This window comes from Saccostrea cucullata, unplaced genomic scaffold (genome assembly GCF_032062105.1).
Source record: "Saccostrea cucullata isolate Sc308-1 unplaced genomic scaffold, CSIRO_AGI_Scuc_v1 ctg3459, whole genome shotgun sequence".
NCBI lineage: Eukaryota > Metazoa > Mollusca > Bivalvia > Ostreida > Ostreidae > Saccostrea > Saccostrea cuccullata.
In genome coordinates this window covers 33,031-105,119 of record NW_026919152.1, presented here as the reverse complement: position 1 = coordinate 105,119, position 72,089 = coordinate 33,031, and the positions used below count along the sequence as shown (strand labels likewise).

General features: G+C 30.9%; 1 protein-coding gene and 2 long non-coding RNA genes across 4 annotated transcripts; all 3 read left to right on the top strand.

Moving 5' to 3' along the window:
- The first annotated feature begins 56,983 nt into the window (after window positions 1-56,983).
- LOC134280040 (uncharacterized) lies at window positions 56,984-58,789 on the top strand. 2 transcript variants are annotated; one of them, XM_062762486.1, is made up of 3 exons: window positions 56,984-57,208; window positions 57,704-57,787; window positions 58,157-58,789. In XM_062762486.1, exons 2-3 carry the CDS (start codon window positions 57,713-57,715, stop codon window positions 58,352-58,354), a joined length of 273 nt encoding a protein of 90 aa, XP_062618470.1. In that variant the 5' UTR covers window positions 56,984-57,208; window positions 57,704-57,712; the 3' UTR covers window positions 58,355-58,789. The 2 variants fall into 2 exon arrangements, with proteins under 2 accessions (XP_062618470.1, XP_062618462.1); XM_062762478.1 differs by lacking the exon at window positions 56,984-57,208 and having other exon boundaries at window positions 57,618-57,787; window positions 58,157-58,788.
- A 2,064-nt stretch (window positions 58,790-60,853) lies between these two features.
- LOC134280080 (uncharacterized) lies at window positions 60,854-63,632 on the top strand. The gene is made up of 3 exons (XR_009994836.1): window positions 60,854-61,419; window positions 61,961-62,062; window positions 63,253-63,632. It is a non-coding gene; the product is annotated as an uncharacterized LOC134280080 (long non-coding RNA).
- Window positions 63,633-65,868: 2,236 nt separating this feature from the next.
- LOC134280035 (uncharacterized) lies at window positions 65,869-68,122 on the top strand. The gene is made up of 3 exons (XR_009994825.1): window positions 65,869-66,054; window positions 66,194-66,368; window positions 68,023-68,122. It is a non-coding gene; the product is annotated as an uncharacterized LOC134280035 (long non-coding RNA).
- Window positions 68,123-72,089: the final 3,967 nt, after the last annotated feature.

Here is a 72,089-nt window from a genome sequence, read left to right as displayed (position 1 = left end):
AATGGGTGTATTTTAAGATTAGCATAAACTGTACATGTTACATCTTTCACGCAATTTTTATATTGCTGTTAATTACTACCGGTATCTACAAAACATAGCAATGTGTAAAGTAGAAATCCCAAGCGACAACTTCATTCTGTACCTGAAATTCCGAACTCTACAAAATTAAAGTTACAAGCTTGAAATAAATCAACGAATTTGTTTTATATAAATCTTAAATAAGTTACTAATCTCTTGAGGTGGAACGCTTTAATTAAAATACATGCGAATACAACGTATTACATGTACACTAATTAAGTGATCGTATTATGTGTATAGGCGTCAGAACCTGGAGGGAGTAGCCCCCCTCCTCCATTTTTTTTTTAGAAAGATAGACATAATATTGGCATTAAATATTAATACATTGGGATATATGTTTAGCCCCCCCCCCCTCTTTCAAGACGCAAGTTGCATTTTAGGCAAAAGGTAGGCCTAGTGTTTGTAAAATAAAATGGCACTGAAAGAAGTACGACCCCCCCCCCCCCCTTCCCTAACGAAACATGGTTTTCGTAATTGACCAATGGACACATTTTCTTGCTTGTTGACCACGTTTTGCTTGTATGTTTGATTTTTTTCTCTTTCACTTAGCCCGCCCCCTTTTACTAAGTAATTTGCTTCCGATGTCAATGATTTAGGAGGGGAAGGGGAACTCCTATTTCTCTTACACAGTTTTTTTTCTACAATAATCGGCAGTAATTTTCTTAAAACATTTCAATAATAAGTTCATTTACATACTCTCGGTTGAATTTATACTTTTAAAAAAAATTATCATTTTTAATTATATAATAAAGAAAACAGTCCATCCTTTAAGTAACTGCAAAATATTAATTTTGTTCCGCTTTTATCAACTCTTGAAGAGCGTCTTATAAACTGTTTCTTGCCTATTCATTTATTATTTTTTCATGACGGGTAGTATCATACAAAGTTAACTTTTGTGATGTATATTATTTCACCTTTGTTGGTAGACCAAAATATACTGCATTTTTTTTTTTGCCGAAGTAGAAAGTAATAAACTTCGATTGATCATCTACTTTTGAGTGGTCATTGACATGTGTACCGTGTGCACTACGTCAACATCAACGTCATAATGAGGTAAAATGACATAATAATAAATTCAGGGATTTTTTATCTAAACAGAACAGAGACATGTCTCTGAACATAAATATATACATGTACTTCTTCCAAAAAAGTAATAACAAGTACCTGTTCAGTTCTTGCTAAAATCGGATGGAAAATCGAATGTAAAATCGGATCGTGTGACCACCCGACCAATCGACTCCATTCGACTTACCTGAGCAAGTCGAATGAAAATCGGATGAAAAATCGTATCGTGTGACCGCACCTTTAAAGACAACCATTAAACCAACATTAAGGACCTATAAGCCACCATTAAACCAGGCTTAAAGACTGTGTTTCATCTTGTGAACATTATGCTATTTACAGTGTTTATACTGCAAAAGACGACACATCGATGTGGTTTAAACAAGTATTTCATCTACAGCCTAAACATGCAATTGAACTGTTCAAGTTTGATATGTCTTTCTGATCTGATATGTTTTTGATGACGTTCGTGATTTATTGGAGAATAATATCCGCGGCAGTAATCGTGGTAGAATAGGTATCAAACTTCTGCAGAACTCTTTATTGTGGTTGAAAATACTATGTACGTTTTTATAAACTCAAAAGTCTTTCGTTATTCAAAAAAATAACAAACATGATAAAAATTGTAGTGCATGGTGGTTGGTCAGAATACGGTCCTTATAAGGATTGGAGTGATTGTTCTGTGACTTGTGGAGGAGGGATTCAACAAGGGGTTAGGACAAGAATGTGTAACAATCCTGCACCTAAAAATGGGGGAAAGAATTGTGAGGGATCTAAAGAGGATAAAAAGCAGAGAATATGCAACTCTCAGTCATGCCCCGGTAAGATTTTCTTGTGGAAATGTCGATATTTTTTCCTGGAGTGGGCATGAAACTTATGCCATCATGAATTTATCTTTATTGATTTAGACTTAGGGATTTGAAGTATGCCATTTACTATACCGACTGTAAATGCATGCATAACCAGTGATAATTTAGTAATAATTCATAAATGTAATTCCATGACAATATGTAACTCTGTTCTTTAGTCTTAACGGGGGGATGAGGAATATTGGCGGTATAACAAAGTAGTGTTTATATGTGGGCCGTTATGAAACTGAAAGTATAAAGATATCGTATTCTCTACTTCCAACTTAAAGGTACTTGGACACAGATTTGAAGTTAATATTTTTTCTATTATATTACGACTTATATATTTTAATAGCATTTCACACAAAAATTAATTAAAAATCTTATTCCGTTTAAAAGTTATTAAAATTTTAGTTTTTTTGGCGCGTTTGATTGACACATCTTTGCACTTTCACAAATTTAAACTATATTCTTAATCCTTAGGAAAATTGACATTCTTGTTGTTTATTAATGAAAAATATTAATACTATAAACCAGAAAATTCATGTTCGAAAGCAAAACAAACACACAATATATTGTCAGTCCGTGAAGTTGTGGTGAGCATACTTTGGCGATTAAACGCACCCTGTGAATCAAAACACCAAACAATAACAAAGCTTTCACGCTGTTTACAAAAACTGTGTACATAACACGAGTGTGCTCGATTTGCTAAACTCTGTACACACCGGAATGGCGATACTTGTGAAGGAGTTTTGCTTTCTAACATTTTTACTCTAAATAAAATTATTTTCCGGATTTAAGTTTTAATGTTTCTCATTAATACACAACACTTTTCCTAAGGATTAAGAATAAAGTTAAAAATTGTGAAAGTGAAAGGATGTGCCAATCAAACCCGCTAAAAAATTAAAAGTTTTAATAACTTTAAAATGAAATAAATTTTTAATTAATTTTTTTGTTATTAAAATATATAATTCGTGACATTACACAGAAAAAATAGCTTCAAATCTATGTCCAAGTACTTTTAAGAGATTATAAATAAATGTATATACCTTTTTTTTAAAATTAAGAGTAAACAATCATTTACTTAGGACGATAGTTGTATTAATTGATTGACAGGTCTATTTCTTTGAAGGCAGGAACATGAAAACAGTTATGAAGTAATTGTATAAATAAAGTTATTGATATGGGAATAAAATATGTCGAGACATTAACAACTAATAAATAACGATTCTTTTGACAGAATCGCAGAGTGTCAATTGGAATGTTGTAATCCTTTTTATAGGAAATGAGATAGATAAGACACACTTATTACAATAAGAACATATGAAAATCAGAAAACGAATTAAAAAAAAATCTGTCAAATTTTGTATACATATAAAAAAAAATATTGTAATACAAATTGTTAATTTTGATTGGTTTAAAATGTATAGATACGTATATTTGATTTCTCAAAAAAAGCTTCTGATTTTAATATTCTGCAAGTTTAATTCATTGATTTTTTTTTGTAATTATAGAAAATGGATTTTCACGAACTTCGACCATAATAATTGCTGTGTCAATAGATCTGGTTTTTCTGGTTTTTATAATTATTTTCTTTCGATGCAAAAGAACACTAGAAACATCCCAAACACCGCAAAACCAACCAGAGATATACGAGGAAATCATCAATACGGACATAACAGACAACCACTATGTCTCCTCATATGCAGAATACCTTATAAGTAGACATTTTAGGGAGACACAAGTTTAGAGATTTGTCCTTAAGAAATGATATTCTATTTAAGCGAAATGTACACGAAATTATAGCTATTTTTTTTAAACTCTCTAAATAAGTTATTACATTCTAAGAATCGTTCTTCGTTCTCACAGTCCTGAACGGTGAACAAACGGTGAACAAACAGTGTAAAAATGGTAAACGAACGCAGAGCGAAGGGTGCTTGAAACGATGTGTTGTTGCAGAACGCAACTTAGTGAACCATGTGTGAAGTGTAAAGTGTAACGCGTAAATTGAATGGTGAATGAACGGTGATAAACGATTTATTCGGAATGCCTCCGATCTTTTCCTTTCAATGAAATTATTGTATTATTATATTCTTATTTCAGGTGCTAAAATATAAATAAACAATAGATTAATAAATACTTGGGTACATGTATGATGTTTTCATTCAATATTTATTAACACTATTTTTATTGCCGAAAAAAAATGTATATTTGTTTTACAAAATCCCTATAAATAACTTCTTTTTATTACAAATTTGCATCCGGTCTATCGGGTATACTCAGGTGAAGTGCCATTTACATAATTGAAGGAATTAATTATGCTTATTAATTACGACAATCAGTAAATCGTACATTGTTTCATTCTCTCAAAAGATAGACCAGACGCATTTCATAGCGGTCCGGATTTCTTTTTCGATTTCCAATTCAACATGTTATTAAGGTTTCGTCAAAGGTCAACATGTCAAGATATTTATTTTTACAATAGCACCAAAACTACGTGGGCTATAAAGTTAACACTTTTGCAGTTTATAAATTTTTCATTGATTAACAGGCAGAAAGTATCACGTGGTTTTTGGAAATTCAATGCATCCTTACTACAAGATGAGATATTTGTAGAGAAAATAAAAGAAACAATTGTACTGTTAAAAGAAAAATACTCTAGATTAGAAATAAACAGTTAAAATGGGACACAATTAAATGTGAACTAAGGGGTTTTATTGTAAAGTACGTAGAAATCGAGAGAATGAAGAATGTCTAACTAAGAAATTGGAGGAACAAAATGTAAAATTAGCAACAGACCCAACTGAAGAAAATGTAAACATATATATATTATAATAAATAAAAGAAGAGTTGGAAATTATTAATGATAACAAAACCAAAGGAATTATATTAAGATCTCAGGCCAAATGGCACGAAGAAGGGGAAAAATGCAGAAAATTTTTCTTATCTCTGGAAAAAAGAAATTATAGAAATAAATGTATTTCAACATTAAATATAAATGACAATATGGTACAATGTAAAAATGAAATATTAGAAGAGGAGTTGAAATTTTACAAGAAATTATATACATCTGACTTGGATTTTAATGAATATAAAGAAAATCTTGGTTATTTTTTTAATAATTCTAACATTCCAAAACTTAAAGCTGAGGAATCCCTTTCATGTGAAGGCCCAATTACATATAAAGAATGTGAAAATACTTTGAAAACATTCAAACATAAAAAAACACCTGGGACAGATGGGTTTCAAATGGAATTTTATGAGTATTTTTGGAAAGAGATATCAGAACTAGTTATAGATAGCATAAATGAAAGCACTAAAAAACAGACCCTCTCTGTTGACCAAAGAAAGGGAATAATAACTTTAGTTCCAAAGAAAGATAAGGATAGAACTTTCTTAAAAAATTGGAGACCAATATCTCTTCTAAATTTTGATTATAAAATATTATCAAAGGCATTGGCAAAGAGAATGAAAAGTTATTTACCTCATCTAATAGATTCTGACCAAACTGGATATTTAGAAAATAGATTTATAGGAGAAAATATCAGAACAATCTCTGATCTTATAAACTATACTAGTATCAAGAATATCCCTGGATTAATTCTTTTAGTAGATTTTGAAAAGGCATTTGATACAGTAGAATGGTGTTTCATTGATAAAGCTTTAGAAATATTTGGTTTTGGTGAAAGTTTTAGGAATTGGGTTCAAATCCTGTATACAGATATATCTAGTACTGTCATAAACAATGGATATGCAACATCTTTTTTCAAATTAAGTAGAGGGGTAAGACAAGGATGCCCTTTATCACCGTACTTGTTCATTTTAGGTGTTGAACTGCTTGCAATAGCTATAAGAGCAAATAAAAATATACGCGGTATAAAAATAGGGGAGACCGAATTTAAGATTAGCCAGTTAGCAGACGACACTACATGTTTTCTAAGTGATGAAAAATCAGGAATTGAAATATTAAATGTTATTCAAAATTTTAAGCATTGTTCTGGATTGAAAATTAATCTGGATAAGACTGAAGCAATTTGGATAGGAAAGAATAAAAACTTCAAACCAGGAATTCTGCCAGTAAAATGGTCAAAAGTTGAATTTTTTACCCTTGGAATTTGGTTTAGTTCAAGTGGGGAACAAAAAGTTCTTTCTAAAAACTTAAATACAAAACTAGATGAACTAAAAGCAACTTTGAATTTATGGAAAATGAGGAACTTAACACTTATTGGCAAAATTCTAATAGTAAAAACTTAAGCAATATCTAAAATAGTATACCAAGCACAAGTACTTCCACTTCCCCAACATTTGATAAAGGAAGTGTTTAAAGAACTGAATAAGTTCATATGGAATAATGAAAAACCAAAGGTTAAAAGTTCAGTATCTTGCCAAAAAATTAATAAGGGTGGATTGAAAGTTCCTAATTTTGAAGCACAAATGAAATCATTAAAACTTGGTTGGGTTAGAAGGATATTTAGTAATACAAAAGCAAGATGGAGAAGTACAATTCAATATTATCTGAAGGATATGGTATTAAATGACTTTATAATTAGCAGAGGTTGCTTAAATAGCCTATATACAGATTTAACATTACCAGAGTTTTACAGAGAAATTTTTGAAACATGGACACAACTAAGATGTAAGGATATTGATATTGAACCAAAATTTTTTAAAGAAGCTCTTTGGTTCAATGATAACATTAAAATCAATAATGAAACTGTGTTCTGGAAAAAATGGTACACAAAAGGAATCTTGTATATTGGAGATATTTTAGGTGATAATTATGATTTTTTAAGTCATGAGGAACTAGGTAAACAGTATGACTTAAATGTATCTTTTTTTGATTACTTTTGTTTAAGGAATGCCATTCCATATCATTGGCGAAAATACTTAAGGCAAAACAAAAAAAGTTTAATCAATAGAGATTCTTTGATCTTAAGATTCAATGATAAAATAAGTCCATTGTCAAAATTATCTTGCAAAGACTTTTACTGGATTATAATAGAAAGTCTAAATGAAGTACCAACATATGTACAAAAATGGGAGAAAATATTTAACACAAACTTTTCACTTGCAGACTTAGAAAAAAAATTTATGCTACCTTTTGTGTGCTCTAATGAAACATCATTACAGTCTTTTCAATATAAGCTAACTCATAGATTTTTATCACATAATAAACTACTTTTTCAAATGAAAATTCAAACTTCAGCACAATGTTTATCTTGTAAAAAAGAAGATACTTTAGAACACAAATTTTATTATTGTACTTGTGTTGCAACTTTTTGGAACCATTTTCTAACATGGTGGAATGATCTACATATATTTAATGTAGAAAATCTTTCTTGTAAAAATGTTATTTTAGGTCTATATGAGAGAAAATGTGACTGTTTGAATTACTGCATTTTGCTCGCAAAGTCATATATACATTCGGTGACAGTATCTAATTTGGATGTCATTAGAAAAGTAAATGTACCAGAGTTTCACAACTTTTTAAATATGTTGAAAAAGAAATCACTGCTTAAAAAAGAAGTGTATTGCTTAAATAGTGATTTAGATAATTTTAATGAAATCTGGCAACCAATATTAGATAAATTATAATAATTATCTTACATTTTATTTATTTTTTATATACTATGCTATTAAATTAAGTGTTAAAATCAAATGTAATTTCCCCAGTAATAGATTTCTTTGTTAAAACAATGAACAGATAATTTGTATAAATTTATGTAGATAGTAAGCTCCACAATAGCTTTTAATGATTTATAAATCAGAAACATTGTCCTAAAAGATGTAGATAGATGTTATTGTCTATAGTTGAATTTGTTGCATGCTTTTCTATTTTATAAATTTGTATATGAAGAAAGAGCCAATAAAAATGAAAAAAAAAATCACGTGATTTAAAAAAAATACTTGGAAAAATAATAATTGGAACAAATTCTTCTTAAAAATGCATATGTTTTCATAAAATACACCTAATTAATTCCGCGCTATTAATGAAAACCATCGTTGCAGAAACAAAATATGTTTATCAATAAAGGGCAAGTTGGACTTGGATAGCCTCTGAAAAGTCGTTTTCCCTGTTTATTTTGTCCGAATGTTAAGACTTGAAAGTGAAAGTACATTGCAAATGGCGTTTTTATAGGGGTCTTGTCTTTATACATGTCATGTTTTCATTAACCGCCTTTCAGAGACCATTCACGTCCAACTTGCCCTTCAATGATAAACATATATCATTTCTGCAATGGTGGTTTTCACAAAAAGAACATAATAAAGCAACTGCATTATTCTTTAAATATGCACTTTTGCTGATACAATTTTTCTCAAAAAAATATCTTTTTAAAAATATATGTTATCAAGTAATACTTTCTAACTATTAATCCATGATATATTTATAAACTGTTAAAGTTTTGAATTTATACCACACATACTTTTGGAACTATTGTAAAAATATTTTGTTAGTCATGTTGTCCTTTAACAAAACCTTAAGTATGTAAACATCTAGTGTTTAGTAGTAGTGCTAGTTGTTTTTGTTTCTCTTTTTCCTTTGTTGTTATGACTTTTTAACATTTTTCTTTGTCCTGAGGAAGGGACAGGGCGTCCCGAAAATCTGACAATTTTTATTTTTAGTGTCGTTGGTCATTTTTAGTGCTTTATATAAATTTCCATCCGTGACCTTGTATCTACTCCGTATATTTAGGATATACAATGTTGTTGGTTTTTAGTATATATAAATATAAAGCACAATTTACAACAACTCTTAAACTAATATAAATGCCCTAAGTGAAGAAATATTAATACAGAAAGCACAAAGAAAATCACTTTTACATGGATACCCACTTCCGCCCCAACCCGGGGTTGATCTATAGACCTACGGAATCTGCCTCCTAGCAGTGCAGGAACAGCGCGCGAGACCGCTCGGCTATCTAGACAAGTCAAAAAACTTTCTTTCGATGCCGATGGAATTCTTGCGGCGCTGCCCTACACAAAACGGTCATTGAGAATAGAAGTGACATACAGTTATTTTGACATTAGTTTTAACAGAGGATTGTTACCAATACATGTTGTAATGAAATCAATTATTATTTATAAAGCACAATTTACGAATATTCTTAATAATGACATATTATATACAGCAATATACAGCAATATAATTCGTAACTACTTTTATCAATGAAATTGTCATTTTTTCTTCATTTGCTGAGAAGTTTTTACATATGGGTGACCAGTCACGGTAGCCTAGTGGTAGAGCGTTTGCTTCGTGATCGGGAGGCATGGGTTCGATTCTCGTTCGCGGCGCCGCGTCATACCTAGGACGTAAACAAAGGTAGTGACTATTTCTTCGCCAAGCGCTCGGCACTAGAAGTGAAAGTCACGGGTCTTTCGGATATGACCTTTAAAACGTAGGTCCCGTGTCACGGTAGGCGCTGGCACAATGAAGAACCCTCACTGCTCAATGGCCCTGAGTGCCGAGTATAAGTCTAAATTTGAAGCCCTTCACCGGCATGCGGTGATGTCTCCTTATGAGTGAAAGATTCTCAAGAGGGACGTAAAACAATATACAATCAATCAATCTACATATAGGTGGATGTGCTATAAATAGAAAAGGAAACTCCGTTCAGATAAAATGTAGTGTGAACTTCGCTAAGTAGTTTGGAAGTATTTGTCAGTTACAGAACGTCTATAACGACCTTTATTTTTTTCTATTTAACATTACATGAAAGAGTGCAATCATCTACATTTTCTCGATTATTTAATGAATCTATTTTTAGAACATTAATTGTTGCTATAAAAAGAAACAAGACCCATCCTCAATATTGTAGAAATTGTTTTCTGTGAGGCTTCCAATTAGCATAAAACTGGTATTTCCCCTGATATACTGAGACATTTCTATATTTAGGCACCTGATACTATAAATAGGAATGTGAACTTCCCCCCGACCATTGTCCACACCAATAAGTGGTGTCCAGCTACTGTCATTTACATCTGAAATTGTAGAATATACTTTTTAATTATGCAGCAATGACATCTTAAATGTTTCTTAAAACTGCAGTTACCTCAGATCTTGATTATTTGAAGAATCTTTTTTTTTTTTAGAAATTGTTGCTATAAAAAGAAACAGAAGTCCATCCTTAATATTGTATCTTTTTCTCTACAAAACATGTTCATTTTGAGGGCATTTTGTAGATAACCTTTGCTGATACTTTTTCTATAAGGCTTCCAATTAGCATAAAATTGCCATTTCCTCATAGTCATAGACATTTCTATATTTAGGTACTACCTGATACTAAAAATAGAAATGGGAACCCCCCTCAACCATTGTCCACAATATCTAGTGGTGTTCAGCTATTGTCGTTAACATCTCAAATTTTACAATATACATCGTATTTAGGCAGCAATAATGTGTAAAACATTGCCAAAATCAGATTTTTCGCATTTTTCCAAAATATATGTATTTATAGATACTTGTTACTAAAAATAGAATCATAAGCCCATCGATATTATTTCATGAAATGACACTACCTTTTTTCAAGTATAATAACATAATGAAAATTTGATTTGAAATTTTCTGTGGACAATTTTTGCTATTACCCTTAAAAATTTCTTTCTTCATTTTTTTCAAATTTTCACAAACCATATCAGTTTGCATGACCTTTTTCTTCGAGAAAAAACAATTATTTATATTTTGTGGATCGACCTTAAAAGTTTATAATATCAAATGATCCAATATTTTTTTTATTTGTTAGAGTGTTTTAGATACCAAAAAATATCCATTTACATTTGCTCAATTTTCATGTTTTCATTTAGTCAAATAGGTCAAAAACTGGCCAAATTAAATGGATTCGTCTCCATGGCAACCAAGAGCAGGTGTGTGACATCTGACACCATATATATCAATTTTGTACCAAGACACCCCTATGGTGAAAATTTCATCAAATCCGAGATATGTTGATTCCAAGCCCTACAGTAAACTTATTCATGCTTTGAGTTATAGTTGCTGCTAACGGAGAATATGTTTTAAAATGCTTATTTACAGAGACCTTAGAATTATTTAGCTCGTAATAATATTAATTTATTAATGCTATAAGCTCAGTAATATTGCTATGCATAAATCAAAAACAAAAATTAGTATTGTTTAAGTTCAACACTATTTTTTATATCTACCAAGTCATCATTTCTAGACAAAAATAATCAAATCTATTGATGAGTGCATGTCAAAAGTGAATTTATTTCCTTTGTTGCTATGGCAATTACCATTTGCAAAATATTCCTGGATTCATAATGAAGTCTCAAATATGTTTAAACTTTAAAATTTGATTTTGCTATCCATTGATACGATTTATTTCCATAAATAACTCGCACATTTGACAATTTGTCTCTTTCTCTTAATCAAAACATTTTTGTTGTAAGGCAACCTAGTGTTAATATTAAAATCAAAGTACTGAAAGTACTGAAAAGCGGTTAGCATGCTTTAATTCTTCGAATATGTACAGTGTCCAATAACAAAAAATGAATTGAATGATGACATTAATGTAAGCATGCATATTTTTTTCCAATGTCATCAGCGAAGAAGCAGACACGCTGAATTTTGTAGTACTTAACTAAATAGTAAAACCAATAACATCCGAGACTGATGTCACAAATGTTTGTGTCAAAATATCAACCTGAGATTTTCAGTTTGAAAGACAGGAAGTTCAATTTAAAAAAAATCACCCTATTTGTCTCCATTGGTGGCGTCCAAAAGTGCTCAGAACGAAAAAAAAAATTGTGTTGATGTTGCAAATTTAATTGGCTTTCATGATCTATTGATTCTGAAATTAGGTAACTGTAAAGGCTACTTTAGCAAACAGCTCAAAAAGGAAATAAAATGATAATTCAAATTCTTTAGATCAATTGATTTGGAGTACTGTACATGGGTCTTTAGCTGGCTAGTCTGAGAAAAACGGATGGACGAGTAGAGAATTAATCATTTTCAGAGAACTTCAGTTTCGTAAGCTCACTGCGGGTCAGCAGGTGTACATGTAACTGTCATTGGGGATGCTTACTTTTCCAAGGCACCGCAACTTTCAAGGATCCGTTTTTCTTTTGAGACCGATCACTGTTCATTCTGTATTTTGTAACAGATACTGAGTACATTTGTTTATTAATATTAATAACTATTTCTCTCATAGGAAAAAAAGCAAGTAAACAAGATAATAACGTTTTAAGGATGGATTCTTCTCATATTTCTTATATTCACAGAATCTTGATTTTCTGAATAATTAATATTCAGTATGTGTACACTTATTAAACATCCAAACGAACAGGTGTAATCAGCCTTGATTTTTGGTCAAGGTCGTTTGAAAGTCAGTCCTAAAAATAGTACTTTTACAAATAGAAATTTTGAAATTTATGCATAGGAATAAATTTTGCTGACAGAAAAAATATCTTGCTCAATAAAATTAAAGTTGTAACTTATTTTTGATCACTAACTAACATGAATTGAGATGGTGGGGAAAAAAAATGAGATTCTCAATATTCAATAAAAATATTTAATCCGAATTTCCTCGATAATTTCTTTCAAATTTCTCAGTTTTCATAAATTTACATGAAATTTCATCTCAATTTTAACGATTGATCATATATTGTCAAATATTTAGATTTTTGTCAGATGAGTTTCAAATGTTGAAGATTAATTTACAAGAGAGAAAAGATATGGTATTCATGCTAATTATAGAACAAATTTAGCCCGAATTTACTCAACAGTTTCTGAAATATTCCATTTTACAGAGTGGTGATCAAATCTATGAGAAAGATTCTTAACCCCCCGAGACAGGCCATTTGATGTAATTGTGACACATATATACATTCAATTCTTCCATTTATACATTTCATTTTATGATAGTTTGTACAAATAATATTTAAAATATTTATTTCGAATTTCCTCTTTTATTTTATTCCAATGAATAAGTTAGGTCTGACAATTTTATAAAATACATTCTGGATTCTTTTCCTATTTTATATATTCAGAAAATAATGCAATTATGTATGGAAACATTTCAAAATATGCACAATTAAACGACAAGAAAAAGATGTGGGATCGTCATCCTTGATTTTGTTTGAAGGTCATTTGAAAATTTGATGCTAAAAATACATTTTTCCTCCTGTGGAATAGAGAAATTTTGAAATTGATGTTTTGGAAAAAAATGGAGATGTTTAGATATGAAAAAAACAATTTAAGTCTTAACTTTTATGTTAAAGCAATGTACTAAAGTAAAAAAAGTAACAAACTTTTGATCACAAATGACACAAAATATTTACTCCGAATTTCCTCTGTACTCTTTATAGAGTGATATTTTAGTCTTTGACAATCATTCTTTTTCATTTAATTTTTTACTTAAATTATAAATTCAGGAAAAAATATTTTTACAACCATAGGAAAGATAGATGATGAATGAATCATTTACAACAAAAAAATAAAGGAGTATTTATATTTATTAAATGGCCAGGTTAGCTCAAATTTCCTCATTTTAAAAATTATCATTGTAAAAGAAAATGCTTTCAATACCGGTATATCGTATAGGCTAATAATTTAAGAGACAGAACAGGCGGTTAGATAATACATTTTCTCTAAAATGTGATAAAAATGTGATATGATGTATTATTTTGGAAATAATTGCAAAAATTATTGCCATGTTTCCAAAAATACTTTTAAAAAATTCAATCCGAATTTCCTCTGTTATAAAATATAATTGTTTACAGAAAAAGTAAAGATTTACAAACGAAATACATGTATATTTTTGCTGAGTTAAAGGCCAAAACTTTAAGTTATTTTATAGAATCTTCATATTTGTTGTACATGAACTATATGACATGTATATAAATATTTATCAGCGCCAACACAATTACAATAATTGTCAAGGGTGCAACATACTAGTATGAGAATCACCAATTGTTCATACAATTTTATACAATACACTGCATCTAGATTTTGAGGCTATACATATATCCCACAATAATATAATTTACACAATAATATACAATAAATATGTATTACAGTGATTTCTAAATATATGGTATTTCTAAATAAATAAGTGTTATTTTCAGTATTTCTGTACATTTAATGACTATCAAAGATATATGAGACAAATTTGATACTTTTCCTTTCAAGAAAAAAATACATCAACTTCCTTTCAAAAGTTAACTTATAATTATTGTATTTTTGTAGCTAAATAAAAACGAAATACATCTTGAATCTCTCCCGTGTAACAAATAATTTACAAAATCTTTCATTACGGAGTGTTTATAGGTAAATCCCCTTTTCTGTGGCAAGGTTATGTGCACCAAGTCTCAAGCTGTTAATGGTTTGTCTCTCTGTTCTTTTTTTTGAGGGGGGGGGGGTATCAGTGTAATTCACAGCATCTGAAATCATCAAAAACAACAATAACTTGAATAACATTTTAGTTTGGTGAATTTGAACCTTTTCTCTTTTGAATATTGATCTGATATTGTTTGTTTAAATGCTTCTCAGATATGATTTTTTAATGAATTGGAGGAAAAATCTTAACTTGCTGAAAAATGATAAAATCTTTTTAGTTCACCACTCACTTGATGTGCAACTTGCTTGCTGAACATCTGTTCACCTCCTGAGAGTCCAAATTTTTTTGCCAACAATAATAAAAAAAGGATTAAATATATGCATAGCAGTAAAAATGGTGCATTACATGTTACAGTGTATTATACTTTCAAGTTAAATACTAAAATCTGATTAGTTTAGATGCATCTAGCAATCCTTTTTGTTATACTTTTAAAATTTGTTCCTATACAAAATTATACATTTCTAATGTTTTGCTGAGCGGGCATAAAACAATTGATATGAATTAAACCACTGAGTGAGATGTCGGACCGGTCAATGAAATGTTGGACCGCTTACATGTACATCACACAATTGGTGGAACTTAATCTAATTTGCATTTGTTGATGTTTAGCAGTGACGGACGTGCAGTTCATGACAGTACAAGATAAATATACATCTAAATAAATATTAAAATGAAAGGTATCACAAAACGTTTACTGACTGTGTTCTCAAGCAAATAAATTTCGACAATCCTTACACCAAATTGTCTGCCTTTGGCGTATCTGTCTCAGGCAGACACTTTGGATCTTGGGTCTGATAAAATGCAAGTTGCCCTTGAACTCAGTCAGTAATATTTAAAATCAGTTGACAATGGTTTTCCTTGGGGTGTCAGTTTAGATTTTAGCCCACAAAAACATGCACTATTTATATAATAGTTAGATACAGTTGTGTTCATATTTCTTATAATTATGTACCTCAGTAGTCCATCTGCAAGCAGATTTGTTCAATCATCCTGCCTAAATCTGGCCTTCAGTCTACCTTCAACTACAAGTAGTCTACTCCTGGGTAAATTAAGTACTGTAGGGCTGTTTGCTCCTAAGAATTAAACATGAACAGTTCTTAGACATTTTTTTTAAATTAACAAAAACTGGTTATAAGATTAAACATTCAATCTTATCTGTATTTCATTTTTTGATTTATAAAAAAATGAATGAAGTTTTTAATAAATATATTTTATTTTATACACCACGTTGTATAACAGTGTATAATGTCTTATGCCCTGTTCACACGGAGAATGTAATTCGCAGTAAATTAATGCAAAGTAAACTAATGCGAATCAAACTAATGCGAATTAAATTGCGTTCACACGACAGCTAATGCGCAGTACACTAATGCGAATTAAAAGTTTACTTCTGCAGCCTGGCGTCAGCACGGCTATTATGACGTCATTTGTAAATCACGTCACCTTATGCTGAAGCAGATCAATTTGGCATAATATGACAAAGTGTCTGTATACACATTTTCATGATTTACAAATTTTTCCTTAGTTTTTCACTCACAAATAGCAAAAGTACCTATAGCTGACCACCAACAAGTGGCATTTGACTAAATATTGCCATTACGCATGCGTCAGAATTTAATTCGAATTAGCTTCGCTTAGTGTTCACAAAGCGCTAATGCGAAGTAATTTAATGCGTAGTAAACTAATTCAAAGTAAACTAATTCGCATATAATTCTCCGTGTGAACGCTAAGCAAAGCTAATTCGCAGTAAACTTACGTTTAATTCGAATTAAAGTCTCCGTGTGAACAGGGCATTATTTGAATTTGTACTATAAAAAAAATTAAACCTAAAAACACAAAAAAAAATACAAAAATATATAAATAATTTCTGGACCATTGTGTTTCATTTTGCTCCATAAATTAGAAACTGTTTCTGTTATTGATTTTTCAACACAATGTATACTCATTTTTTACATTGATTTGTACCCCATCGGAACACCTTACTTTTCTAAAAACTTCATGATTGCTGTGTCTTTAACAAATAAGGCTAGTTAGTAATGTAACTTGTTGTAATTATATACAAAAAAATGCTATTTTTGTGAATAATTATTAGTCATAAAACTGACGAACACACAGAAATTATAAATTTTAATCCTCAAATGTTGAAGAGTCACGGGAACATCATACGAAATTATGGGAATTCATCAATCTATAATATCCTTGCTAATTCCCATTTATCAGCAAAAAACACGTAATTCAATTTCAAAATTATGAATGAAATTGTCAGACATACATAACTAACTTACATGTACAATCTCACTGCACAGTTACCCAACATGACATCAGGCGATCGAGGCAACTTGGGTCCGAAATCTCGCATGTTTGTGACTTTCAACAGTTCAAGTTTCCTTTGGCTGATCGGGTGACCCGGGCATAAAGAAATGGGTGACTTAAATTTGTTTTAATCATTCATGGGCTTCTACAATGCTTCAATAATTATTAGGGCTTGTATACTTTACAAAACAATCCTCTCGGGGTTATCTACGGGAAACGACCTGGACCATAGGCGCTTGGTTACAGGATGGTGTATTTTGTGTATTATGTGTTTTTGTATGTATGCCTGAATACTTTTATTAAAAGAAAACTTAAAATTCGCCGAAATTAGCACGTTAAAAAAATGTCATATCTACTGTATATAAAAAGAGTAAAGGAGCGCCACTCGCCATCTTGAAAATCAGGGGGTGCCTCGGTTCGCACTTGATTTTAAACAATATCTACATTTTTCCTACCGGTGTCGGATAAGATCTAGCTTCAAAAATGGTTGAATGACAACTCCATACCATCTGTTGACCTACATATGCCGTTTTAAACAAGCAGTGAACCGAAACGTCCTCGGTTCTTGTGCCTGTTTATCGAAAGCAACGGAAGTGGCGATTTCGTCTATGTAAAATGTAGAGGCGTCCCTGAAATACATGGAAAATCTAGAGAGGTCGGAAATCGCGCCAAACTTGTTTTCTCTAGATTTTACCTGTAATTCCGGGACACCTCTACATTTTTCATCGTTAGGAATCGACACTTACATTGCTTTCGATGTCTGTACATTGTATAGAGGATGTTTTGTGTTTACTGCAAGTTTTATCCGGCAAGTTCAAATCGGCAGACGTTTGAAAAGTGTTATTCAACCATTTTTAAAGCTAGATCTTGTCCGATACCGGTAGGAAAAATGTAGATATTGTTTAAAATCAAGTGCGAACCGAGGCACCCCCTGATTTTCAAGATGGCGAGTGGCGCTCCTTTACTCTTTTTATATACAGTAGATATGACATTTTTTAAAACGTGCTAATTTCGGCGAATTTTTAGTTTTATTTTAATGAGAATATTCAGGCATACATAGAAAAACACATAATACACAAAATACACCATCCTGTAACCAAGCGCCTATGACCTGGACATGTTGACATTCGCTACGGAACTGCGCATTTTATGGCAATTGTCGCAAATCAAAGAAAAAATCACGAACAACTTAATTTCTTTAATAGAAATAGACTCAACAATACATAAACTAATAAATAAAACAATAATTATTTATTCAGATTGATTAAATATGTAATTAGCATTTTACGACTTCCAAAATCTATGGAGACCCATTGACGACGTAAAATGCTGACAAGAATCCATCCTTAAGAAATGTACATTATTTACTTTTCTTACAATTAAATGTTCAAATAAGTAAATGGTATATGACTATTATTTTAAAAAGAGTCTTGCACGATATGTATAAACGAACATATACTGAGTATGTGGTAGATATTTTTCATGAAATATTGTATAAAAAAACGTGCGAAAAGGAAAGTTGTTGTTTAATCGATCAATACTAGTACGCGGGTATGTTAAGGAAGCATATAGGTCGTTTCTCGGGAAATTTTGACTTTTTAAAGAAAATTAAGTTTGATAAAATACCAAAACCACTGATAAAGGTAAACTGTTATTAACTATTGCAAGCAGATAAAAGAGTGTCTAATGCAAAAGTGTGCACAACCGCCACGGCATCACGTGACTTCTATTTATAGCTAAATTTTCCTTAATAAAAAAGCTAACAGAACAACAATACCCCGGAGTTTAATAATTTCTTTGAGTAAATAATATAGCTGAAAAACATCTATTTTACCTAAAAATTGCTGCTAGAATCCCACTGTCCTTTCAGTAAAATAATTATTCCATACATCGGCACGAAACCTTACCTTAAGTTTTGAATTTTATACATTTGGACTGAGATTTTTCGTAAAACCACGCTTAACTCGGGAGTCTAGCAGCACTTTCCAAGTTTGTCAGAAGGCAAACTTTCCATCTGTACAAATCTAATGTTTTGAAATATCCAGCTTATTGTTGTTCTGTTGCATTATTTTTGTCAAGAATGACAGAGGAAAGGCCGACCGGGATACGTATTGAGCTGACTGTCTTCAAAAGAGAATAAAATTGATGAAAATAAATAAGCATACCTGTTTAATTAACTGAACTCCAAATGCATTTCACATAATATTCACGATATATCCTTTTCAACTCCATTTTACGTATCTTTGTACAAGTCGTCTTAGCCAAATTCTCTTTACACGACATGATCAATTCCCACGTTACTTGAAGTACACATATGACGTCATCGGTGATAGATTTTAATCAAAATGACAGATACAGCATAACAAAATAAAATCATTTTAATTTTGTTAATGTTTACACGTATCTATTCATTTTCTAGAGTTAAATTTTATATGTAAAGACCAATATTATGAAAACCTGTGTTATAAAATTGACGTCATCTCGTCTACTATGACGTCATAATATAGCACTGTTCTAGTCAAGGTAGAATATTTTGAATGCTTCCTTATTACCCCTGCGTATTTTAAAAATTCAAAGGTTCACTAAAAGTCAGTTTATTGTCCAGTGCAAGAATTACCTAGGCATCATTGTCATTTTCTTCAATATGTCGCATAAGCAATAAATTGTTTTTTTTTTTTGTTTTTTTTTTGTTTGTTTGTTTTTTAACTTAACACATGTATGCAAATTTCTATCAATATGCCTGTAAGCATCTTTATTTTAATTTTTATTACTTCCCAAAGGCTCAAAATGATAATTAACAAATTAGACAAATTCAAATTTAAAAAGTATTTTTATAACTTATACCTTCCATAACAATTTAGCAAACTTTCAAAAATAATCATTCATTAGATATAATTTTCAATTTGTGTCAATTGTCAAGATTTTTCATGGCAATCATGCCTCTTTTTTCTGTGCATATTGGGTTCAAATACGATATTTCTCGCTATACATTTCTACCTAAAATTCAAATCTAACGCGTTGATAAAAATAAATAATGTTATCAGCTAAACTTCATGCTGACTTCGAATTTCGTCGCAGGGCCCGATCGCCATCAGCTGATGTCACGGAAATTTAATCTCGACACCAAATGCTCCTATACGTTGACTTTTTTTAATATAAAAATTATACATTTATTTCATTGACAAACAAAATCAGAAAAAAAATTAAAAACCGAAATATTATGTTGTTTTGATAGTCTTGATTTTATTTAACATATGTAATATGTGTTAGAAACAAATCATAGGAACTAGGTAGAGGCTTTGTTGAAGTTTCCAGTGTCGATAGGTCGCGCCTCATGGAAGTTTCCGGTGTCGATAAAAATTGGATACATGTCATAAAGCGGCTAGCGAAGCTAACCGCTTAAAAAAACAGGATTTTGAGTTCAAATTCCAAAAAAGGATATTCGTCTGCATTTTCATTATGCCAGAAGTTTGAGCTATACTGCCTTTAAAATTGCCCAAATTAACAAAAATGCTTATTCAGCAAAAAAGGCAAAACATGCATATCTTTCATTGCCCATAAAAGAAATATCTTAAAATAAAAGTTCTATGTATTACATGGTTTTATCACTTGAAATATTTATCTTTATGATAGCATTATTTAAGAACCCTTCTGGTAGTATTTTCATTCCATTAGAAGCCTCTAAGTTTAGTGATATATTTGTCCATCCACATGGAAAATTGACTGGTTGCTAAGGAAATTTTCTTTGACCATGGTTCAATAGTAACCAGGACCCAAAATAATTTTCATTTTACATACGTGATTAATATTGCAAGAGAAACCTATGTGTGAAAAATCATCGAATTCTGAGAACGCCTCATGATTCACTTTTATACACATATTGCCTGATTCTTACAGAGACCTGTACATAAGTAGTTTGATATTACGTGACTACATAAAAATCGCATTGTAAAACTAGTATGTATTTTTTGAGCTAGCTCTTGTTATTATCTGGATCAGATTTATTTAATAAAGATATAAAGTTAGGTCGATCAGAAGTTATATCTTTTGTTATATAGATAAAGGGTTTGCAGCTGGATGTGGCTCACAAGCTACCACACATACATGTATAAATAGTGGACAATAATACTATTCAGATTATTTCGGCCTCAGTTTCAGTTTTTGTTTCAGTACTATTATATGACTTTGATTTTGTTCTACATTGGAAATTAATTGCACTACACTTTGTTAAAACAATAATAAAAGAGTTGAAAAAAAATAGTTTGTATCTTGATTTATATTGTTATTCACATAACATGCATACATGTAATGCAAACATTAATGTCACTTTCTTTGTGGCTGTCTTTAAAACCAAACTCTTTCTTTGTCTTGTTTTTTTTATTCAATTATTAACATACATTATAAGATGAAATATATCTGAAACACTAATACAAGAAATCTTTTTTTTTAAATATAGAAATGATTTTTGATAAAATAAACAAGTACAGTGTACATACAGATGTTTATTTATTTTTCCGAATATTATCTTTATATGGTTATACAATTATTCCTTTACGAGAGTTCATACGCATTAGATTGAAAACATGACAAATTCTCTCAAAAGTTAATTCAAGGAGGCGTAATTGGAGCCATGACAGTTGCATTCCCTGCCACAATCCCGACAAAATTGATGGCACCTTGAGCATTCCGGCTCACATGAACATGCGTGCAGTTAGTTATCCCGTTCTGATTAAGGAGTACTTTGATTATGAATTCATTCATTCCTTGATTTGCAATTTGTGTTCTTATGAAACACAGGGCCATTGGAGGATTGACAGTTCCCTGTAGTCCTGGGTTTCCTTGTATCTCATCGACCATCAATTGGGTTTCTGCCTTTGCATCAGTGATTGGACCCCATTGAGCCATCTTGAGTACCTTTATACATAAAAAGCGATTTGAATATATTTTATGAAGATCAAACATAAAATTTTGAACATTTGGTACATGTTTTAATCTGCAATGTGACCATGCATCATTTGATTGTAGAGTTATTGCAAAGGGAAGTGAAGTTGGAACAAATTTTGTAACTTCAATTAGCGGCGATGAAAAGATCGAAAGTGGAAGTCTTTTTAACATATGGGTATTCAAATTGCGAATAACTATTTCAAAAAGTAGACGCATAAGTTATTCTTGTCAAATTTCATTCTTGAATAAGTGCACAGATATCTACGACTGAATATGACGAGTTTTTATTAACTCCAGAAGAAATCTATTGTACGAAAGCCCGAAAAGGATCATACGAGATTCAAGTTTCGAAATACGAGATTCGAAATTCAAGATTCAAAATTCGAGTTTCGAAATTCAAGATCTAAGCTAACCAATCAAAAGCGGGTTCAACTTTTGATTACAGCCCTTTGTTACGTTTTTACTATCAAGAAACCATTGAATATATATAATAACAAATAGACCATTTGCTAAAATGATAAAACAAGAAAAAATGTATTAAAACGAAATAAAAAATTGGATTCCATTTGGATTCTATTCTCAAAAATACGTATATGATCTTATTCTAATTTAACAAAATGGAAAATACGTATATATGGAATATTATATGGTCTTATTGTAGACTTGCATTTGATTTTGATTATATATGAAATATTTTGAATCGTATCTACACTGCACCGTAATTGAATTAGGGTATATATTTCATGAATCGAAATGTAGCGTTACATAAGATTTTATAAGAGTATACATCTATTATATAAATCTTTGTAAAATTTAACGGTTATAACGAACTCAGATATAAGGAATTTACGGATATAGCGAACTGATTTTGAGTCCCGTTGAGGTTAAATATAATGAAATTTACATCTTTTATAACGAACCTTCAAAGATTAAAAAAAAATTAAATTAAACTTAATTTATTTCCTTTTAGCATTTGTAAATATATTTCAATTCTTAAAAATACTTAGTTAGCGAATATATGTCTTGTAATATTTGTTTTACTAACACAGCTGGTAGAAATACATAAGAAATACATGCATAGTGCGAACTTGCTTTAATGATTATGCGAATTCATTCAACGGATATAACGAATTACATGTACGGATATAGTGAATTAAATTCAAAGGTCCCCAGGACTTCGCTATAGAGTTAACGTGTTTTACACTATCATAGTCTTTGGTCATAAAGCTTGGTCAGAGATTAAAATATAACACAATAACGCTATATAGTTCTGCATCTAATTTAGAATCATTTACTATTTGATATAATATAAAATTAGTGTCGTATTTATTTTAATTTACATTATATAAAGGGCTGTTGACATAATAATAAAGTTATCATTAGTGACTAAAGATTTACAAAATATCCACCCCTATCCGCAACACTTGCCAATTTTACCCGACGCTGAAAATGTTATTTTAAAAACTTGAAAGGTCTTTTTAGTTTATACATGTAAACTTGAAGCATGTAAATGACCTGTAAATACGCTTTCAGAATGAATGGAAATATCATTGGACATCCTATCTTATTATTGATATATGTATGATACAGATCAACCACAATGTGACCACTGTCAAAATCATATTATGAAATTCATCTCATTCCAAAAACACATCAATGAATCAAAATGACAAATTGAGACTAATCAGGCCGCGCACCTGTAAGACCTTTGATTGGTAAACTTGACGCATGTTAACAAATTAAAACGATAAGTAATAGACCTTACAAAGTTATTGAGAATGCTAATGAAATCAGTGAAACATTTGCAAAAATTAATTTAAAAAAATGTAATAAAAAAGCTAATAAAATTATTTGACAAATCTTTCTTCTTTAAATTAAATATGTTTTCTTGTTGAAAAGTCCTTGCAAATCAAGACAATGAAATATTAAAATGGAAAAAAAATGTTGAATGTAGACTTGCTAGTGTTTGGAAAAGATAATAGAAAACTTACTTTGCTTTTTTCTATCTGTCTCTTCCTTACTTGTGACTGGTGGTTTGCCTTCTGACACTGCTTTAATTGCAAACAGTTTGCACAACCTTTTATATTATAATACACCCTTCATAGAACGCCCAGTTCTCGCTGGAAGGGCGGAGTTATCGATAAAAATATGTTAAGTATCTGCATAGGTGTTCCATTTTGAATGCATATTTTGCTTTAGATTTCTTAATATGTTTTGAGATTCAAATTAATAATAATTTGTAAGATTTTGTATAATAATATTCTTTCAGCTAAAAACAAATGTGGTTTATCTTTTTAAAATACGATATGATAAGACATATTTCTAGAATTACTTATTTATTTCTTCTGCTTAAACTAAAATAAGATATATATTACTTCAATTTTATTACATACTTAATGATGAATAAAGTTATTTTGCATATTCGGTATGGCTGACGTCACAATAGTCTGCAGGGCTGATATGGATTTGTGGGACTGATATAGGTTATCAGCCCTGCTGCGTGCAGGGATGATACGGATCAATATCCCAACCCTAGTAAATTATACTTCAAAAAACAGTAATTGTCATAATACACATATTTGTGGGTTATATAATTATGTAAATTTTATTGCTTTAACTTTTTGAAAAATTATAGTCTAACTGATATAGAATAGATTGTTTTAAAATTATGGACTGATTACATGCATAAACAAACCGAATCTGTATGATACAATAGACTGTAAAGATTTTAAGAAGTCTGTGCGTGATTATTTACTTATTTTCTTCTCAACATAATGCGTTCTGTATTTTATTACTAAGTATGTAATAAATATAATAAAATATACCCTCTTTCACATCATATCCTGTATCAGCCCTCGACCAATATCAGCCCTCGGGCCTTCGGCCTTCTGGTTGATATTGGTGTCTTAGGCTGACACAGGATATGATATGGAAAAGGGTATGTATTATTTTCTATCTAAACTAATTTCTGTCTATATCGCTGCTCCTCATTTTCTCCACATTTTCACAATTTTTATGGTTTTATTTATCAATTTATTTGTTCATTTATCCTTTAAAAACAGTGGTATTCACTTGTTTTATATAATTCCTGCTTTATGCACAAGGATCGATAGGGTAAATATTGTTTTTGCCCTGATTGTTCGTCTGTTTGTCTGTTTATCTGTTTATCTTTTTGTCTGTTTGTCTATCATCTGTTTGTCTCTTTGTCTGTCTGTGTGTTGTCAACTTTAACTTCGCCATAATTTTCAAACCATGAGAAATGGAGACTTCATGTTTGGGATGCATATAACACAATTTAAGCTCTTTCAATTGACATAACGTTCATTCACCTAGTAACCTTGACTGTGACCTACATGCTTAAAATATATTTTTTTTCGAACGAACGCTTTAACTCTCGAACCATATTAGATAGAGATTTCAAGTAACTTATATGCTAAGAATATACTTTGTTGCCGCCTGGTGCATAGTGTTTGACAAACATGTCTTGTTTTTTTATATATCAGTATGATTTTGTCATGTTTTCATGCATTTTGATCGTGTAAAGAATTTTTGTTATTAGTTGCACTTTCTCGGAATTTGTTTAAAAGCAGGAATATGCAAAATATATCAAATATAGACCTTTTCTGGGCATTTTTACAGATTTGAAACACCTGTGCATGACTTTTTAAAGAATTCCACTCCTAATAGAATGAAATTTTCTACCCTTAGATTCCATCAAATACATAATACTCTGAGATTGAATTAAAACATTTTATAGTAGAAAAAAATTGCTTTAGAGGATAAATCATTAATGATTATTGCAATGAATGGTATGTTGAAAAGCAATTTTGTTAAAAAGAATAAAAATTATAAGAAAATAATTGAATACTGTGATGTAATGATGCATTGAACCACTAGAAATAGAGTGACATTTTGATTTTTTTCTTGCGATCAATACTTTTTAATTATTTAATTAATATATATTTATTTTTAAATTAAGGACAGAGGAAGATAACAAGATAAGCACGGGGGGGGGGGGGTGGGCTCAGTTTTCAATCTTGAATGAACATTAGTTTCAACGGGAAACATAATTGAACGATTTTTTTGAGGTGGATATTTTTCTGGTGGTGCACCTAGTGACGAATTTTTGGGAGAAAAGGCAGAAATCAGCGGTTAGCGTTGGGCCACGTTTTGTTCACCGTCACGTTAGATACGCGGATTAACGTCACGACCTTTCCGAAAAAGGCGGATTTTTCGTGACATCAAATATAATTTGAGTACAGGTAAAACGTAACTCATTTGCATTCTTTTTAGTTTAATCTTGGTAGTTTCTTTAGGGATGAGTCTGAAAGAGACGAAGAGACAAATGAAAGCCGGTCAAGGAGTTCCTTACAGTAAAACTGTAGAGTTGTTTGGGTAAATATAAAACAGAATGAAGTTTCAATATTGAGCCATTCTTTATTTCCTATTCTAAAGTTGAACATAATAAATATTAGCTGGAAAGCAAATGCCAGGCCATTTCAGAGTGATGATAAAGATGGGATAATTTGGTGATTGAAATATTTATTGTATGGTTTTACAAGTAGAGGAAAAGTTTCCTATGCTAGTTGTTAAGATTTGAAGATGTACCAGATGTTGTACGTGCATATTGATGTTTATGGTTAGTGGGAAAAGTAACAAACTAATGTCCAGTGTCAAAATCTTAAGAAAAATGCATATATTGAAAATTTGAAATATTACATTATTTAATACCCGTGAGGTCAAGGATTGTACTCCATTGTGGATTCATAATGATTTTTTTAAGTTACTGAAACTGGTATAAATTCATAACATTTTGATCTGTAAATTGAAGACCATAAAAAATATAGAAAATATAATTAATAACATTTCCTTAAGATTGTATTTGAAACTTTGCCTTGATGTCTCGTTTGATTAATTTTTTTGCAAATACAGTAGCCCGAATAAATTTTTAACAGCCCTGGTATTAACAGTTTGATTAATCATGTTTACAATTTTTTTTTTGTATTTTATTGTTGACACTTCAAACAAAAAGGTTTAAAGTTCAACATTATAGAAATTAAAAGCAGCTATTTTGTCGTCCATTAGGCAGGTTTCAAAGTTTTAAACGTTTGTAGTTTAGAAAAAAGGCCGATCAGCCACTGCCATCAATGTAGTGTTTTTGTTTATTGATCGCTAATACATTAACGTGAACTATTAACAGAGGTTTTAATTCCAACCTACAATGTTAATTTTACACAATATTTCTTTAAGAAAAAAGAATAGAAAAATAAACAGTGATCTTAAGAAAAAAAAAAGTAATTGATACACATGAGCCATATCATGTCAATTAGCTATTTCTATTGCTTTTTTTTATGAAAATAACAGTATGTTTGATTAATATTTGACATCAATAAATAATTGCATCATACCTTTATAATCAGAAACATTTAAACGAAGGCAAATTGAAATTGATATTGAAATTGATATTTTTGTGTAATTTGAAATGTTCTTTTATTATTTCTGTTGCTTTCCAGAGAAAAAAATATAAACAAATTGATTTTTTCCTTTTTGTTTTTTTTTTTCTGAAAATATTAAAAACAGGGTTTTGCATCTTTTAACATTTACCATATTATTCAAATACTTACAGCTGAAATCGGTACGAATAAAATTTTTGCAGTATATAAGTTCCATTTTGTGCATGTTTTGATCAAAAGGGTGGAGACTGTTTCCTGGAAGTGTGAATATACGATAATGTTAAACATTCACAGAAAGGAAAAGAAACTTGGATATGTTTATGTGAAGGTGCCATTCTGAACATAGTAAAGGATAAGGTCATATGTAGAGTTCAAATGCCAAAAAAGGCTATTTCATATACGAATTCTTTTAATTTTTGCACTGAAAATTTTTCAGATATTTTAACCACTGATCCATGCTGCATTGCAAATTCTTATGATACTTTTTATAAATACACATGTACGACCATTCTCTTACTAAATTTCAGTTAATTATATTGATACTAGTATACTAGTATTTGAATAGAACTTATATAGTCAAAGAATTAAAGTTCACATCTTAGTATGCTGAACTTTAAGTCACTGTCACCCACTTCAGTTTATGGATATATATTGTAAACGGTTTTGAAAAATGACATCTCAAAATCCTTGTTGACAATGCTTGAAGGGAACAATGTACGTCTTCTGAAAGAAAATATCACTGAAAAATGATGTCTTCGGCACCTTTTTAAGTACATTCAGGAAAATGCACAAGCTAATTAATGAATTTTAATTCACCTGTCTCATTTTAATACAGGACTTTATTTTTATTGATATTGTACCTTGATTTTTCTTTCAAATTACATACTAGTATATAAAGAAATTTTTTGTATCCTTTGATAAAATATCAAAGTATCTTATGCATAAAATACAGAGGTACACAAATAAAATTTTGCAGTACTTGCCTTCAGACAGGTTACTATCATAAACCTACTTGTCCTCCCAAAATAATTGCTTGCTCCACCTTTTTCTTAAATTATATAGAATTGAAGTATTGATTTTAAATTATTTCTTGAGTGAGACACTTAAAGAGTATACTAAGAGTAATGAAGTCTTTATTTCATCGAAGATGTTGAATATATCGGACACTGTTCAATCTCATAAAACCCACGAGTGCAAGTCTGTGAACAGAACATTACTGCTTGTCAATTAAGAGATCGATACCATGGCTGTGTGATTGCCAGGGAACATCAATCAAAAACAAATTTAATACCACACTAACATCTGTATTCACAGTATAATTTGATATTTTGACAATAAATGTCTAAATTCCCAACTGATGTTTTTGATGACATCATTAAGTCCATGTTTTACGACATCTAAATATTTTAACAATACGTTAACTGGTAAAATCTACAGGAGTTCTGACTATTCAATGTACGCATTTGCAGCGATGCTGTGGTCAACAGCAGTGAAAACAAGTGCTTTGTTGTGATTAATTATGTTAATACTTTTAAAGTGTAACACAATAGATATTTGAGTATATCGTACATGATTTTTATGCCCCCGTAAACGAAGTTTAGGGGATATATATTTTTTTCCTGTCCGTCTATCTGTCTCTCTGTCTGCCTCTCTGTCTCTCTGTCTTTCTGTCTCTCTGTCTTTTTCTTTGTCATTAACATTATGTTTGATTAAACATTAATCTTGCCCATAACTTTTGATTTGGTGGAGCTATGACATTCATGTTTTACTTGTATATATATGGAAGAAGACCTTTTTTGGGGTTACCAACCAATTTGACCTTTTGACCTTGACCTTGGGGTTTGGTCCACTTTTACACAAAACTTTTGAACTTTTACTTTGGCCATATCTTTTGAACATTATATTCCAGGACACTAATACTTGACATACGAGGGTCATCCAAAAAATACGTAGACAATGTTCCTTATCATCACATTATTTTTTACAAATCTTAATATCAGTTCATTTTTAAATGTAAGAAAATATATATTATAGATTTCTGAAGTTTCATTCTTTTTGATTATATGGAACTCATACTAGACAATTTTAAATGCATCATGTTTGGCGGCACGGAGCACGGTCAAAAACAATGTAACGACAAAAAAAAAAAAAAAAACGTTTAAGAACATTTCTCAAACTCACAATGCCTTTTCATTTTATACATATTTTGTATCGTATTCCTCATTCATTAAAACGTTTCCACAACACTTGACACCTAGTATGCTATCAATAATTTGAGTATAATTTAAATATACTTGTTTTAAAATATACTTTTTTTTTTGCAGAACGCCGATCGCCCAATCTAAAGTCTTTATACCTCAAAAATTGTCTGTTCCATTATAAACAATTACGCGGCTCATTTTATGTATTTTTCCTGGTCTCTCCAGCATTTTTGGAGTTTGTTTTAAAAGTTTCCAAATGCAAAACAAAATTACATTGCTACTCGCTCCTCCGTAACGTCCTTCAAGGTTATTATATTTTGCTTTTTTAAATCAAGACTATATATCTATAGAAATGGATATTTTTTTTAAACAAAGCAATTTATAACTTTTTGCTTTTGAAGAAATGAAACAATAGTAAATTTAAGTATGTAATTTTTTTCATTTATGGACAATTTCAAAGAGGTATGTTTATAGATATGAAAAGCGAATAACAGTCAATAACTCAAAATTGACCCTGCTCCTTGACCCCCATTTTTGCTGTCTTAAATCTTTAATTATTTTGACAAACATCAAGATATATTCCAATTTCTTTGCTCAAAATATTTGAATCTGTTGTTAAAATATATGTACCAATTTTGCTTTAAATATGACGTTAAATAAAAAAAAGTTATGACAAAATTCTGCGAATTTTTTGAATGACCCTCGTATGTGTGGTTTGTGGGAAGAACTTTCATTTGTACCAACAATCTTAACCTTTTGACCTTGGAGATTTTTGAACGTATGAAAATACTTCAACCTTGGCTATAACTTTTGAAAGGAAATGCTAGGCCTAAATACTTCACATATGTAGTCCTTTTAAAAAAAAATGCTTTATAGGATATCAAGAACCTTGAGTCTTTGACTTTGAACCTTGGAGTTTAACCTACTTTAAAAATATAACCTTGAGCATAATTTTTTAAGGGTTAGGACAAGGGCTTTTATACTGCACATATGTATTCCTTGTAAGAAAACCCTTCATTTTATACCAACGAACTTGACATTTTGACCTTGACCTTTGAGTTTGACCTTCTTTTACACAGAAATTCCAAACATTTACTTTGACCCTAACTTTTAAACAATAGATACTAGGAATATTATCTTATGTATTTTATACCTTTATTTTGAAAAAGAAGATTACTCCTGTATTCTCCAATGAAACCGTGTTGAAGGACCGTTTCCTTTGCACATTGTAGCATTATAATTTTGTCTATATCGTCTATTAAAAATTAGAGACACAACTAAGAACGAAAAATTAAAATATTCTGAGAACCTCAACTTTGTATGCCCTTTACTTTCCGTGAAAAAGGATTTGTCCACGCTTTAACTGGACAACCTTCGAAGGGTATGTCGAGGTTAAGAAAAATATTTCTTTTTGAAAAAAAAAAATATGAAAGCAACTCGTCTTCAGTGTGTTCTAACGATATCTTAGCATCGCCAAGGAAATCTTACAGGTGAACCCGATTCATCCGGACTCCTTGGTTCTAAGTCATTTTGTCCGAATATTTAAGCGTTTGGATACCTTACACCAAATATCCCCCTTAAATCCGCCATTGGTGCACTCTTGTGCTTTTTTCTTTTATTTATACAACAATTTATCTTTCAAAATTCCTGTTGATACATTCTGATATTTTGCCAATATGCATCTAATTGCACTTTAAATAATGTTAAATTTTAAAAAATATTTAAAAAAAAATATTCGTAGGTAGGTGTGTTATGTATGTTCGTATCAAAAACATGAAATTTAAGTATCTATCAGTCTTTAATTAATTTTGCCACAATCCATTGATAACAAGTTACCTATGAACTTTCTTTTCTTAAATGAAAAGGTCTGGTTAGTGTGTTTAAAACAATTAATCCTTAGGTCAAGAAATTCTAGCAGAGTTGACAGACCAATAAAAATACTGTTCGCTCAAATCAAGAAAAATATAACCTAAAAATACATTTTTGTGTTGAAAAAAGACCGCCCTGATACGGACCACGGAGATCCTGTTAATTGAAACCAAATGACGTTAAAAAATTCTCCTCCTTAGAAAAATCTTCCTGAAACAAAATCGTCCAAATATCTCGTGTCTGGTTACCTGAGGACTTCTGAAATTATTTTAATGTGTTTTCGTAGTATTGTATCCAGTTAGATTTTGGCTATAAGATATGAATACCGTTTCCTGGACTTTATCCGCTGTTTTGCATAAACGGGAAAGAAGGAATTTTGGCGTATAATGAAAAAAACGATGCTGTGAGGCAGTAATATACGTACAGGGTAAAGGGGTCGTATTCCCCATGGTCTTCATAAATAAAGTCAAAGAACAGTTATAGCAGGTAAAGCAATTAATTATGGACGATGGTAAACGACATCAACATGATTTTTAACAATAGCTTAATAGTCTTAATCTAGTCGGATGTGGCTGGTAGAGCATCGGTCCTCCGAACGATTATCATGGACAGAGATATTAATTTTTTTAAGATAAAAATTAAACATTAATTGACTTACGACACTAGCTGGGTTATTTGATGAACAGCAGGTTTCTTCATAAAGCAGAAATGAGAGAGGATAGGAAGTAGTTGTACATATGCATAAAGTTGTTGATACAGGATTTACAAATCCTAACACATAAGTTAACACCTAATGAGTGAGCATTCTTTTGACCAAGTCATCGAATGTCAATTGGGATGTCTTAATCCTATTTCAAAGAGAGTGAAATTAATAATACACGGTTTATTATAGATAAACACCCAAAAAAACAAACAAACAATTTCACAGATAAACGTTGCATCAAATGTAAAATATTTAAAAAAGTAATTCACTTCGAAAATGTTAATTATTCCCTTTCTATGCTTTCTATGGTACATTTGATAACAATTTCCACAACATTCATCTAATTACAGAATAGTTAGGAATCGTGTTCTGAAGAGCTTAAATTCATCCCTTAATCATTTAAGATATATTTTAACAGGATATAATTTTTCAGGGTTAGGAGACATGCGTTTCTTTACAAAGTCTGTGAAAAAATAAAAATATGTCAATCCTTTTTTTAATAGGTATTTTAATAACAGAGTTCCACATGGTTTTGACAGATACAGGTCATATTTGTTTGGTTATGTAGCTCTTTTTCGCATTTCTAAGGCTTTTTTTCTTATTTAACTAGTTGAATATATGGAAAAATGTATTGTTTCAAATAATCGTACATTTTTTTAATGAAACACCAGACTTACGTTTTAGATTGTAAAATGTATTCAATGTTTATGTGCAAGTATAGAAACAATAGACAAAATGTTGATAAAACGTATAGAAGTACAAAAAGCCTATAAATACAAATCTTATTTCTTACTTATATAAGCAAATTACCGGAACAAATCTTACAAACAACTTTCTGTATTATTTCGAATTCCAAAGTTATTCCATGCAACCTTGAGAAGTGTATCATTTTATTTTCATTAACTTCAAGCACATAATTAAAGATTGTTTATGTTTGTAAGAAAATAATATTCAAATCCAAAAGAAAATATACAATTACCGACTCTTTTGGTGTTGAATATGGTTTGTTATTCACCACGCGGGTATGTTAAGGCAGCACATGGACCAAAATTCGGCGAATTAAGACTTTTTTATAATTATGTAACACTAATAAATCGGAAAAGTCAAACATAAAACTTTTTTTATAAATATGCATTCTACAGACTTCAATGGGACTTATACTACATGAAGCACTTCACCACGACGTCACCACGTGACGTCTATAATTAGAAAATATGCCTTAATGAAAAAGTGAAATGTTCAACACTACTCCGGGGATAATTAATTTCAATTTGTTATAATAATTATGTAAAAACATCTCTGTACTATGAAAAGTGCTGCTAGAATCCTATTGTCTTATCACAGAAATAAATATTCAACACTTTCTGACGAAACCTTCCCAAAAGTTTTACATTTTGTTCATAACATTGAAAAAAATGCATTAATTCCCGTAAACCATACGATTCTAGCAGCACTTTTCAAAAACAAGAGAATAAGAACTTTAGATAGAAACAAAAATTAAGTTTAAAAGTGTGCAAGGCAGTGTTGAACTTTTGCATTTTATTTGTTACGAACGACAGAGGAAAGGCTGATCGGCAAGTAAACACCCTCCCAGCTTTAATTCTACTAAGAAATTGTTGAAGAATGTTACCATACCTTATCCATAATCTTTATTCCCACGTAAATCACACATGATATACATTCTAAATGCTTTTAAACTCCGATTTCTTGTGTTTGTTTACATGAATTTTCGTTACGTTTCACTTTCACTCTGCCACTGCATGATCAACAGTTATGACGTCAAAGGTTTGGTATTTAACCCCTGTGATAACTACAGAGACCCAGAAACGACAAAAATTCTGTTTGCATAATGCCTCTGCATATTTTGATTAATTTTTACGACCTCAATTTAATCTAAGATATCGATTATAAGAAATTGTTATCTCTGAACTTCACGTCATATAGCTTACTATGACGTCATATCATATAGGCAAGTTGAATATTTGGTTGTAACCTTAACCTACCTGCGCAGAAAAATATTCATATTGACCGAGGCTAAATAAAGAAATTAATTCTTTATTATTCATTTCTACCCCACAGTGCCAAAGATCAAACTCCTTTAAACATCTGCTAAATATCCAAAGTACCATTACCCTGAAATTGTTCAGTGGTACCTTTTGAAAGGAATTAAACCTATAATGATATTGATAATGAAGCTATATACAGATCAATAGTAGTATTACGGTTTATCAATTTCAATGATCAATTTCAATATGCACTGTACTTTTTTCAACTAACTGAGACAATATTTGCTTTTCTCAGATTGGGACAAGAATAAAGATAGATATAATGTACATTGAAAATGCCTTATCAAAACTTCTCATAATTTGAATGCAGTCTCTTTGATTCAATTAAAGTTAAGAATCTGAAGTTTTGTTGACAGTACAAATTCTTTTTGATGGCATCTCCTTTGACCCAAATTGACAAAAATATCACCTGCTCCTCAATTTGTTATTATTGAAATCGGAAATTAACGTTACACACGACATGATCTCAAATACTGTGTGATACAGACTATTCTTAGTATGCTTCTGGAAAGAGTGCCTTTAAGCGATGAAATGGTGTCTCTGGTTGTTAATATTAGAATTAATGCGGCAATAAGATAGGAAATATTTGAACCAAATTAAAAAAAATATTTGGGAACAGAAAATGGGTGCCCATGCAGAGAAACAATCACATGCTGTTCTAAAATTAAGAAGTAAAAAAAAAATGAATTACGCAGGGGGGATAAGGAAGCATACAAAATATTCTACCTTGACTAAATCAGTGTTACATTATGACGTCATAGTAGGCGAGATGACGTCAATTTTTAAACACAAGTTTTCGTAATATCGGTATTTAGATATGTAATTTAACTCTAGAAAATGAATAGAAACTTGTAAACATTAACAAAAATAAAATGCCCTTATATTGTAATGCTGTATTCTGTCATTTTGATTAAAATCTACCACCGATGACGTCATATGTGTACATCAAGTAACTTGGGAATTGATCATGCCGTGTAAAGAGAATTTGGCTAATACGGCATGTACAAAGATACGTAAAATGTAGTTTAACAGCAAATATTGTTAATATTTTATGATATTCATATGGAGTTCAGTTAATAAAACAGGTATGTTAATTCATTTTCATTTATTGTATTCTCTTTCAAAGACAGTCAGCTATATATACGTATCCTAGTCGGCCTTTCCTCTGTCATATGAGACAAAAAATTGCAACAGAACAACAACAAGCTGAATATTTCAAAACATAAGATTTGTACATTTGGAAAGTTTGCCTCCTAAAATAGTTGGAAAGTGCTGCTAGAATCCAGAGTTAAGCATGGTTTTATGAAAAATCAGGGTTCATATGAAAAAAATTCAAAACACCGGGTAAGGTTTTGTGCGAATGTGTGGAATAATTATTTTACTAACGGGACAGTTAGATTCCAGCAGCACTTTTTAGACAGAACAGATGTTTTTCAACAACATTATTTACTCAAAGAAATTATCAAACTCCGGGGTATTGTTGTTCTGTTAGCTTTTTTATTAAGGAAAAATTTGCTATTAATAGAGGTCACGTGATGCCGTGGTGGGGGTGCACGTCATTGCTTTAAACATTCTTTTATCTTTATGCATTAGATAATAATAGTTTACGTTAATCAGCGGTTTTGGTAAATTATAACACTTAATTTTCTTTAAAAAGTCTAAATTTCCCGAAAAATGACTTATATGCTTCCTTAACATAGCCGCGTATTCATTATACTAATTTAATCTAATCCTTCTTTAGAATTTGTTACTTAAAGACAGAGCATTATCCAATATTGTGAATGCTTGAATAAGTAATTCATTCAAGTTCAACGGGTCTGACCTTTCCCAAGTGCTGTCAAGTCAGTGGCTTTTTCAGACCCATTTTTATGATTTTTCTGATGACGCTAAGTGGAGATTACTAGAAATAACGAAGTGTCGGGTGAATATAATTTTTGTCGTGTCTGTCCGATTGTCTATCTGTCTCTCTATTTGTTTAGTTGTTTCTCTGTTTATCTGATTGTCCGCAACAAAAAATCAACCGTGCCCATATATTTTGATTCAGTAGAGCTATGACTCATATTTTACATGTTTATTTCTTGTGACAAGACCTTTCTTTGGATACAACTAAATTTGACATAATGACCTTGACCGTGGAGTTTGATCCATGAAAACTTCACACTTTTACTTTTGTCATATCTTTTGAACAGTAGATACAGGGATTTTTATGCTTCGCATATCTAATTTTTGTTGAAAGATCTTTCATTGGATACCAACAATCTAGACATTAGACCTTAATCGTGTAGATTTCCGTACTTGTGAAACAACTTTAACTTTGGCCATAAATTTAGAACGGTAAAGGATAGAGATTTCATCCTTAATATGTGCAATCCTTGTGAAAAGTCCCTTCATCGAATACAAAGAATTGTGACACTTTGACTTTGACCTTTGAGACTTACCTACTTAAAAAAAAAAACCCTGACCGTAACTTTCAAAGAGTGAGAACCAGTGCTTTCATTCTTTACATATTAAATTCTTGTGACAAGACCGTTCATTCTTTTTTACCTTGTAATTTGACCTTCTTTTAAAAACTAGCCACTTCTGAACGGTTAGATCTAGGGCTTTCATACTCTACATAAGTATTTCTATGTTGTAAGACCTTTCATTTGATCCCAAAACTATTGACATTTTGACCTTGATCATCGACATTGAAATAATCTTAAACATTGGCTTACTTTGACATTTCACAATTGTTTTCCATTGAGAAGAGCCTACTTTCGGTACCGACTGATTAAATTTGCATTTTAGAAATGGTTAATTTTTGCTATACGGGGGCATCAGTATTTCAAAAACACATCTTGTTTGTACAATTGATGACTTATGAGGCCTACTGGTAACTATACGGACCTGTTCAGGTATTGGTTACCGTTCACGGTAGCCTAGTGGTAGAGCGTTCGCTTCCTGATCGGGAGGCCCGGATTCGATTCTCGTTCCCGGCGCCATGTCAAACCTAGGACGTAAACAAATGTAGTGACTGTTCCTTCGCCAAGCACTCGGCACTAGAAGTGAAAGTCACGGGCCTTTCAGATATGACCTTAAAAACGTAGGTCCCGTGTCATGGTAGGCGCTGGCACGATAAAGAACCCTCACTGCTCAATGGCCCTGAGTGCCGAGTATAGGTCTAAATTTGAAGCCCTTCACTGGCATACGGTGACGTCTCCATATGAGTGAAAAAAATTCAAGAGGGACGTTAAACAATATACAATCAATCAGGTATTGCCTGACCGAGCCCTAGTCACGGGTAGACCGAATTCAAAAGTCATTAACCGTTTTATGAAATGGTCAGTAATTTTTCAACTCTTTTGACCAGTTTGTTTTTTTTTCTGCATCTAAAATAAACACTCATAATAAAATGCAAAGTGTAATACATTTGACGTGTTGTTATTCTTCAATCAGCTTAACAACTAGTAGTTTAAAATGGGAAATGTTTCCCTTAAAACCTTCCTTTTTTAATTAATTTGCATAGAGAAATGATTTCATTGTATGCTATTTTAATTCAAAATCAAACAATATTGTTTACAAAACATCAAGCGATTGAAATTATGGGCAGAGATGTGGGTAAAGAAATTATGACTTCATCATTGTATTTTATTCAAAACACTAAAAATAAATGATTCAAGAGAATCACAAACCAAAGACAAAGTTGACAGCTACTGAAGATTTCGTCCATAGCATAATCTAAAAGAATTTAGGTTTGTTCACGATCATGTTCTTTAGAAACTGAAATAAAAAGAAGGAGTTTTGAATAGGCTGTTTGTTGCCCATATTTTTTTTTTTCAAAACCCAATTTTTTGACATATTTTCATTTTTTTCAGCATGCCTAAATTTCTGCCGTATATTTTCTGCCAAAAAAGCGTAGACAATTTTGCAATGGGCGATAAAAGTATTGTACCACCTCAATCACTTTATCAACAACTATTTCTATCATCCCCCTTTCACGTTCAAATTAATATAACGTTGTATTTTTTCAAACAGAGTTAGATATCCACGCATTAGAATGACAGACAGGATTTATTCAATCATATAATAAATACATAGTATTTATCTTGATACAAATAAGCTAGTATATCAAGAGAAATGGTATCTTCATCATCTTTGTTGGCGCAGAAATTCTAATGCAACCTCTCAACTTTCATAGGTATTGACGGCACATACACGATAGCATGTGTAAAGCATCGACTATTTTAGTATGGTTAAACAAATTATATTAAAGAAGTAGCGGATTATCAATTACAATTCCAGTTGAAACAAATGTAAATTATAATAAAATAATTCAAAGAAAAAAGATATTAAATCGGGCTTTATGAAATTTTATCTCGTGATCAACCCGTATTTACATCCCGATAGATGTTTAAAACGATACCTTATTTCTAAAAACAAATACAGTGCCGACATTTGTGCAGCAATATCTTAAAGTTTCGGTATATTCTGCGTGTTTTTATACCTTCTTGCTGTTAAATAAAGTAAGGTTTTCCCTTGCGCTAAAGTGATTTTGTTGATGTTTCTAAATTATAAACTTTTGTCGAAGAGGTTGATGACGGCATTGTATTTTGTCATAATGTGTACTGCCTAAAGCATGTCGTGCGTACCAAGAATATAATAGAAAACAATTATTAAAATTGTCTGCGCGGTAAGTAGAGCAATTAGGGAATTTAATTACCCGGGAATATTTTGCATATAAACCTCCGTGTATAGCCTCATCTCATCTGCGTTCTCATCTGCGTAGTAAAAATTTACATGTCTATAATAATACTTAGAATTCATCAAATACACAGTGAAAATAAGTTTATATGCAAGCAAAAAAAACCATAGTATAAAAAATAATTTCAGCTAATCTGTATAACCTTAAAACCAAATTTAAGAGGAGAGACGTGTAGAGTCATTCAAATTAAATAATAATTCGATAAAATACGTATAAGACTATGTACAAAATTATCACATAACAAGTTTTGAGAATCTCACTCTTTTTTTTTAATTAAGTTAAATGTGCTTCTGAGATTTGATAAAAGAAAAATGCTAAAATATATGTTGTTCTGTAGTTTTGTGGTAAGCGGACTTTGTACATGTATTTGTTAATAAATGACGGTAGTTAATTTTTTTTCATTTTTTTTGGCTGTCTGTTACGTATTTGAGTTAAAAAAAAGTTTTAATTTTACTGTTAAATATTTTTAAGGCATTCGTACCATAAGCAGTAAGAAAGAATTGATATCAAATAAAGGGTGATTAATTCCGTACAGTGCTTAATTATTAAAAAATGTAAAAATGAAAAAAATATATTTTCTTCGTTGTTGGTCTTGAAATGCATGCTTCAGCGTTTGAAAGAAACCCCTTATTTCATGCGTTAACTTGAACAGATATAAATTGAAGACACTTTAGCAGAATTTGGCATGAATAATACGTGTTGGAGCTAAGAAACAGATGTTTCTATGTAAAGTATACAGTAGAAAAGAATGTACGGATATTATTTAATTAATTCAAAATAATCTATATTTAGAATTTCTGGGTGAAAACACAAAAGATCTTTCAATATTGTGAAGGGGTAAAGTACAAACTGATCTCATTTCAGGAAATAGGAAGCATCACCTGAGACCCGATAATGGTGTTATTTTGATATCTTGTCATCTACCAAGAATTCTTTTTACTGAATAAAATTTTTAAATTACAATCTAGGGGTCGTAAGATGTTATCAACCTTTTCTTTTGCTAATACTGTTATCTTTTATGTCTAGATTTATAAAGACATTTTGCATAATAAATATCAAATAATCTTTCTGGGAAATCAGCTTTAAGCATGCCAAATATACCAATAACCCATAGTTAAATGAATGAAATATAGAATATGATATATTTCAAGGTTAAAATAGAGGTCCTTATTGATAAATTTGTTTCATTGACTCAATCATTACAATTTCTATAAATAAATATAAATATAATGATCAAATTACATGTATAAGAAATTATGATTATACATTGAAACAAACAAACAAATTCGAAAAAGAAATTCTAAGGAATAAGATATAAAATCCACGTTATACATGTATGTAAGTATATGAAACATTTAACATTTTCATAATAATAAATAAAATTCATCAAATGCTCCGTGAAATAAAAAAAATCATATGCTACAAAATGTAGCAAAATATATATGATATGAAGTAGTCTACGATATCAGCCAACCTGTAGCTCTTGTGGTAAGGTAAGCGGACTTTGTGATTGTTAATGATTTTTTTTTGTATGTCTGTCTCGTATATAAATAGAAAAAATAGTATTTTTACTGTTGATTATTTTTAAGTATTCTTGACATAAGAAGTAAAAAATAATTAATATCAAATACTGAGTAATGCATATTGTATCACGCTAAGTTCTAAAAATGAAATGTTAAAACGATAGAAGGTTTTTTTCTTTGTAAGTATCCGAAGGCATGCTACAGCGTTTGAAAAAAAAACAAATATGAGGCGTTAATTTGAACCAATATAAATCGAACACGATGCAGCAGGAATTAGCACGAATAATAGGTGCCAGCGCTAAGAAATAGATATTTGCATGTGAAGTATAAAGAAGAAAAAATGTATGAATAATTCATTTATCTAATACAATATAATCTATATTTATAATTTCTGGCTAAAAAACACAAAAGGTCTTTCAAAATTGTGAAGGCTTAAAGTACTAACTGATCCGATCTCACGAAAAACGAAGCATCATGGGAGTCCTGCTATAGGAGTTTTTTTTTATACCTTGTTATCTAACAAAAATTCCTTTTACTGAATTAATTTCTCAAATGTCAATCAAGATGTCTCTTAACGTCTCCTGAATGCTATGATATTTTTCTTTTGCAAATGCAACATTATTTTTATGTCAAAGTTTATGTGGGCATTTTGCATAATAAATATCAAATAATCTCTCTACGAAATCAGCTTTAAGCATGCCAAAAATACCAATAAACCATATTTAAATTTGTAACGTATAATAATATATATATCAAGATAAAAAAAAAATACTGATTAAATCAAATCCATTTCAGTCAAATTATGCAAAGAATATGATTAAACATTTGCCAGCTTGGCCAAACTATTGATAAAGATATTTGTTTTTGTAAACTACATAAACGATAAAGATAAACCGACAATTTTTGTTAAAGATACCAAATGCATAAACAGCGGGAACGTTTCTATATTAGACTGAAAATAAGTCAAAATTAAGTTCTGCACTACAAATAGCTTGTTTGACCCGATCCCCAATTAAATAAACGCTTCCGTTTGCCTGAATTGAACATTAAAAATCAACCAAAGAAAATTTGACCAAAAAATTATCGAACAGATGCACATGTAATTGCTAAATGACAGCTAATATTGAAAACATTAATGTCTTACACAAGTACACCAACTGTAATTTCAGATTTTGTGTGCATCTTTTACATTTCAGAAATTGTCCCGTCGATCGTTGTTAAAACTTGTAAAATATTATTTATTTTATATACTGATATTCTTCACTTTTTTTATAATAACCAACTGGTACACGTACGATTATGTATACATAATAAATATATAACTTCAAGCAATTGATTTAGGTAAGAAGTAGAATTTCCTAGAAAATGTTGACAGGATCATGAAGTACCTGTACCATCATTAAAATGAAAAAAAATGATGTATTTCTATATTATCGTTTTCATATATTGTTAGCGCTATGTTGATTATATTGTTGAAATTAATTTTCATCTGAAAACTAAGGCGTATTCAAAAAGTCTCAATTATTTTGAAACAGGCAACACGCAAAATTGACAATACTGCATTTTATTCTCTGACTGAAAAAAATAATTCAAATATGTAAGTAATATTCGCAATATAAGTCGGATCATTTATGGCCACAGGCAAAGCACTGCCCTCAGATTTACCAGATATGCCCCCCCCCCCCCGTGTATCTAGTGAATTAAGATCAATCATGGGATACTTGAAATTTATTGATCATCAATGAATAGTTTTGGACATATTTATCATTATTTGTTGTATAGTTATAGAGAAAACCAATATAAAGAAGAAATGGGTTCTCAATTAGATTGTTTGCATTGAAACAAAAACCAATTCTTATAAATATATTTTTGGTAATACGATAAGAAATCAACTAATATAAGTCTGGTAAAAAAAAATAATATATTCATGATAATAAATCAAATTCATTAAAGACTCCTTGCATGCAATAGAAATTATATGCTGCCAAGTATACATAACATAAAATTATTTCTCATTTAACCAACCTAGAAAAGCTTGATAACAAAATAAAGAGGAGAGAAGTGTAGAGGTATCCAAATCAAATATATGACAAGAAAAGAGATAGTTGCTTACACATTTAACAATAAGAATTCTTCTTAGTAATACGTTTGGGAATATATTAGAGCATTTATACTTTACTCAAGAATAATAAAACATTAATAATTTGACCAAACCATTAATTGAAAAAAGCCACGTTTTTTATAAAACAAAAAGATAAAGATAAAATTCTTATTTGTCTTTAATGTATAAAAACTTTAATATTTAATGCATAGACAGGATTGATTGATTGTTTATTGTTTAACATCCCTCTCGACATTTTCTTACTCATTTGAGACGTCAACGAATGCAGGTGAAGGGCATCAAATTTCGAGCTTTACTCATCACTCCAGGCCATTGAGTCGTTAGGAATCTTGATAGTTCCAACGCCTGCCGATGAGAATGGGCCTCGGTTTTTAACGTCGTATCCGAAGGATCATAAACTTTTACTTCAAAGTGCCGAGCGCATGACGAAGGAAAAGTTGCTACCCATTTTATCGACTTGGTCAGTCGCGGCCTAGATACAATCTCAAGACCTCCAGATCACGGAGTGCGCGCTCTACCGACTGAGCTACCGTGAACGGTGCATAGATAGGAATATTTCTATAATAGACTTGAAAAAAAAATCGACATTAATTGCTGCACTACAAACAGCTGATGTTTGTAAGACCCCACACCTGATTAGAAAAATGCTTCTATTTGCCTTAATAACACTTTGAAAATCGGATAAACATAATTTGACAAAAATTTGTTATTACAATAAGTTAATATTGTAGACATATTTACAGTACAACTATTGTAATATCAGATTTCATTTGCGTCTTTTACAATTCAGTAATAGTCCCTTTTATTGGCAGAAAAAAAATTTAGTAGATAAACTGATATTCTTCACCATTTTATATAATAAATAAAGTGTTTCTATTATATTTCTTGTTCTAATATTCTGTTTGTGCCTTGTTAATATTATTGTTGAAATTACTTTTCACAAAAAAGTTTTCAAAATTACTCAATTATTTTCGAAGTATACAAGCAAAATTGATAATGCTGCATTAAATTCCTTGACTGCAAAAATATTTCAAATAAGGATGGAATACTCGCAATATTAGTCAGATCGTTTGAAGTCATAGGCCAAGCACCGCCCCCGGAAATAATATTAACATTTGGTAAGGAATTCCATAATGGATAGTAAGGATGAAATCATTATATATCTGATAAGTAACATTTCGCCTTGGTAAAAGTTAACAATGTCTTACTCTTCTGTAATTAAGTCAATGTAATTCTAATTAGATTTGATATAAGAAAAATGCAAAGATTTGTTGTTATGTAGCTTTTGTGGTAATTAGTTAAGCGGACTTTGTATTTGTTAATAAATGATTGCAGTTACTGTTATTTTTTCCTTTTTTGTCTGTCTGCCATGTATTTGACTTTTAAAAAGTTTTAATTTTACTGTTTATTATTTTTTAGGTAATCTTAACATAAGAAGTTAAAAAGAATTGATATCAAATAAAGAGTGATACATACTGTACAGTGCTTAATTCTAAAAAAAAGTGTTGAAATGATGAAATATTTTCTTCGTTGTTGGTATTGGAATGCATGCTGCAGCGTTAGAAAGAAACCCCACATTTCGTGCGTTAATTTGAAACGACATAAATCGAAAACACTATAACAGGAATTGGTACGAATAATAATTGCAAACCAGATATTCCTGTGTAAAGTATACAGAAGAAAAGAATTTATGAATAATTCGTTAGTTTAACTCAAAATAATCTATGTTTAGAATTTCTGGTCAAAAACACAAAAGGGGCTAAAATTGATCCGATTTCACAAAATATGAAGCACCACGTGAGTCCTGATAAAGGCGTTATTTTGATATCTTGTCATCTACCAAAAATTCTTTTTACTGAAATAAATTTTAAAATTACGATCGAGAGGTATCCAAGGTAATAGCATTTTCTTTTGCAAATACTCATATTTTTTATGTCTAGATTTATAAAGGCATTTTGCATAATAAATATCAAATAATCTTTCTAGAAAATCAACTTTAAGCATGCAAAAAAAGTACCAATAATCCATATCTAAATGAATGCAATATAGCATATATGATATATTTAAAGGTTGAAATAGAGGTCTTTGTTGATAAATATTATGTAAGAAAAACATGATAAATTTGTTAATTTCTATAAATAATATTCAAATTCTAAGAATTATTGATTAAATATTAAAGAGGCGGGTAATCAATTAGATTGTTCACATTGAAACAAAAATCAAATCTAATAAAATAATTTTAAGAAATAAAATTTGTAAGCCTAGTACACATTTAACATTTTCATAATAATAAAAGGAATTCATCAAACTCTCCTCGAAATGAAAAAAAAATATGCTAGCAAAGCATTCATAATTTAAATTAATTTATGATTTCAGCCAACCTGTAGCTCTTGTGGTAAGGTAAGCGGATTTTGTGATTGTTAATGAATTACTGCATTACCTTTTTTTCTTTTGTATGTCTGTCTCGTATATAAATTTAAAAAAAAGTTGCACTATTACTATTGATTATTTTTTTTAGGTATTCTTGACATAAGAAGTAAAAAATAATTGATATCATTGCCTGAATGATGCATATTGAAAATAAAATGTTAAGACGATAGAATATTGTTTTCTTTGTTAGGATCGAAAGGCACGCTGCAGCGTTTGAAAAAAAAAATTGAGGCCTTAATTTGAACCGATATAAATCGAAGACAATGCAGCAGGAATTAGCACAAATGATAGAAGCCGGGCCTAAGAAATAGATAATTGCATGTGAAGTATAAAGAAAAAAATGCATGAAAAATCCGTTTAACTAATTCAATGTAATTTAAATATAGAATTTCTTGCTAAAAACACAAAAGGTTTTTTTTTCAATATTGTGAAGGCTTAAAGTAAAAGTGATCCGATTTCACAAAAAATCATCACGTGAGTCCTGAAAAAGGCGTTATTTTGATACCTTGTCATCTACAAAAGTTCTTTTTACTGAATTAAATTTTCAAATTTCAACCGAGAGGTCTCTTTAGGTGTTGTGATCCTTTTCTTTTGTAAATACAACGTTATTATTTTTGTCAAGGTTTATGTGGGCATTTTGCATAATAAATATCAAATAATCTTTCTGCAAAATCAGATTTAAGCATGCCAAAAATACGAATTAACTATATTTAAATGAATGGGATGTATCATATTTCAAGATTAAGAATAAATCATAACCATTTCCAGAAATAACAATCAAAATACGCGAAATTATGATAAAACATTTGCCAGTTTGACCAAACTATAGATTAAAATAACTGTTTTTATAAAATACATTACGGATAAAGATAAAGCGACATTTTTTTTCTTAAAACAAATCTTTCATACTATATGCCTAAACAACTTAAATGTTTCTAAAATAGACTTGAAATAAATCGAAATTAATTTCTGCGCTACAAACAGCCTGTTTGACCCAACCCCTGATCAAATGCAAGCTTCTATTTGCCTCAAAACATTAAAAACAGCCAAAGAAATTTTGACAAAAATTTATCGAACAAATGCACATGTAATTGCTAAATGACAGCTAATATTGAAGACATAAATGTCTTACAGATGTACAGCAATCGTAATATCAGATTTCGTTTGCGTCTTTACATTTCAGTAATTGTCACCTCCATCGTCGTTAAAACTCATAACATATTAACTGAATAAACGGATGTTCTTGGCCTTTTTTTTTTTTTTACATAGGACGAATAATAACCGAAAATTATCAGACTGATACACGCACGATTATGTATACATGATAAATACATAACCACAAACAATCAATGTAGGTAGGTAGTAAAATTTCCAAGAAAATGTCGAGAGGAGCATAGAGTATCTGTACCATTATTTAAATGAATAAATAAAGTATTTCTATAATATGTCTTGTTCTTTATATTGTTATTGCTCTGTTAAATATATGTTGTTTAAATTAATTTTCATCAGAAAATAAAAGTTGTATTCAAAAATTATATTCGGACAGGCCACAAGCAAAATTGACAATACTGCATTTAATTCTCTAACCGAAAAAAATAATTATAATAAGTAAGTTATACTGAGTATTATCAATATTAGTCGAGTCACAGGCAAAGCACCGCCCCCAGATTTACTGGGTATGTTTTCCACTGTGTATCAAGTGAATTAAGATCAATCTTAGGTTACCTGAAATAAAGTAACATTTACCAATAGTTTTGTAATCATCATAAATGGTTGAAAGTGTTCTCAATTACATTGTTCGCATTGAAACAGAACTCAATTCTAATAAATTTATTCTTGGTAATACCATAAGAAATCAACTAGTACAGTTGTATATAGAGGTCTAATAAAAAATAACATTTTCATCACAATAAATTGAATTCATCAAAGGCTCCTTGCAATGAAAATTATATACTGGCAACGTATACATAATATAAAATATCATTTATCATTTTAGCCATCCAATAAAAACAATAAAAACAGAATAACAAAATTAAGAGGAGAGAAGTGTAGAGCCATTCAAAATAAATATATATGAGTTGCTTAATTATTTAACAACAAGCATTCTTCTTAGTAATACATTTAATATATTAGAGCATTTATACTTTACTCAAGAATAAAAAAAAAATCAACGAAAGAAACACAGGTACCATTGCTTCATCCTTTTCAATTTTGGTGATTGGTACAAAGGCCCCCTATGAAAATACTTTAAATCGTAATGTTCATGACTCTCCATCTTCCCTTTAAAAAATCCATTAATGTGTTTCAGCTTTTAATTGTACACAATAGGAAGTACATAGCAGAGAGGTCTCTACTGAATCCCTAGTGAAGTGTAGATTCATTATATTAGAGTTCCCGATGCAGAAGTTCATTCAAAAACAATATTTTTGAATTTCTTTCTCTGATATTTTTGTTTCAAATCAACAATACTATGTTCTATCGATTAAATATCCTGATTTGATCAATATATCAAAATCAATATTAAAACATAAGGCGGTAAAACTCTGAAGTAATAAAATCAATTGAACAGGGTTTTAATATGTGATTTAAAGTAATTTTTCCAAAGAATTTGTTATTAAAGAAACTTCCTAACAAACAATTGTGTCACCCTACCAGGCATGTGAACAAGATTGAAGATGGTAATATTTTCAATACAAACTTATTGTTCTATGGTGGTATTCTGAATGGTCTCTACAGTTTTTGATATACATGTACTCGTATCTAAATGCAGATCGACATACACTCTTGACGTCACAAAAGAATTCCAATTGTAAAAAAAATAATAAATAGGATGTATTAAAGACAATTTTTCATAGGCTGACACGAATGACAGGTGCAAAGGCTAAGAAACAGATATCTGCGTGTGGAATTTACAAAAGACAAAATGTATTTTAAAAAATTCGTTTAATTAATTCAATATAATCTATATTTAGAATTTCTGGCGAAAAACACAAAGTGTCTTTCAATATTGTGAAGGCTTCATTTACTAACTTATCCTATTTCACGAAATATGAGGCATCATGTATAATAGATAAAAAGTGAGTCAAGATAAAGGTGTTTATCTAAATATCTTCTCATCTACCAAGAAATTCTTTTTCTTTAAAATTAGTTTTAAATTACAACCGAGAGGTCTCCTATGGTTTTCCAGTGTGAAAACCCCTATTTTTAGTAAATGTTGTTATTTTTCTGTGAAGGTTCATCAAGGCATATTGCATAATAAATATCGAATAATCCTTCTCCGAAATCAGCTTTAAACATGCCAAAATTTAAATAAACCGGATTTAAATGAATGAAATATGGAAAACGATATATTCTTCAAGGTTAAAAGAGGCATTTGTTGATAAATGTTGCACAAGAAAAACGTGATAAATTTGTTTCATTTACTGATTCATATCTACTTCTATAAATAACAATTAATGTATGTGTAATTATGTATACTGTATACATGCGTTTTGTTTTATAATTGTACCATAGAGTAACCAACAGTAAAATATATATTTCAAAGATATTTAAGTAATACACCATGAAGCTTCATAAAACACTGAATACATCAGTGAGTTTTACACTTATAGAAACAATAGGATTATTTCTGTAATGACACTTTTGATTTCTTTTTTTTCTATAATCAATTAAAAGATTGTAAAAGCTTTATTTCCAGAGGTACATTCGGTACTCAGTCTTTGATAATTGATTACAAACGATCATAAACGATCACTGTTTAGGAGATTGTTCCCATAACATAGGTTTATCCTTTTTAAGTATAATGATTCAGATTTATGATATTTATTGCGAAAAAATCATTTCCTACATGAACACTGTAAAGAAGAAGGTATGGTTTTAGCTTTACTTTGCCCTAAAAATGAAATGACATCAAAAAGTTTTAAAACTGCCTTAAATATTAGTAAAACAAATGACTCTGATAAATTAGGAAAGAATATGGCACAAATGTTAACCATTCTGCAAATATGACGTCATGAATGTTAAGCACTTTTCTATTTTCAACAGAAAAAGCCTCAAAATGGCACATTTCAAGGGTGATTTTCCTTTAAAAAACAGTGTCCACAGCCATCGCCTACGTTAATTTTTTTTTTAATATTTTGTGCAAATATCAATAACCAATCACATATCTCAAGATCTTTGTGGGGGATGCCTGTGGGAAATGTTATCTGAAAGAAAATTCCATTGAAAATTGATGTCTTCTACGACTGTTTAAGAAAATTCGGGAAAACGTCATAATTAACAATTAAATGACTTGTTTGATTTTTCTGCATTGTATTTCAATTATTTAAAAAGCATGAGTGTTCAACTTTTACACCAGTTTCATTCTTTAAAATATCACAGGGCAAAATTTGTAAGGAAACCATACCTTCTTCTTTATATCTCCGTTGGTATACTATATCTGCAAAGAAGTACTGCTTTAATATGAAAAGAAAGGATAACAAGTTTGGCTTTCCAGAAAGCCTGAAATGTCATCGCTTTGGCTCCATTTGTGTCAAAGAATAAACAGTGTAATGTAACATTTTTCTATAAAGGACAGAAGATATTTTTTTTTTATTTTTAGGAGAATGGTAATTAGATATTGAACAGGAAAAAGGGTAGTTTTCAAACTCCAAAATCGTATGTTGCAGATAGGAAGGTTTAAACTCTTGGATTATATCTGAAAAACCATTTATTTGGAGATTACTTGACTATATTAAAAGAAAAAGTATAGATAAGGGAGAGGACTTGCAGTAAACATGCAATAACAAAAGTAAAAGGTTAAAGGGCCGGTGTTGTATAGTAGTTTTCCCCCATAGTAGCTTTTCCCCCCGGAAAACTGGCTATATAGTACTTTTTCCCCCTAGGGAGAAAAGCTACTACATAGCAGATTTTCCCCCATAGTAGGGTTTCCCCCTAACGTTTTTGGTTTAGATTTTTAAAAATTGTTTATGGAAAGCTGATTGGGCTTTAAATCGATGTTTTGAACAGTGACTGAAGTACGTTACATATATGTACTTGCATACATAAATGAACGAAAAAGTGTTTATTGTCAACTGTATAAACGTAAAGAATTTATCATACAGGCAATTCATCGAACTACTTGGATACTATATTTAAAACTTAAATACAACGTACATGAATTATATATTTCAAATACATGTATACACGTGCAATGAATTTAAGGACTTTTTTCCCTTTTTTAACTAAATTTAATTTTTTATGTGAAACAAAATCTTCTGGTTGGATATTGAATTTATTTCACGTCTAGTGGGACAAGATTTATTTAATTTTATTTCACAAGTGAAATATAATACAAAAGTTCTGTCCCACTCGTGAAAACAATTTCCTTATCGTAATGGATTGATTTCATAACAAAAAGAAATGTCAGTCTACTTAATTACGTGTCGGTGATAATCAATGTCTTTTCAAATACGCATGTATTGCGAATTATTACAAAGAATGGTCCTCCATAAACTTAACCGGAATGAAAAAAGGGGGGAAAATCTACTATATAGTAGGTTTTCCCTGGGGGTAATCTGGCTATAAAAGAGGGGAAATCCCACTATATAGCCATCTTTCCATGGGGGAAAATCTACTATATAGCCATGTTTCCGGGGGGAAAGATGGCTAGGGGAAAGGCTACTATACAACACCGGACTGGGACTCAGATTTGAAGAAAATATATTTTTCCGAAATTTTCTAAATAATATCACGATTCATGCAAAAGCATTTTACAGTGAACTATATATAAATCTGTTTAGACACCTCTTTTATCTCGAAAATCCTAAAACTATTAATTTTGGGACACGTTTGATTGACACATATTCTCATACTTCAGTATGTGAAAGGATTATAATCTTCATGTAGGTATATATATATATATATATGTATCGAAGTTTGGAATAATTACATTTTTACAAGAAAATTTGGATATCAATTGAATTGGCCATTCATTTCATACCTTCGTTCTATTCAGATAGAATTCATCAGCAATTCATATTCTCTGAGAATGTATTTTAAGGGGGCCGACTATAGTTTCCATTGCGCAATATTTCGCGCATCATAGTAAAACGAAGCGTATCTACTGTTTTAATGCAACTTTTTTTCACTTAATTATTAAAATTAAACAAAATTAAGAAATTATAGGTATAAAAATGTAATTAAAATTTGATATAACTGATTTTTGAACCGATTTTGCAATTGATAGGTAGGTTGACGTCGTTGCTATGTGTTTTTGACGTTATGATAATCTGTGGCTCTTCAAGAAAGGGGTAATAAAAATATTTTTTGAGAAAAAGTAATAAACATACGCTCTTGAAATTTAAAACCTAGAAATTTGAGAATATCTCCAATATTTTTATTATGTTTTCATGTGAATCCATTGTGTACGTCATATTTTGTAATACTCTAAAATATGAGTAAATTTTGCTAATTTTTTGCATTTTGAGATGCCCCCTCTGGTAACAAGACGGTAGAATTTTGTGTTTCTTACATATATTGTATAATATAGTATTACTCATCAAATATTATAGTTTGAACAAAATGTCTATTGTAGTATTTGTATAATTTGCTTTAAAGTGCTAAAAATTGGCATTTTCCTATATAATCCTATGGTAAATGTACCTGTATTTTGAGACGGTCCCTCAAAAATACCTGGACGGTAAATTTCCCCCAAACTTTGCATGTACACTGAAGTTAATGTAAGTTATATATGGTATAAAAATGAAGAGTTTCGCTATTGAAGTTTTCACACAATAAAACTATAGTCGGCCCCCTTAAAATCACATAATTTTATATTATAACTTAAAGAATTTTAGATGCATTTATATTTGTGAATTTATTTAAGATCACACTCAAGATAGAAACAACAGCTGAACAAGATCCACTTAACGCTATTAAATAGAGGTAATTAAATAGTAGAATTTGAATGATATTAGCTTAAATTAAGCATTCACGAATTATCTGAAAAAAATTCCCGATTTGCTAATCCTTATTTTACGACTGTTTTAGGAATATATTTTAATTTTGGCTTCATTTCACATATTTCAATATATAGAAAAAGTGATTTGGTTACTTTTTTGCCGTTAATACAATTGAAAATTGCACAAAAATGATTCAAGTTCTTTTATTATATATGATTAAAAAGAAAACTGTAAACATTAAAGAAAATACTCGATCATGATCTTTGTGAGCTTTCTTCCTATGCACGCAGTTTTTCAAATATATTCTTGTCTCCGCTTATCTTCATACATGCATTTTTTTTTAAATAGGCATTGAATTATAGAATGACTACCATAAAAAAGATTTCGACATCGATTCATAGCAGTTCATAGTACTAAATATAAATGTATTAACTTTGATGTTGTTTTCTGTTAATTCTTGGATCCACGCCTAGTGATTTTTGGTTCAACGCGCTGACCTAGTTAGAATATTCCATCTGGAGCAGAGCATCGATCATTTACGCAGTAGCCTACATGTAGATGATTAAATAAGTACATATATTTTGAACACCATGCCACAACAAGCAGGCGATCCTGTGTGTCTGACCCTCTGTGATTTCTGTGCAGCCCTTTTTCTTTTTCAAAGTTTTGATCGCTAATTGTTTACTGTATCTATATTTAGAAAATCGCATCATCATCAAAGTGACCACTCGGTGCTCCTCGGATAGTTCGTGACCCGCACGAGGGTAATCAACCGAGGATTGCCGATGTATTAATGGCTGCTTACACTGGGACCTCACATCCGGAAATCAAACTTAATGTGTCATCTCTCGTGAGAGATGACAATAAGAGACCGGGAATTGGCGAGAAATCACAAAATCAAATGAAAATAGTTGTTATATTTCAGCCAAGAATATAACAGAGTTCTACTGATTGATTTGTATGAATTATGTTATAGTAAATGAAATAAAACTCAAATAATTTAAATGAAGGATATGAAAATAACGAACAGTATTCAATCTCAACGTCCATTAAACAAATACACAAAATAAGAGCAGAGCAAACACGGACCTCCGAAACATCAGAGGTGGGATCAGGTGCCATGGAGGAGTGAGCATCCCCTGCCGACCGGTCACACCCGCCGTATGCTCGTTGTCATAATCAGGAAATAACGGAAAAAATCCGTGGTCAATTCAGTGTATAAATAATGGACTAACAATTGGTATGAAAAACGTCAGTCAGCATTTCATTCAATGATAAATTGTATTTGCTGACAATGTCATTGTATCGACCATAGAATTTACGAAATGATGACTTTAAACGAGACTGTTGATATTCTTGTTTCATCAACTTGCTTGTCAATAATTTACCTCGTTTAAGAAATTGTTCATACGTAGAGCATGCTCTTGCGTATCGAATCAACTGAGATATAAATACTCCGTATGCAGGTGATGAAGGTATATTGCTGTATAAGTAAGGGAAGTTGACGATAGAAAAGTTAAAGTCGTCACGTTTATCATGTAGCTTGGTTGTTAGATTACCATTAGTGTCTTTTTCAAGTAAAATATCCAAGTATGAAGCAGAAGTGTCGGACTCTGTGGTATCTTTTATCTCAAGCTCACCAGGATATATCGTGTCGATGTAGAAATGGAAATTATCATTATTAATTGACAATACGTCCTCGATATATCTAAATGTCGAGTTGAAGGCCACAGCAAGTGTTTTCTTCTTTTCACGTAAAAGATTTTGCATAAATTCTGCTTCATATGAATATAAAAATAAGTCTGCTAATAAAGGAGCGCAATTTGTACCCATAGGAATTCCAATAGATTGTTGGAATACCTGGTCTCCAAAAACCACATAGATATTGTCAATCAGAAACTCAAGCATCTTCTTGATGTCAACTTCAGAGTACTTTTGTGTGCAATCAGAATCTGTTTTAACAAAATAATTTTTCAAATGACCAATGGCGAGGTAAGTAAATGTGATTTGTTGTTTTCAAATGTGTTTTTTTGTCTGAATACACAATATTACATGTTCATTATAACAAAGTAATCTTCATTTATGCGAAAAACCATGTGAGCTTAAAAAGCTTTACTTATTAATATATTAATTGATTATTAAGAGAAAAAGTCCATAAATTCAATTGTGACCAGATATCCATGTACAGTGTAATACAGGTATGGTTAATGCCTCAAATAATTGGAACTCAAGTTAAATTCTTACCACATAAAAAGAACTGGCATATGACGATATCAATATCAGTAACATTCAGAACATATGCTTGTATGTTTTACGTGCTCTTGATTTATATTTTAAGAACGTTAACGTTGTTAACGTTGTTGCATCAGGTATTCTAATTTGCGTATTATACACATTTATTGTAAAAGAAAAAAAAAACAACAACAAAGAATTAGATTTTATAATGCAGGATTCATGGTTTTCTGGCTCTAAAATGTGTTACTTAAAATGTATAAAATTCCTCAATTGACTAAAGTGTGAATTAAACCGATAAAGTGTAAAATCTATAGATTACAATGTAAATATCATGGATTAAAGTGTAAATTTTAAATTCTTAAGTTCAAAATTAACGAGTTAAAGTATACACATTTAAATAAAATAAAGTGTCCAACTGGCATCAATTCGGTTCTGTACAAACAATCAATCAAATTAAAGATAAAGATAATTAAAGATAAAGATAAAGGAATTTTGGCAGGTCCTTTATCAACATTAACCTTGCACAAATTAATATACACTACTGCAACTTTTATTTCTTGTGTTCAATTGTGGAATAAAAATAGCAATTTATTTAGTTACATTCTATTCTACAAACATTGATACATACGTGTTGAAAAAAATATCACATTACGTGCAGTTTCCAAAGTTTCGTACCAATTTTCTTCGAGAAACAGGACTTTAATTTTGAAGGTATCAACAAAAGACCCCATGAATTTCATTTATAAACAGTGCCTTTGGTCACCAATCCGAAAAAAAGTTTGCTTTTATATGTCTGGTGAGAGACCGACTACAACCCTTTCTTCTATTCAATCTTTTAATTATTTGTGAACTTTTCGTAAATACGTGCATATCCTACTTACATGTATATACAAAGTAAATCGGATTTCAAAAGCATCTCATTTGAATGAAATTAAAACTAGAGGTACTGTGAGCGATGAGTTCACTAAATGATATCCCCCGCTTCCCAAATGGTTATAACTGGTAAAAAAGTCCAAGTTTTCCTGTAGCCGGGGAACCCAAAATATGTGTCGGATCAAAACGTAAAATAGGAGGTGCACAACGGCAATATGTAATAAATATTCTTTAAAAGTTTCATCAAATTTCATTCAGTGGTATGAGAGGAGTTGCGAATAAGAGATAGGTATCCCAAAGCGTAACAGACTGACGGACAGACGGAAGGACGTACAAACGGGCGGACGTTCAGAATTAAAGATTACTATATACCCTCCCGCTTTTCAAGCGGGGGTATAATAAGATCACATTACTGAATCAAAACATCTTTGACGTCCGCGTTTAGTGTCTGAAGTACATGTACAACAACCCGGGGAGATCCAAGTGACCCCGAAGTTAATTTTTTAGATGCATGTGTAACGCCATGTGTTAAAAATATAGTGTAAGGGCGATAAATCTGGCAAGTATTTAAATCGCTTAAGGCTTTTTTTTTAGTTAATTTTGAGTTTTAAAATACAAATTCTCTATTATATGATTGTACATTTTCGCAGTATAATTGATTTTCAGTTAGAGTGTTATCAGAGTGTGTGCTATTTTTAGAGTGGATGGAAAATGTGAAAAAAAAGGATCGTAAGTCGATAACTATCGAGAAACAAGAAAGAAGCAAATAATTCTTATAATATACTTTGAAACTAAAATAATTATACGAAAGTGTCCTTATTTTCTTATATTGAAAACGAAGGGTTTCTACTGTGCTAATACACTGCGAAAGTATAAAATTCAGCAAACAGAAAATAATTACAAGCAAACCAATATGTCGACTTTAAAAATTTCTTATGGCTATATTCATTTACTTTTATCAATATATTTTGAATGCATATAACAAGCCACCTATTCTTTAAAGATTATTGGAAAAATGATAAGGTCCTTCAATGTTTTCATGCTGCTTAACTTTTACAAAAATATAAAACAGTAAATGTAAGTTTCATACAATCATATGAACAAGCCTACATTAAATATAAATTTTGCAATAGGTACTTCATAAGAGGCCAGAAATAATTGATAAAGAAACAAAAACAAAATAATTAATTTCTGGGATCTGCATGTCAAATCTAACATGAATGTGACATGCATGTCACATCTTGTGGCCTATTTTGTTTTGATGTGCCATCTTTTTGCTAACTTTTCGATATGATGTTTTGATTGTCTTGTATTACAGATACTTTTTCTTGTCAGTTTTGGGAGATCAGACATTATCATATTTTATGTAACTGCTAGTCAAAGCTTGTGAATCTGATCCCCTTCTTGTTTGTTAAATTGTTCACATTTATACCGTCATTTTAATAAATGACATTATCCATCTCTATGAAAGTGTTTTATTTGACTTATACAAAATTAGCAAAAACAAGCTGCGGTGAGCTTGCCTATGAGCATAAGAATACATAAAACAACATTTTTTAGAATAATAATTGTAATTTATATATTGAATGCGATAACTTAGTTGGAGGTTTCCGGTAGGATTAATTTTGGTAACTTGTGAAAATTCTTACATACACGCCTTGGTTGATGGATTACACATGATAGGTGTTAGGTCACGTGGTCAGCACAGCAAATCATCAGTTGTATTGTGATAACCCGCATGCTGACCACGTTAACATCAGGCACGTCTAGTTGAAGACCCTTCTCCACACCTGCATTCCTACCCCTTAAAATGGGTAATAATGTGTCATGTAAAATCATATTTGATTGGTTCTGATTTATTTTGTTTATATATAGTTTTTTATGTACATGTATGTTTTTTCACTACTATCCTTGGCCTATTTTGTTTTCATGTGCCATCTTTTTGCTAAGTTTTTTTTATATGATTTTTGGATTCCCTTCTCTTGGCCTATTTTGTTTTGATGTGCCATCTTTTTGCTAACTTTTTCATATGTTGTTTTGATTGTCTTGTATTACAGATACTTTTTCTAGTCAGTTTTGGGAGATCAGACACTATCATATTTTAGTGTTTTATTTGACTTATACAAAATTAGCAAAAACAAGCTGCGGTGAGCTTGCCTATGAGCATAAAAATACATAAATTTATTTCAGATTTAAATTCAAACAGTGATGTTTGCTTTCGCTTCATTCGAGAGAGAAAGAAAAATGACCACGAGAATCCGTTGATGAAATTGTCTAAAAAAAGAAAATAAATAAGTTGTCCGAAGGTCTTTAAATAGCATTTGGAAATTCTGAATTTTTAAATACCACACTGACCATGTATATAAATAGGACTCTACAAATGACCACTACAAGCGAACTCTTATATAGCCATTGTACGTACATTGAATCCTTAAAAGTCGGCTTTTACTCAGGTCAGTTTCATTTACCACTCTGTCAATTTATTCATTTCATTAAATATTTAATTACAGTGTTCCAAATATTATTGAGAATTTATTTTATGATACATTTTTTTCTGATGTTGAAAAATTACTTTTAAAAAATAATTTTCACTGACAATAATTTATACATTCAACACATATTTAAAGTAAATTGTTAAAAAAACATAGTCTTTTCTTTTGGTGAATACTAAAATCCATTTTTCAGCATTTTAATATGGCTGTTCGAAAATCACAAATTTTAATGGTTTTTAATTGGTCCCCTTTCTGTTCACGTTAATCGTAAACAAGAAAAAATCCTTACTCCTTAAAAAACTCTAATGTCTGAATTCCAAGTAGGAACCTTCCTACAAGAATTTTCGTTTCCGATGGACATAGATGAATAGTCTTGCGGCTTTAATTCTTCTTCATCTTTTGGGAAAATTACACATTTTTTTCACAATATTTATGATAATATGCTTATTTTGTTAGACGGTAATAATGGATAAATTCACAAGTTTCCTGAGTGGCGCCCAGAGTCTGGCAGGTGCTTTAGGAACAAATGGCGAAGGACAGGTAAAAAAATATTGTTTTTAGTTCTTTACAGCTTTCAACCATTAGCCCTTTTTTTCTTAAAATTCCACCTTCATTTAAACATGTTAACGAATACATGCTTTAGAAACAGACAATTTACATATCACAAGTAATTTTATTATGTATAGAAAGCAGAAGAACGTATTTCATGCGCATTGCTTAAAAAAAAATCATGAATACATTAATTCATATGTAAAATATCAAAATATAATAAATTGTTTTTTATGATATTTAAGCATAATTTGTTCCCTATATCTATATATAACATAGAATGACAGTGTTAACGTAATATCGTATACATGTGTAAGTACCGGATATTTATTCAATCGTATCAATCATACATGTATTTAGTTTGATCGAGGAAATGGAAAAATCGTCAAGTGGTCCTTCAAAGGTCACATCATGGGGTTTGAGTGGAAGTACATAGGGATCTGTATAGACCAGGCGACGGGGGAAACAGCCACGGCCGTAAAACAGAGCAGGGACGGCTCCATCGAGCACTCCATGCGGGATCTGTTCCAGAAACTGGCCGCAAGGGGAGCGCTATAAAGAGCCCCATAGACATTTCATGAGGATATATATGTGGCTCAAAGTTTAGTTAAGAGCATGGACTGGATATAATTTTGTTGCATTTTAGTTCGTGGGCACTAGACATTCAGAAGTTTATGCTAATTTTAACTTACTTCTATACTTCTTTTTCCCGGTGAGCACTCAACAAGTAAATGCTCAAGAAATATGTATTTGTGTGTGTTTCTGGAATTTGTAAATAATTCAAATAAGATGTAAGAACGATTAAGTTAATATGCATACATGTACACATTACAATTATTCATTTGATGAAAATTAAATATGAATTCTTTATTCTAGCATGGACATGTGAATTATTTGAAATCTTTTCATATAGTTTTAAGATTCTAAGTCTGACTCTGTTTAAAATGTGAATATATATTTTAGATGGTATTTTTGTTTTGACAGGATGTAAATAAATAATTTCTGAAACATTTAAAGGATTTTTTTTTTGATATCGTAACAAGGTTTATAGGAGTTGTCCTCCTTGGGCTATCTCTTTCACACACAAAGGCGTACAAATGATCCCAGAAATTAAAGAAAAATAATAAAAAATGTTTGGAAAAAAAACGATTTATGATATATTATATAATTACAAAACAATAATTGAAACATAATAAGACTTCGTGCTCAAATCCTATTGGAGTTTACAGTGGAGTGAATACTGAGAGACGGAGTCTTTAATGGTGCAGAGCTGCCTTATTATTATAAATATTCTTTTGAAAGAGATGGAATTAAATTCAATCTTGTGCACATTCCCAAAGGCCGCTAATGGGTACAATTTTTCACCACTATGGATTAAAGACTCCCGATATAACAGCACTGATATTAATTAAGTTACCTAAATTGCCTTATCGGACATATATATACATTACGGAAAACATGCATTTTTTAATTTAGAGAATTCTCCAGAAATGCATGGCAGAGAAGATAACGCACTGTAGTAATTTTTTCGTAAATTACATTGATCAACATTTTCCTTGATTTCTCAAAATCCATCATAAATCTAGTTTGTATTACAATCTTTATCTGTCGTACTTCAAGTAAATGCCCATTTCTCAAAAGCAAAGACCAAGACGTGAACTGCTTAAATGCTCAAGATGAAATTATGTAATATTTAAAGGCCTCTGGTGTACATACAAACATTGTTATCAAATGATAAATACATTGACAGTCTTCAAATCAATGGGATTAAGTTTAAAATTTGACCAAGCACTAGGATCTATAAAGTTTATTTATTGGATTACATGTACTAATTAAAATACTGACGACAATCATTTAAAAATAGAAACTAAATTTTATAAACTTAAATCGAAAATAAAGAAAATATCATTTGGAAAACGCTTAACAAAACTACAACATTATAAAAATTAAGGGGTTAGTTATTATAAAGTTAAACCAGATATCTAAAAATAGCCTTTGGAAAGTACCTAACGGAACTACAGAATTCACAAAATAGCGGATCTTTAATGACGAGTTCATTTCAGAAAGTTGAACGGAAAACCTAAAAATAGCATTTGGAAAACACCCAACGGAATTTAATACAGTTTGGATAAAAACAGTATTTGAGTTCAATTTTTCGGTACAGAAAATAGGTAATTTTTTTTAACGGTTAGAAAGTTTTAACCATATAGTGTCGGTAGGCGGCTTAATGCAATGTAATTAAAATTAAAGAATGTTAGATCCGCTCGCATACTCGCTAAACTAGTGTACGTAGTGAGTATACGAGCGGATCTAACAGCTAATTTTAATAAGATTGCAGCGTAATGTTATTTTATATAGTTTTTTTCTTGCATACTAAAATATTTATGTGTCTATCTTTTCTGTCCCGCTATCTGTCCATCTAAATGTCTGTTTACCAAAAACAAACACTAAATTGGCAGTTAGATAGAGCTACAAATTTTATTGCACTTTGTGACAATATGCCTCTCTATTGTAAATACTATACATTAAGAGTCATTCTCTGTAAGGACCACAGATGCCGTTCAAACGAATACCACAGATTTTAATAAAACATATATGAAAAAATTATGAATGTGTATGAGATTAATTAGGTATATTAAAAATTTTGAGATGTGACCTATCCTCCAGGTTATGGCCCCCTAACACATTTTGTGGCTACCCCCATGTTTGAAAAGGTCAGTTTTCTCCTAATTTGACATAAAAAATTCAAAATAAGTAATGAACTATGGTTGGATTAAGTGCATTAAATTGTGAAAACAAGGTGTGAAGTAAAGATAAAAAATTATTTTTCTTCATCACTAACACTCCTTTTTATTTTAAAGAAATTTAATTTCCTCCTATTTTTAACCCTTAACCAACACGCTAAATAACCATACTTTCAGTGCCATTTTATAAAAAATCCCAAGATAGGTTTATAAAATATTAACAATATTTTGAAAGCAAACATACTTGATTATTTATTCATAATTATTCTGGATGTGTGTTTTTTGCTTTAAAAAAATAAAATGCATTTGAAAACTTTAAAAAACTAGCATTTCACAAAAATATTATCTCCCTTTGTAGAACTCTCTAGTTCCGACAGTGAAGGAAGGTAAAAACAAAAGTATTTGTAAGCATGACGTTTTGCCGGTTTGGAGTTCCTTTTCACAAACGATGTGTTTTACTGATATTTTTATACAAAACTGCTTAGATTATACAGTATAGCTTCCTTGGCAGATGTGATATTGTTTATTCTGAAGACATTCAACAACTCGTGAGTTTTAGCAATGGCCATGTATTGTCTAAAGTAGGTCGTATGCCATGTGTTACACTTGCAAAATTATTTAGTAAATACAGTGAACATGGTGAACGACTATCGAATGTGGACGTTATTTTAACTTTTCTTCAAAATAAAATACAAAGAGGTGAAGAAGGAAGTTTTGTCAAATTCCAAGTCTTCTAAGTTCACACCTGCATATTGAAAATACCAGAGGAGATGGACCAAGAATTCCCCTCCAAACAGAACATGTGAAAATTTGAAAGCAGGTCATTTGATTGGTCAAGCTGGTGCAACGCTACCAGTGTTATACACCATGCATGTACACGTAAGTAACTACAATTTCTGATACACAATATAATAATATGTGTTCGTAGAGTTATGAGTAGATGAAATTATTGAAAAAGAATTAAATCGAAATGAATGTAAAAAGGTACAGTCCAAAGACTATACTAAAGCATTTCTATCTACATGTGTATGTAGGTCTTAGAAGTGGGTAAAATAGCTACTTTGGGTAGCTTTAACCTACATACATGTACATTGTAGCTATTAATAGCTATGTGGGTAGAATAAGAAATAATCTTTGGACTTGACCTTGTAAATTTAATTTTCCTTGTTTATCTTGAACACTCTATAATGATGTATGCATTTAAAGTTTAACAAGATATTAATTAAAAAGTTTCTCCAATTGAATTATTGTACACAGTTATTTATTTTAGACCTGTCAACATACAAAACTAAATAAAAAGTACCGCTAAATATGTGGTGAATGGCAAAAAAAATTAACAACTCATTCTTATATAATTGTGCTTTAATTAGTACCTGTAAGGAATTGAATTATTTTTATGAAAATATACAATTTATTGTAGCATGCTGCTGTGTGACCAAGTGAGGGGCATCACAAGGAAGGGGAAGATATTTAGATCATTCATGGAGCCTTCAACATCGTATTAAAACCAAATTATAAAGAGGTATAGTGTCCATGTACTATAATTTTGACCCAATAGCCTTGACTTCTATATCTTTCAAGAAATTAGACATTGGTAATAAATTTTGAAGGATAGAGGATACAGCTTTCATGTTCCATATATACATTAACTACTATTATTGACCCACTTTTCAAGGCATGTAAACGTTCTGTGATGTTCCAATTTCTACCCATCTGAAATCATCCTAATTATTCTATACAAATATTTTTTACTTCAAATTCAATTTTTGTGCAACTTTGAATAAGAAATTAAAAAAAACTACACTGTTAAACTTATTGATTTTATTCATTAAAACATGACCCAAGTTGTTATTTTCAAAAATTTTGACAGGAATTTCTACCATTTTCCTTAAGAAACCTCTCTACACTGAACACTAAAGAGTTACGATTCTGTTCTATTTATCTGCCCTTAGATTTAAATGCCAATAAATATACATTTACACTATATTACTCAGTTTATAATCAAATCAAGTATTCTTAACATTTTAAAAGGGCAAACCACTGCAGCTATTTTTAGAGATAGTTTAAATTCTAAATTATAAACATGTTGTTTACATGTATCTTCTCCATAGAAGTAAATAGCAATTATTTCTACTGATACTGTGTTGTGTTTGAACATTTTTTTCCTGGGGTTAAATGCCATGTATCATGTATTGAAAATGAAATAGAGAAGCTTATTATTTACATCTTTATTCAATATAATTTTCGCAAAGTCCAAAAATCATTTTACACTGGTGTAGAGAGGATGTATGACCTATTACATGTACAAGTGTAACTGTTTTCATGATCCAATTGGTTCCTTTAATCATTTTTAGCTCTACTGGTCAAAGACCAGAAGAGCTTATGCGATAGTAATGTGTCCGTCGTCTGTTTGTCTGTCTGTATGTCTGTCCGTCTGTAAACAGTTTTTCAAAATGCTACTCCTCCTACAGTTTTGGTCTGATTTCAATATAACTTGGCACACAAGTAAACTACAATAAGATAAATAATTCTGTGTATCTGTTTTTGTCATTATTCTATTGATTGCTTTTGTAAATGTCCCAACTGCTAGTTTTCTCTTTCTTTATTATAAGTACAAACCAGTAGAGCTACAGTCTTGACAGAGATTTCTGGTTAACTTAAGTCTTGTATTATCTACCTGGTAAATCTAAATACTTGTATTGTCTATTACAGAACTCAAGAAGCCAGAGTTTTACATTTAGTCATGACCAGTCATGACATTCAGCAAATGAATGAGTATCTGATGAAAATTAGTGAGAGTTTTCAGAGAATGGGAGATACCGTCGGGACACCTTCACTAAGCCTGCTAAATTATACTACAACAATATAATGACAAACATTGCTGTTATTCCCAAAGAACATCAAAGAAATAGTGAAGTCTTACAGTATCTGAAGAAAATCCTAGTCTTGCCTAGTATTATACCTGAGGGAAGTTTTGACCACTTATCCTGAAGTTATTCATGCATAATAACATGGGTCCACTATGCACTACTATGAATATGCTTCAAATAATTAAAAGAAAAAGAATTTAATAATGTACATTCTTAAATAAAAGATAAAAAGTGTATAAACAGTAGTCTTATTGCATGTAAAATGATAATTCCATCCTTTGTTACAATTATTGAATTTTTATAAAATTGACAAAAAAATTAAAGAAATCTATGTCAAAAGTGTCTATTATTATTTTCAAGGCTTAAGGATAACGTTTACTTGGATGACAAAAATATTAACTGATAAAAGTGAAAAACCACCTATTGTACATCTATGTAATTATTCACTTAAATATGTCATTGCCCTACTATTCCTGCTAATGGCTCTTGGGTATTTCATAGAAAATATATAATTATTTTTCACAATATGACCAACATTTGACCCCCCCCCCCCCCCCCCCCCCCCCCCTAATATTTTGCCAATATATAGAATTCTATAATAAACATAGCTACTCTATGCTTGTGCCCCCTCAGAAAATACGTCTAATGATCTTTTGTCCATATTTTGCTTTCTAGAAATTTTTGGTAGTTTTCACTGAGAATGTATGGTTGTGCCCCCCCCCCCCCCTCTTCCAACTGAAATTGCCTCTTACGAGCCTGCAATCAAGTTGAAAATCTGAATGACAGGAACTCTTATTACTTACATGTATGGCCTCATTTTACTTTTGTTGTCCTTATTCTGCTGGTATTATAATTTTATGAGCTCAATAATCAAATTATTTAGATATGTTGCTGTGAATGGTTTGTGTTCAACAGTATACATACATATTTTTGAAATTCTTCATTGTGTATCAATCAATTACAAGTATATGAAATAATGTTTGAGCTTTAATATAAATTGATAATTGAAAAAGTTATTTAAAAAAAAATAATTAGCCCGAACTTTCTCTGCACACCATAATCTTTTATATTTTCTTTGAAAAAATAATAATAAATAATAATCTTTTAATTTTCAGATTTATTTTCAGTTATCAATTGTTTATTTAGTCCATTTAAACCATTTTGGATTAAACATGTTGTACTTTATAGAAATCCTGACTTAAGGTCATCCAGTCAATTCCTGAAAATGTGGAGAAGCAATTATACTACATGTATATTATATATTCTTCAGTTAACTTTGAACTCTTGACCTTAGCCTTACGTTGTGATAGAGTTAATAAATTAACTTTTCATCGACTCTTTTTTTCAGCTAAATTTGTAACAAATACGTTTAATAGCTGAAGAAGATAAAATTTGAGTCATAGAACAGGTGTCATTAATCCCCAGCCTTTTCCTCATTAAAAAAAAGGGGGGGGGGTAAAATGAAATATCTGTGTATTACTTTTATATCTTAAATATATCTAAATTTCATTTAAAGAATTGATTAGTAGCATGATTAATATACACGTCAGTATTGTTAAAATTTAGCCACAAAAGTGATTTTGAACCGATAAAAACATGAAATGAAAAAAAATCCCATGAGCCCTGTTAACCACTGCTATGTTGCTATCCGCCCCTAAAATCATACATTTTCATTCATTTTTATCATTTAATTCTCTGTTAAGGTTGTTTTACATAAACAATTTCCTCAAAAGAGAAAAACAAACTCTACAAAATATACCATATACAATGTATAACGCAGTTTTCCAATCCATATCTGAGGAAATTCGGGATTATGGGTTATTTTCATTTTGATATTTCCCGAGTTATCTGAAAAACACATGTTTGGAATCTATATGAAATGAAAGACTATAGTATAGATATTTGGAATAAACAAGAAGTTTAAAAAACCTATCTTGGAATTTAAAGATAAATGTAATTGAAATAGAGGGTAAAATGGATTTTTCTGCATTTTGAAAAAATCATGAAATTTGATATTTTTAGCCTTCTATCAGCTTGAAACGCCTCAGGCAAAAGATTTAATTCTTAATTATTTTAATTATATAAGAATGCATAAAATAAATTATATAATTGAAAGTGGTAATATTTTTCGTGTTTAAAGGAAATATCGGGGTTAAAAATGCTATATTTCATGAAATTGAACCTGTCAAAATGGCCATATTTGTGTTAGTTACGGTTGCCATGGCAACGGACACCCCGAAACATGAACTAAGGTGGTTTTCTCAGTTAGACACCTGAGTACACTCTAAATACAAAAAATTACGTATTTCGGAGACATTCGTTTTTACGGCCTCCTTGGATTCTTTGGTTTTTACAGAGAATGACTCTTAATGTTCAAGATTTAAAAATATATACCTTAATTTGTTTAATTGTGATTTGTTTAGGTATGCATTCTTTGTTAACAGTCAAAAGGAATAGTAACATTAAGAAAGAGATTCTGTATTTTCATTTCTTATCTGCCCTACAAAAAATGATGAATAAGAATTAACGGGCACTGAAGTGTAGTAAAAATTGAAAATTCCTTTGAATTGTTACACGGGCACTGTAATAAAGTCTTATATCGCCATTGAATATAAGATCCTGAGACTACCAAGATCTTAAATGGGTAAATGTGAATTTAATTTTGTATATTTTTGTTTGGTTTAAAACATCATACTTGCATTTTAACATGAATCATATACATAATAAAGTGCTATTCAAATTTTTATACCTTATGTACCCAAAAATAGTAATTTTATTTTTAGAATGTGGAATAACCTCATGAGGCAATCGAAACAGAAAGCTGCGTTCTATACATGTATTATGTAAACATCATATAAAATCACAGACTTATACATGTTAAAGGAGACCTGGCCTGTGGAAGTGAAAGCATCCATATTTATCAAAACAAAGAAACGCCATTGCTTACAAAGGACTAAGGTAAATAAGAAATTATGTCTATTCTTTTCCTTTATTTTAAGATGGATTGAACATTGTTTAAAACACCGAGTTGAATGTATAATTTGAAAATTTATTGTAACAATTCTTTCAATGTGTTTGACAACTGAGGGATAAACACGAATTCAAAGATATTTTAATTCTAGATCGATTTAATTTTTTTTAATTGTACTAACTTTGTCAAGGAGAAGAAAAAAACAATCCTTGAAGTGAATTTTCACCATTAGCGATTATTATCTTATAATTGTACAAATGTGACAAAATCTATCAAATATATTCAAAACCGTGTATGTATAAAATAGTACGTTTCTTACCAAAATAGTTATCTCAATGTGTCAATATATGCGTTGTTTTGCATAAAAGAAAGTCTGTTTTAATGTTCCCGGTAAAAGTATATTCGAACAAAGTATATATGCATGTACATTTTGCTCTGTCTCTTTGTCTTTTATAAGTTTGTTTGCAGAAAAATATTAATAGAAGCACTGGCGTACATTGTCAAACCAAGTATTCCTTGTGACATGACCTTCCCCCCATAAGTAACATATTTGACGGCCTTTTTTATTTTCGAATTTGCTCATTAATTCTACACACATCTATCATTTTTTATCTTGATCAAAACGTTGCGACCGTAAGAGATATGTCTTTTATATCTTTACCAAGCCTTTCTTTTGAATTTGACCTTTTTTATTGAGCTAAGCATTTTATCTACTTTTGAAACAACTTACCTTGGCCATGAATATGGAGTTGTTGGTGCAAGGTCTTTCAAATTTCAAGGTTATTCAATGTTACAAGACCCTGCATTGATTTTTTTATCTCTTAACCTTGACCTCGGGGTTTTATTTGCAATTTGGAAACTTTAAATTTGACCTTTGTCATGAGTTTTCAGACGGGGACATAAGTGTTTCACAAAACCATCGTGTTGAATACTACAACATATATTCATTTATTCATTAATGAATGTGCTGATTTTGCTGGCCATTTTTTCTAAATCAAAGTTTCTATCCTATATAAAATATTTTTTTTTTTGGAAATAGAGAATTCAAATGAAATAGAATAGAACAACAAAAAACATTTAATTGAACGTTTGATTTTTATAATATTTTCAAAATGAGTTTTAAGTAGACAAAATATTATAATTGTGTTTTCATTTTTAATAGAGTAAAAATATACGAAATCTAAATTGTAATGTAAAGTTAATATTTTTGTGTCATATTCTCAAAAGAAAAAGCAATTAACGAAAAGTGAAGACGTTTTTCAAAATACATAATTGTAGTAATTAGCATATCAGTAGGCTGAAGATAAAAAACACTGTGAAATCACATATATACCTAAGGTCAAATTTTCGTATTTAAAGACAAAAAACATTGGTTTGCATGGAGTATGCGGAAATGGCTTCGAGGATGGATAATTAAAAAAAACATTTCTTCCTGGACTTCTTTAAACCTTGAAAACAAGAAGGGGGGGGGGGTGTGGTGTTACTCTACAATATTTATCAAAGAAATTGCTTATCGAATTCTACTAAGGTTCCCTTTTTTTTCAAGAGAATACACATGAAATGCCATGAAACATATCACTAGTCTTTGAAAAAAAATAATCATCAATTCCTCATTATAAGTTCTCTCTTTTTTTAAGATAGATATATTGGTATTCGTGAAAATAATAATGGACAAATTAAGCAGCCTCATGTCTGTTGCTTCTGGCATGGCTGAACTACTGGGGACATCTGGTGAAGCACATTTTCTATATTAAACAAGGTTTCTTGAAAACTTTAGACTAAACAGTGGCATATCTTTACTTGTTTGAAACGTACATGCATGTTTATTTATCATATATTACATGTATGATAACAGGTAAATATCTGTAAGTGTCATCTAGTGGCTTTCTCACTCTTTCATTGCCAGACATCGAGTTCTTAGGGATCCGGGTTAGAATAGGTCCTCAGTACTCCTTTGCTTGTCGTAAAAGGCGACTTAATGGGGGGGGTCCATCGGATGAGACCGTAAAAACCAAGGCCCCATGTCACAGCAGGTGTGGCACGATAAAGATCCCTCCCTGCTCAAAGGCCTAAGTGCCAAACATAGGCCTAAAATTGCAGCCCTTCACCGCAATGGTGACGTCTCCCTAACAGTATAATATTCTGGAGAGGGACGTTAAACAGTATACAATCAATCAATCAATTGAGTTCTTAGTCCTTGTAATTATTATCGGACAAATTGACATAGAGATACTGTTTAACATGATCTCGTATGATTTCATAAATACACTGTATATGACAAGTCAACATAATCATCTGACAAGTCTATATAACTTATTTTCCAATAAGTTATGGCAGACAAATACCGCCATAATTAACAAGTTGTGCATGTTTTTTTTATAGTATAGATTGATCGTGGTGGCGGAAAAATGGTGTCCTGGAATTTTAAGGGTCAGTTGAGGGGAATTCATTGGAGATACATTGGACTGAGTCTGGACCAAAGTACCGGGACCACCGGTCACTCTGTAACAAAAAGCAGGAATGGGGCTATTGAGCATTCAATGAAAGACTTATTCAACAAACTAGCTGCGAAGTGTTTACTTTGATATATTCTACAATCATTCATACGATACCAATATCAAGCCAGGAATATTAACTCTGTATTCTTTATCAATCAGAGAATCTCCTTTTTTCACTTTTTATGCATCGACATTAAAACAGCCACTTTATGTGCCCCCCCCCCCTTTTTAAATATAACCTCTTAATTAATAATTCGAAGGGTACACATCGACGCCATTTTGATTATTAGTAGGTCGGTCATAACAACCTGAATTTTTGTCTGAATTTCCCTAAAATATATTCTATGCAATCGAATTTTTATGATCAGTCTTTCGAGGACAGTGCAAGTAAAAGGCGTGTCACACTTAAATTGTCAGTTAGGAGGTTATCGTTTCTTTTATATTAACCCATATTCAAGCAACGTCAAGGAATATGGGATTTTATCTCAGTGATACATGTGCATTGCCCATTTTAGATTGAGTATGTGCTTCGGGGAATAATCCGGGTTGTGCATACCAATTTTTTTTTTTGTTAGAAATGCCACAGTGACTATATATACTTGGTACGTGACGTAATATCCTCCTTTCTAAGTAAGCAGACGAGCACATGGGTAGGTTGGTTCAGGCGATACAATCATTTCAATTTTGGATCGATATTTAAAAAATAATTAACTTAGGGTTGCCAATATCACATGAGCAGATCACATTATCCCTTTAGCAATTAACTGTCTCTGTCTAATTAGTGTGGTAGCATTCATGTCAATTGCCTCTACCTGTAGCCGTCTTTTAGGACAAAGGGTAAGAAGTTACTTGAACGATTATATATTAAACTTTATAACCGATGATGAGAAAAGAGTACACAGGGATTTGGGGACTTTATATGTGCAGTCTGGGAACTACCCTATTTAAGGGCAACTTAAACATCGGTCAAGTTTTATACCCGGTATTTTCTTCTTTAAGTCTAAGAGTCTTGATGGGAATGGAAAATCTACCAGAAAAGGAAACACCTATTTCCATGATCTTAAATAGGTATAATATCATCACTCAGGCTCAATAAGCCCGTCATTATCGGTACTAATTATCAATCCCTCTTTAGCATTCAAATCATATGATTTCTAATGTTTAATCAATAAGCATAATTTTATTTCATCGTTTAAAATGAGGCATTAATTAGTTCTTCATACATATAATGTACATATGTTCCCTGGAGAAGATATACCATACAGGCCCACGGCCTGTGGTGCTCACATGCTGAGAACAGTTTAATGTAATTTCTTAATACAAGTGCTCTCACTACCCACATCTCTCGTTGTGTTCAAGCATACATACAAATTAGATGTTAGATTACGACAAATTTATTTGTAGGTACAAACAAGACTTGTTTAAATGTCAGATTATGTCACTGAATTAACTTATTACCACTGCAGTATAACTTTCCCTCTATTGCCCTGTAAAAGTCGAGAAAACGAGAAAAACAGTCATATTATATATTCCCTTTACTAATCCATTGTTATGTATGTCCTGTAATCCGAAGTTGTTTTTAAACTCTTTGTACTTGGTTGCTAACGGTTGTGCAAGTCGTACATTTACAAATAATTCCACAATTTTAAATTTGAAAATGTGTGATTCTTATCAGTTGTACATTTTAACCCCCCCCCCCCCTATATGTCCTTTTCAGCATCCTCGAACAAGAATCAATATCGTGCACAAACACCGCAATAGAATAGTTCACAGATCTTGCAAATTATGTTAGGTAGAAAAAGTTGTGGATATAATGTCCAACTGCCTATCCTTGAAAATATGTAATATACTGTCACATTATGATTATCAAGTCTGTCGCTTAAGTAAATTTATCCATCTAATCCCAGCATCATGCCTCGATTCAATAGCAGGCAACACACAATGTTTTTGGTCAAAATCATTTGGCTGTCTTTAAGTTCGAATAATTGCTGTGTTTTTCCGTAAATAAGGAAAGTATTAATAAGGTAAGTAAAAAGGGGTACCTTTATCATGACCATAGCTACTTAAATAATTAGGGCAAAAATAAACTTAACTATAAATGGCGCTGGTTAGTGGTGACAGAGGTGGGGAATGACGACCCGTCACCAATTTGTGTGACAGTCATTGGTGGCGGATGCTCTTACGATCATGTGGCGTTATCGCTACCCCACCTCACATGAATGAGTGCTGTTGTTAACTCGTATGACATATTGTGGCGCTATTTGCGCATTTACTTTGATTTTTAACATTGTATAACATCTTGTGGCGCTATTTGCGCATTTGTGGCACTATTTGTGCATTTGTGGCGCTATTTGCGCATCTGTGGCGCTATTTGCGCATTTACTTTTATTTTAAACATTGATAAAGCAAATCTCAACATTTTTGGTACCTGGATATGTTAATGGGATATTCGACCATTGAACAATATTGTATTTCACATTGCTTACATTGTTAATGGGATATTGGCCCATTGTATCATATTGTATTGATTTTACATTTTTGATGGGACATTGGCCCATCCATTTGACATGGATACTATTTAAATGGGATATTGGCCCATTGTATCCATTTTGCGTGGCGTTGTGCATTCGCGAAATTTACCCAGGGCACAATATTTAGCCCATTTGGGGTCGCCACATTTGATATTGATTGTTGGGGAGACGACCCGGCGGCCCCTCCCAAATTTGTCATATGTCACCGCGACCAGATACGCCGAACTTCAAATAATTCCTATCAACTAATATTAAGCGTTATTTTATATATAACATCTGAGATAATAACCGATATTCAAGCAACGTTAAGGAATATGGGATTTTATCTCAGTGATACATGTGCATTGCCCATTTTAGATTGAGTATGTGCTTCGCGGAATAATCCGGGTTTTGCATACCAGTTTTTTTTTTGTTAGAAATGCCACAGTGACTATATATACTTGGTACGTGACGTAATTTCCTCCTTTCTAAGTAAGCAGACGAGCACATGGGTAGGTTGGTTCAGGCGATACAATCATTTGAATTTTGGATCGATATTTAAAAAAAACACACCCTCCCACCGCATTCTTATGCAGTTCACTGTTGAAAATTATATGTGTGTTTTTGTTATCATGATACTGCCGTGTTTTTGCATTATATATTTCAGGAAACTTGAGACGTACGTAACACAGCCGTCATC

Excerpts from the sequence above, each read along its gene's own strand:
- LOC134280040 (XM_062762486.1), top strand. The coding sequence starts at position 57,713 with ATGGATAAATTCACAAGTTTCCTGAGTGGCGCCCAGAGTCTGGCAGGT. Across the intron at positions 57,788-58,156 it reads GAACAAATGGCGAAGGACAG|TTTGATCGAGGAAATGGAAA; the intron begins GTAAAAAAATAT and ends ACATGTATTTAG.